We start from the raw sequence: 72,089 nt of genomic DNA, 5'->3' as shown, positions 1-72,089 counted from the left end.
CCCATTTATAAAGTTTTTTGTCTTTCCAATCTCTCTGAAGTGGTTGGAAATCGTCGTATACGTTATGTCTAATTCGGAAGCAAGTTCTCGAACAGTGTTGCTTGGATTGCTTCGACTAAAGCTCTTAATTGATCGTTGTCAACATCCGATGGCCGACCACTATGCTCATCATCTTTAAGACTCGTCACTGCTACAAAATTTCTTAAACCACCATTGTGCTGTACATTAAGTAGTGGTTTCTGGGCCAATCATTTTGTTGATATCACAAGCTATTTCAGCAGCTTTTCGGCCTAGCTTGAATTGAAATAAGAAAATTGTGCAAATTTGCTTTTTTCCCATCTTGTATTCAACGTTCTGAAAAAAAAAACATGATTATTTTAAAATGATTGTAATTTCCATGATTAGATAGAGCGAAAAATTCTTTAAAATGATATATAAATTAAAGGTATTATAATGAAAACTTATTTGAAAATACATTATTTGAAATCAAAATTAAAAATTCTGCAAGAACTTTCTTGTCAACCTAACCCCCCCCCCCATATATATATATATATTATAACTTTGAGGAAGTACAAAATTTAATTATCACAATTATGAAGGGAAGACTTAATTTTTAATATTCATGATTAAAAATAAAAAGTAATAAAACAAAACAAAAAACCAAAATCATCCAACCAGTTTCGCCCTCACTCAACAAGAGCTGTATCAAGGAATTTTATTATAGAGGATGAAAAAACAACATTAGAGAATGGAGGAATATCTTAGAGACGAATTACATCGAAACCTTTTTTTCTGTTATTATTACTTTTTACTTTTAATCATGAATATTAAAAATATAAGTCTTCCCTTCAGAATTGCAACACACACACACACACACATATATATATATATATATACACATATATATATATATATATATATATATATATATATATAATTAGTTCTAATAAAACCCACATGAATTAAAATATCATATTTAAGCATATTTTAAATCACTATGAGGCATGCTAGTATATATATACCTTGGTATAAAGAGTCCCTTCTATCCCCCAACTAAATGTTTGTATACCTTTATTAAATAAATGAACCATTATATAGTTTTCGTGTCTTCATTTTTCCAATATATATATATATATATATATATATATATATATATATATATATATATATATATATATATATATATATATTTATTTATTTATTTATTTATTTGAGGGTAAATAGTTACATATGGTCGCTACAAATAGTCATCTGTTTCAGTCAATGAGACTTCCTCAGGCGACCTGAAACCTCTCAATGCCACAAAGAAAAAAATATTTTGCTCTTTTTATTGAGCACTATCTAACAACATCGTTGGTTGTGTTCATTAGTCCCGAATTTTGAACACCTCAAATATGAATATATATATATATATACATATATATATATATATATATATATATATATATATATATATATATATATATATAATATTTTCGCAAAATCAAGACAACCAAGTATTAAATGAGAACATCATATGGTGTATTTCCTTACACACACACACACGCGCGTGCGCACACACACACACGCACGCACACACACACACACACACACACATATACATATATATACATATATGAGGGGCGCTTTTTATTCCGCCCGAATGGATTAGAGAGGATTGCAAATTGCATTGTTTTGATAACTTATGCATAATTTGAAGTCACTACGTTACTGTTTCTCCTTGTTACACGTCGGCGACGAACTGGTTTGTTTTTAATGTTATTTCAGAAACACTTTCGGTGAGTTTTTTGTTTTTTTTAAATAAATTTTGGAATTTCCTTAATTTTTCTTTTTATAAACTTTTTAATAACTCTTTCTCTTCACTTCTTATTATCCCTAATTTTTTTCCCCCTAATATATCAGAGGGGAATGCACATTGCATTATTATGATAACTGAACTGAAAGTTTCATTTCTCCGTTGCGGATATTGACAGTGTAAGACTCTAAGAAAGCAACCCTGTCATGGACGTGCGCCAGAAGCAGAGATGTGTCATTGAATTCCTCTGGGCAGAAAAAATATGACCAATCAACATTCACCAGCGCTTCTTATGTTTACGACGCCGATGCAGTTGATAGCAGAAACAATTAGGAGATGGGTTCGTCAATTTCAGTTTGACAACAGAGATGTGAGTGACTTTTACAACCAAGACATCATTCATCGCTGGGAAAAGTGCATTGTGACTATTTAGAAAAATAGATTCTTGAGCACAAAACGTCATTCGTTTTAATAGTACCCCACCCGTCTTTGTAGCTCTTCAACATTTTAGTTTTTGAGTTCAAAGGTTTCGGTCAGCCAGTTACAAGTAACTAGAGATCTCTTCAGGTAATGCTGCTTATATGAAAGTAGAGTCCGTATGAAGAGGTCTCTACTTATTACTGGCTGACCGAAACATACTCATGATTGTGTAACGACATACAAAATTCTTATGTAAGACAAATAAAACGTATATCTTGCCTCACTTTGGTATTGAGCACTTTTATATGAATCTCATTAAAATTAATTAGTTGTTTCACCTTTGAAAAATATTAACTTGGAAGTATATGAGTTATGATATAACGAAACAGTACTTTGGGTTGAGCACTGTTGGAAGTGTATTTGCCCTGCTGGTTATCTAGCGATTAAGTGAAGTTTGCTGTCTGTTTGTTGGTAGACAAAGTAGTAGTTCGAGCACTGTTAATTTATGGGCAAATGCTTATTTAATACACATTTTGTGAATCATTTGCGAGCACTGATCCATAGTCCTGTAGTTAGAGCTGCTGGCTGTCAATGCGATGGTTGTAGATTTGATCCACGGCTTGAGAAAAGTGCTATTCTAGCCGCACTGACGAGTTGTGATACAGCGAAACAGTACTGTTGTTGAATAATTAACATTGTTAAAAGTTAATTAGTTATTATCGATCTATCTGCCTATCTATCTATTTATTTATCTATTCAATGATATTCTTAAAATAGTTTATATTATGAGTTATTTATTGTTTATAGAATTAAGTGTAGCAATGGGTTTTAGCTGGAGATGTTTATATAAATTAGCTAGGTTAAATAGAAACAAAATAACCTTGGGCAGGCAGACGTGGAAAGGTCACATGTAAGGGATACGTGTGCTTTTGAATGATGACGTAACGGAACTGAGGTCAGAGGTCGGGAAGTTTAGAGTCGAGAGTTGGAGTTTGATCACAGAAGTGAACAGACGGGAGAGTTAGGAGTTGGTCAGGGGAGTGGACAGACAGCCAGGAAGCGGGCTGGGAAGAATAAACATGTAGACAAGAAATGCAAACCCTGTGAAAACCATTTGAGACAACTGAAATAACTTTATATTATGAAAATATAAAGTGTTGTTCTGTGGTTTCACAAAAGAAGGAAGAACATATGTCTCAATTGGTTATGGGGTTGGTCGTTTCATGGTTCGTCACGGAGCTCAGCAGCAAGATAGAAGAACGCTATGAAGAAAGCAAGGTATGAAGCATATAATGAACTGTAATATATACTCGTGTGATAATTCTCTGATACAATATGACTCAGTTGATACATCGATATCATATCTTACTAAACTATAACACATACAATTTATACGTTTATAACGGGTGTTATAAGGAAAATATCATCCTTTGAATATCTACCACCTCACTATACAACACTGTATATGGATGAATATATATATATATATATATATATATATATATATATATATATATATATATATATATATATATATATAATTAGTACCAACTGTGCCCGGCCACGCGTTGCTGTGGCTCAGTTTGGTTTAATGGAAAACAAACAAAAAAGAAAATGCACGTTTCTTATATGTTTCTCAATACTTGTGGCTACACAATATTTTGAGGCATTCCATTTTCTTTAAATATATAAACATTGTTTGATTTGCCGACTGTAGAACAGACAACATATACTTGTTCATGTGAGAAACAATCAGTGTGTAGATGTAAGTCACACAAATGTAACATTTTTCTCTGAGCCTTGTTGATGGTTATTTCAAACGCCAAGCGAATTGTGAAGTGCAATATGTATAATTAAAATGGTAAAATGATATATCCACTGAAATCATTCTATGCACATTATTATGATGAATCGGCTTTCAAAACTACGTCTCCCCATCACTTTTGCGCCATTAATGCATGTACTTATACACTAAGTAGGTAGATAACATTGCTTATTGTTGAAATTGACAAAAAATGTAACAGTTATCATTGTTTTTTTGTTTTTTTTTATTAAGAATCAACTTTTCGGCTGTCAGATTTTACTACAATAAACGATGGTTTTCCTCCACAGTGATCGATCGTTCGCTTGAGCTTCACCGTTATGTACATCCATCTCAAGTATTTTCAAGTTGTTTTTCAGAGAATCCTTAAACGTTTTTCATGGTTTATGTTGTGTGTTTTTTTACCTATCTATCTCACCATAAAACAGTTGTTTAGGAAGTCTTTTGTCCTCCATCCTAATCAAGTGTCCAGTCCAGCGTGTCTGATTTTGAATGATTTTCGATTTTTGCATTGCAATCAACTCGATATTTTAATAAAAAAATATAAATTATGGTCGTACAATATGCTTAAACATGATATTTTAATTTATGTAGATTGCGTATGTATTATTATAGAATCAATCCTCTATCGAATATGATACATTACGAGGAATAATTTGGAGAAAAAAAAATAATGATAATGTTGTTCATCAAATTCCATCTGTGTCTGTTTACGATATCACGTCAGCTGATGTTTGGGCTTGACGCTGAATTTCCTGAAAAAAAATGAATCCTGATTAATGTTTAGCTTTAAAATTCAAACCCAGGCAACTTTGAGTCTCCCAGCTAGTATATATATATATATATATATATATATATATATATATTCAAAAGTAAAGTTACTTAGGTCGCTAAAAACCTTAAACCATTCGACGCTATAGAAAGAAGGATTTTTTTTTTCTGTAGCGTCGAATGAGTCGCCTGGCGAAGTCCCATGGACTGAAACAGATGGCTGTTTGTAGCGACCAAATGTAACGGTTTACCTTCGAATAAAGAATAGAAATATTTTTCTCTTGTTATCGAGCACTATCTAACAACTTCGTTGAGTTCATTAAAACCTACTTTTTAATATCTCAAGCCTGGATTGATGAGAATTGAACCGTCAACATTTTGAAGCGTGTAACTTAGAACTTAATTACAATACGCTCAGACATAATATTTTAATTTATGTAGATTGCGTATGTATTATTATAGAATCAATCCTCTATTGAATATTATATATTACGAGGAATAATTTGCCCGGTGGATTAATTTGCAGAAAAAAAAATAATGATCATGTTGTTCATCAAATTCCATCTGTGTTTGTTTACAATATCACGTCAGCTGATGTTTGGGCTTGACGCTGAAATCCCTGAAAAAAGTCAATCCTGATGGTTTTCCTCCACAGTAATATATATATATATATATATATATATATATATATATATATATATATATATGTATACGAGCAAACAGTTAATAAAACATGTTAAAACCACTTTGAAATGAGTTGAAAACATATTTAATCTGAAAAGGAAACACTAGATAAGTGGATAGTCCTTAATCCGCGGAGTTTCGAAGAAATACTTTCCTTCTCACCAGAGGGTAGGAATTAGCAAAATGCGAGATCGGATTGTGCAAGCAAAAGTATTTTATGAAACAACAAGTAATTCAAAGATCTTACTTGATAACAAAAAAAGTGAAGCAGAGGGAATATGGCGAAGAAAAAGGTGATTACACATGAATGGATAGTCTGGTGGAAGATAAATAATCCAGTGACGGTAAAATCCAAATATATAACTTCAAGAAAGTTAATTGAATTTCCATTTGCACAAGTAAAATCCAAGGAAATCCCGTAATTGGAAGATGGTCCATAATAATCCAAAGGCAGAAATCCATGCAATAATTCACAAAAATGTGTACAAGGAAAAAGGAGAAAATTCCAATAATATTAATAAAAGAAAATAAGATATGCTTTTTACTCTACTGCCGAGACATAAATATAAATAAGAAAGGTCAGGGAAGAGAAAGAGAAGAAAAAAAAGAGGAGAAAAAAATTGTGATAGAGTTAAATATAAAATAGAGAAACAAATGTCAAAATGACCCAGACAGGAAATGTTAAAGGCGCGAAAAAAAAAATATATAGGGCAAAATTATATAGGTCAACTTAAATGTACAGGTCATCACTTAAAAAAATGTTAGCAATTAAATTTAATAGTAATTTTTATTTTATTTTATATATATATATATATATATATATATATATATATATATATATATATATATATATATATATATATATATAGCTGTACCCAACGATGCGTTGCTGTTGCTAAGTTTGGTTAAATGGAAAACAAACAAAACAAAAAAAATGCATGTTTCTTATTTGTTTATGTTCTCAATACTTGTGACTACACAATATTTGTAGGCATTCCATTTTCTTTGCAGATATAAAGATTGTTTAACTTGCCGACTGTAGAACACGCAGCATATACTTGTTCATGTGAGACGCAATCAGTGTGTAGATGTAAGTCACACAAATGTAACATTTGTCCCTGAGCCTTGTTGATGGTTATTTCAAACGCCAAGCGAATTGTGAAGTGCAATATATTAAATTAAAATGGTAAAATGGTATCACTTTTAAAATGATGACATTTAAAGGTTTTCGGGTATGCTGAAAACGAATATCGCATTAAAATTTGTCGCAAACAAGTAGTTTTTCGGATATTAAGCAATGTAATTCCTCATGTTATCAGTGGTATATATTTGTGTACGTGCAGGCGCGCGTATATTTTTTTACGTAATTTTTGGAATTTTTCATCTACGTTACGTGATTGGTATGTGCATCATACGGATGTTTCTGTATTTTCTTTAATTTAAATCTGAATAAGCACACACGCGCGCGCACACACACACACACACACACACACACACACACACACACACACACACACACACACACACACACACACACACACACACACACACACACACACACACAAAAAAAAAATGAAAACGATAAATAATGCTGATAGAAATGCATCCAATAAATGTCACGGTGACATTGACTTTTTTTAACACTTTTCCGCATAAGTTACACACTCGACGGTCGGTATGAAGACCATGTTCCTTCAAACTGTGATAGTCATTACGTGTGTCACTCGAAAAGATCACCGTGACATGTACTGGACGTGTTTATACCGGTTTAGATCAATATTTTGTTCAATTTTCTATTTTTAACGATTAGCTAAGACTCCAAAGATGTAACCCTATCGTGTCGGCCATTTTTTCTTTTTCTCACGGAACGCTCAACACTACTTAGGTTTTTGAAATATATAAACGCTTTAAAATATCTTAAATCACTAAAGACTTATCCAGCTGGGTAAAAGAGTAACTTATTTTCTCTTTGATGGTATTTATTTGTTATATATTTGATATTTAACCACTTTTTCGTTATGTTGTCTATTATAAAACCTACTCGAAAATGCTTTAGCGAATATATATATATATATATATATATATATATATATATATATATATATATAGTAAGTTATAAAAATATATATGGCAATTAAGCTACACAATATTCAGCGTTTCATCCACGCTAGGATTCGTCAGGCTTATGAATCCTAGTATGGATGAAACAACTTAATACCTAGCTCTGCCTATGTATTGAGCACTGTTGAAGTAAATACTTAAAGTTTACGCATAAAATTATACTTTCGTATATTAATTTACGTGATTAAATGAAGTAGTCATATATATATGTGTGTGTGTGTGTGTGTGTGTGTGTGTGTGTGTGTGTGTGTGTGTGTGTGTGTGTGTGTAAATGGTCCGAACTCCACATCTAGCATGAAAACATCTGATGCATTTCCCAGAAAAATAAATAAAAATATAATAAATAAAACTAAAAATAGATAAATAAATAAAAATCTGATGTTGGGTGGTCGACGTCTGGACATAACGGAATTAATCCTCGCGCCTGTGCAGTGGGTGTGACTGGTGGTGTATGAGGTACGGACGAGAAAGAGAAACTCACGGTTAAGAAATGGAAAAGAACGATGAAATTGAGGTTTGGCTGCATTTCAAGACATCGTCTCTGTCTCGGCTGGATTCTTGCAGGAGTGGGAGGGGTGTGAGTCAGCCCCCCTCCCACTCCTCATTTCTCACGTTCGCCTCACCCCTCGTACTCACACGTACTCTCTGTTTATTTTATTGTTGTTGTTTTTGCTTCTTCTTCTTCTTCTTCTTCTTTCTCGTTTTGCTCTTCTTCGTCTTCTTCTCCTTCTTCTTCTTCTTCTTCTTCTTCTTCTTCTTCTTCTTATTATTATTATTATTATTATTATTATTATTATTATTATTATTATTTGCACTCATTAGAATTTCTCAAAGAGTTTATGATCAGATTAAACAGCCGGTGGTGTTCCCTGGAGTCTGGGTGACAAAAAAGCCTCCCCCCATTTTTTAATAAAAAAATCTTATTTGTATTCTTCATCTGGAAATGTCGACGTGGTTTAACAGGCACCTTTTGCAGAGTCAGATGTCTCCTTCTCTCGAGTACTGACTTTTTCTAATCGCACTTTCTGACCCTGGTGCCACAATTCTCGCACAGTTCTTGTAGTGACAGAGAACTATATACCCCTCACTAGGAGTCTTCACACAGGCACCATCAAATAATTCTCTGAGTGTTCTCTGGTGTCTGAGTGACAATAAGTCTCCACAGATTTCCAGTACTCATCACCTCTTTTGATAAACTTTGCAAATTAATTTGCGTTCTCGCAACAGCTGTTTGCCATTTAATTCTTCGTTGGTAGCGACCATTGGTCTTCACTGCAACGTGGGTAGCAATTATTATTATTATTATTATTATTATTATTATTATTATTAGTAGTAGTAGTAGTAGTAGTAGTAGTAATCTGCCCTTTCCACGATCATCCAACCGAGAATCTTATTAACACTTATCCTCGAATGGTTTTTTGTAAGTATTATTAGTATAATAAAATTAATAGTTTTTTCCCTCTTTTTAATTATCCTTTCTGTTTCCTTTTCGGATTATTATTATTAGTAATAATTCTTTCTCTTTCTCTACTACTACTACTACTACTACTACTACTACTACTACTGCTACTACTACTACTACTGCTGCTGCTGCTGTTGTTGCTGCTGCTGCCGGTTCTCTTTCTATTCATTCAGAAATGAAATGTAACTGTTTCCAAACATTCCTCATCGACAGTAACAGACAAAAATAAATAAATAAAACAAATTTTATAAAAATATAAACGGAGGAAGGGCAAAAACACAACCACCGGAAACAAAACTCTACTGGAGCAAGATATGGGAAAAAACGACAAGATCACGATAGAAATGCTGAAGAGCAACAACAAAATGAAGAAGGGGACAGAGAATGTAATCAGTAAAAAAAAAAAAAATCCTCAAGACAACCCTATGAAAAATGGCAAACCGAACAGCACCATGTTACTGCGAAGTGCACGCATGCTAGTCCAAACATTTCATGAAATTACATGAAAGTCTAATTTAAAATCTGCAAAAATATATCCACTAAGTAGACATACAGAATGGATGACTAAAGGTAGAATGAGATTAATACAAAAAGACACGGTAAAGGGAACCACACATAGGAACTACAGACCTATAACTTGTATGCTAATCATGTGGAAAAGTTTAACAGCACAACTAAAAGAACAAATGCACAATCCCCTTGATAATCGAGAACTATTTTCCCAGAAACAGAAAGGATGCCAGAAAGGAAAAATGAGGAACACATGATCTACTGTAGATAGACTAAAAGATTTTGATGAAGGTGAAAAGTTGGAAAAAGAACATGGCCATGGCATGGATCGACTAAAAAAAGCATACGATATAACCACTCAAGCATGGAGAAGAGAGTGATTCTAGATAAAATATCAGACAAGATTATCAAGTTGATTGAAAATGTAAGGAAAAGATGGAGACTGAACTGACAGCCAATAGACAATACATAACTGAGATAAAAATATAAAGAGATATCTTCCAAGGAGATTCTATTTATCATAGTAATGGTGCCCTTTAATAACATACTAAAGAAGTGTCAAGCCGGATACAAATTTACTAATACAGATACTTGAATGAACCACCTAATGTATATGGAGGACCTTAAACCGTTTGCAAGAAACAAAATGGAACTAAAGACGCTAACAAACACAACCAGACTTTTCTTCTAGGATATCTGAATAGAATTGGGTACGAAAAAAATATACACTGCTAGTTATAAGAAGAAGAAAATTGGAGGTGACGGAAGATATGGAAACTACCAAACTAATCAGAGATGAGGATACTGGACGAATATGGCACTTACAAATATTTGGGAGTTCTGGAAGCAGATACATTACAGCAATAGAAATGAAATAGAAATGTGATAGGAATATCTAAGTAGAACAAGAAAACTCCTAGAAACTAAACTATACAGTAAAAACCTAATAAAAAATATAAACAAATGGGCAGTATCACTAGTAAGATACTCTGGACCGTTTATAGGTTGGACTGAAGAAGAACTGAGGCATCTCGACTAGAAGACCAGGAAACTTATGACCATGCATAATGCACTACACCCGAAGGATGATACTGACTGCCTATACGTGAAAAGAAAAGGAGGGGGAAGAGAGTTGTTTTGCATAGAAGATTGCGTGAATGGCAATAAATAAACAAATAAATAAATAAAATAATAATAATAAATAAAAAAATAAAAATACATAGCGCAAAACACACACACACACACACACACACACACACACACACACACACACACACACACACAAAATAATTACCGCAGCAAGAGACACTGGAAAATTTAAGATAGAAAACAGAGGGACAATGAATAAAAAGAGAAAAGAAAAATGGGAAGAGAAACTACATGGGCGTTTCATATGGATGACAAAAGAATAACAGCTGCACAAGATAGTGCAATAAGAACCAACTACATCGAAGCAAAGATCGACAAGATATAAGAAAGCAAATTCAGATTTTGTGGACAAAGAGACGAAACAATGAACCACATAATTATTTAATCCAGTGAAATAGCCCAATGAGACTATAAGAATAGACACGATCAAGTGGGGAAGGCAGTACAATGGGAATTATGCAAACAGCTGCATCTTGAACATCCAAACAAATGGTACAAGCACAAACCGGCAGCAATACTTGAAAATAAAAGTCACAAAATCCTATGAGACATGGATATAAAAACGAATAAACCCATCCACACAAGAAGACCGGATAGTATGATAGTTAACAAGAAGGAAAAGTCTAACCAGATCATGGATATCGCCGTTCTGTAACGTTACCCAACACGTTGTAGCTTCAGTCGCACAATAGACAAAGAATCGAAAAAACTTCAACTTGTTTCTTGTTTGTAATAACGACATTTATTTCCTCATTGTTACGGTCGTGACGTCACCTGAATTTGTCTAAACCCGAAATAAAGGAAGAAGGCTAATTCCCTTTCAACTATCAAATTTATTGTCTTTATTTAGTTAGTAATTTTACTTCTTGCAGATGTTGCTATGTAAGACACTCTTTCGGATCTTGACGTACACAAATAAACCGTTAGTAGTCTTCAGCTATTTGCTAGAGTGTTAATTCTCGCCCATTTTCCAGCTTGCTAAGAACTCTAGTTCCGGATTCTGTGTAACGTTACCCAATACGTTGTAGTCTCAGTCGCAAAGTAGACAAAGAATAGAAAAGAACTTCAACTTATAACAATGATATATATTTCCTCATTGTTACAGTCGTGATCGTGCTCTCGAATGTCATCCACACTTCTAACGTGATCTCGAACGTTATATCCGTCTCTAACGTGATCTGTTTTTAAAGCCTTTATTTTTTCCTACTGGTGACGTCATTTTGCATGAATTTGCATACGCGCGTCTGCACTGTTACAGTTCCAGCAGACTACAGAATGAAGATCAAGGAGACGGAGAAGCGCAGCAAGTACACGTAACATGAAGAAAGTCAAGCTAACGTCAGTAATAATCGGAGCACTATTAACAATTCTGAAAATTTAAAAAAAAATAGTGGGAGAGATTGGAATCAGAAGGATAGCTGAGAAGATACAATAATGAAAACTGTAGAAATATTAATTCAATAGCTTGAAACTAGAGAGTCATATACATTAGCTACAAATGCTAACCGCACATATAAAACCTGCAACCGAAGAAAAAATAAATAAAATAAAAAACATAGACGAACAGCACATGGAATCAAGAAAACTGAAACTGTATAATGTTAAATTAGCCCCCCCCCCCCATTGTAGTATCGGCAACAACTGGAACCACACTAAATGGTCGTGAAGGGTCAAGATAGATAAAAAATCAGAGAGAAAGCACTAGCAAGACCTTCACTAGATGAGTGCAAAGGGATGCTTATTGCCAGTCAAATTCCAGTAAAGAGTAAATGAAGACCAACGGTCGCCGCAAGCGAGAAATCAATGGTAAACGGCTGTTTGGACAATGCAAATTCATTTACAAGGGTTATCGAAATTGGTGATGAGTACTGGAGATCTGAGGAGACTTATCACTCAGACTCCAGGTAACACCAGAGGTTGTTGGCAGAGATGATGGCCTTTGATGGCAATTTTACTGAGTACAAATAATAATAATAATTAATAATAATAATAATAATAATAATAATAATAATAATAATAATAATAATTATAATACAAAGCAAGAAAACGCAAAAACATAAAGAAAAATTACACATTTTTTTCCGTAAATTCCAAAACGTGTCGGCCACATGTTTAAATTGGCACACGTCACAGCCAAAATATTTTCTACTTTCATTAACAAAACGCGCCAAGAAAACACGGTATGAAAATAAAATAATGAACAGCAATTACTTATTATAATAAAGTATCAAATCGATGGCTGTAGGTTCAATCTCTGGCTAGGCAAACGTGTTGGTCTAGCCACACTGATGAGCTGTGATACAGCGAAACAATACTTTATGTAGGCGACTATATATATATATATATATATATATATATATATATATATATATATATACTAGCTGTATTTTACGTTGCCCGAGTTTTTTTTTGCCTCTCTCCTTTTTTAAACTTTGCTATGACGTCATATATAACGTCATAACATATATATATATATTATAGGTCACTGTGAATAAACAAACAAATAGACAGAAACACGGATTTATTATTATTATTATTATTATATATATATATATATATATATATATATATATATATTGGGGATACAAAATTTAATTGTGGCTATATAGTAACCAAATTTATTTTTATACGTTATGAATAAAAATAAAAAGACGGAAAGGATTAGCAAATGTTCACTATTTTACTAAAGTTGTTTTTCTTGTATTTTTTTTATTACGAGTCACCATTTATCAAGGCCCATGAGCCATTAGAGGATAAGGATTAATGAGTCTCAGGTGGGTGGTGAGACAACACCGTAATGATTTGTAATGATGATGAATGTTTGTCAGATTCTGATTATTTAAGATGACGGGTTAACAAAAAAAAATTTACTCTCTTTCTCTCTCTTACTTTCCCTCTCTGTCTTACTCTAACTAAGTCTGTCGACCTGTTCCACAAACCCCAAAAACTCAACATGAAATATCTAAAAAAACAAACAAACAAAGAAAACACGAATAAACCTAGAACCCCATCCTCCAACGTAGACTCCTACTACCATGTCTCTTTCTCCAACATCAGGGGTCTACGTTCCAACCTTCCAGAGGTTGAAACCTAATTACAGGAGACGAAACCGGATTTACATTTTCTAAGCGAAACTGGCCTAGGGCCGACCACTTCCCTAGATGAGTTCATAATAAAAGGATACTCTAACTTAACATCTAAATCTGACCCCCAAGATCGCCATGGACATGGAATATGCGCCTACATTAAAGATGGCTTCCCGTGTAGTAGGGATATCTCCAGAGAAGACCCTAATTTACCTTATATGTGCTTCCGGGTTGCACTTGCTTACACCACCGCATTCTTATTTGCCCTCTATCGTCCCCACAACAGTGAGGTTATTGTCCTTAAGAGTATATATGAGAAAATTTACCTTCGGCTACCATTTACATTTGCGGTGACTTCAATGTCCATAATGTGGAATGGCTGACCCACTCAAATAAGACAGATGATAAGGGGAGGTTCTGTCATGATTTTGCCATTGCCTATGACCTCACTCAGATTGTTCACGAACCCACCCGTACACCCGATACTACTGGTCAGTATGCAAGCCTTCTAGACCTTTTTCTCACAACTTCCCTTGAGCTATGTTCATGTTCCGTTCTATCTCCTCTGAGATCCTCCGATCACACAGTTGTATCATTAAGATAAAAATGAAATACAATAAGTCTTCAGATGTACCTCTCCACCATGCTGTATATGGATACTCTATGGTTGACTGTGATAGCTTCCGTACATTCATATCTGATCTACCTCTGCATTCCATGTTTAAAAGGATGTATCCTCTATAGTATCAGACCTGACCGAATGATTAATTATAGGCATAGACCGATTCATACCACCCAAAAAATTCCAACAAAAACCTAACAGCCAGCCGTGGTTCTCCCCAGAATGTGCTGCTGCCATTGCACACAGAAATCACTTTTTCCATAGCTACCAACGTAATAAATGTATTGAGACTAAAGCTGTTTTCATGACTGCCAGCAACCACTGTAAAAGAGTAATTTAAAATGCAAGAGAGCTATATGCTCAGTCCGTCAACTCCAAAGTAGCTGAGCAGCGGCTTGGTTCCCACCATTTTTGGCAAATAGCAAACAGGATCCTGAACAGATGCATGCGTTCTATCCCAACCATCATCAATGGACCTGAGGTCATCTCATCAGCATCAGACAAGGCCAAACTATTTGCCAAGAACTTTGCAGCTAACTCTACCCTCTGCAACGAAGGTCATCAACTCCCCGTATTTCCTCCTACAACAGACAACACACTATCCAACATCTGTGCACAAGGTCGCCAAACTAATCAAGAACCTTGATTCCAGACGGCATTCCAATTATAGTGTTGAAAAGGCCTCGACCAGAACTTGCCCCCATACTTACAAAACTGTTTAGGCGTTCCCTTAAGGAGAATTGCTTTCCAACACCCTGGAAAACCTCGTTAGTATGCCCTGTATTTAAGAACTCAGGTGATAATTCATCTTCCTCTCAGTACAGAGCAATAAGTCTCTTGTGTGTCATGAGTAAGTTACTGGAATCCATATTAAATAAAGAAGTAGTCAACCACCTCAGCAGAAATAACCTCCTTAGTGACATGCAATATGGTTTCCGTTCTGCTAGATCTACAGCTGATGTGCTAACAGTTATATCCCATAGGATTAGCGAATGTCTCGACAAAGGCTTCCTTTCTAGGGCAATTTCCCTTGACATATCAAAGGCCTTCGATAAGGTTTGGCATAAGGGCCTGCTTCACAAGATTTCTAGCTACAGTATAACTGGAAATGTTTTCTCAATAATTAAATAATTTCTCTCTGATAGGTTCATAAGAGTAGTGGTTGATGGACAGAAATCAGAGGCCCACAGTATTAATGCTGGAGTCCCCCAGGGGTCCATCCTGGGACCAACTCTATTCCTGATCTACATCAATGATCTCCAAAACACATACTTAAATCATTCCTTGACATGTATGCTGATGACACGACCATCTACGGCAACACATCACAGGCCGTAAATGACAAAGCTCTCCGATTCTCTCTCCTCTGATCTTGAGCGCATCATTCAGTGGGGGAAGAGATGGCTGGTTACTTTTAATGCATCTAAAACCAAGCTCCTAACTTTACATCATTAACGCCCTGTTCCTTATCTAGCATCAATTGAAATGGATGACTCTCGTCTTGGGGAGGCTTCATGTTTTGACAAGCTCCTGGGTTTGACCTTTACTCCTGATCTGAAATGGAACATGTATATCAAGTCTGTTACCAGGGCCGCTGGGAAAATGGTGGGATCCTTCTACCGCTCCAGAAGATATCTCACTACTGGTGCAATTCTCTATCTCTATAAAAGCCAAGTACGTCCAAAGATGGAGTACTGATGCCACATCTGGGCTGGAGCTTCAAAAAACAGCCTATCCTGCCTTGACAAAGTATAAAATAGACTTCGTGGGGAATTCTCTCTTCTCTTCCCTGCAACCTCTCTCCCACAGAAGAGACGTTGCGAGCCTGTCTTTGTTTTATCGTTATTTCCATGGCAAGTGCTCGTCCGAACTCCAATCTTTGGTCCCCCTCGCCAATATTTCATGATAAACACCCGTCTAGCTAAAACCACTGTCAGTAATTTCCCCCACTCTTTATCTGTGCCTAAATAAAAACGTAGATTCCATGAACAAAGTTTTTTTCTTAGAAGTGCACGCCTGTGGAATTCTCTTCCTTTTGCCTGTTTCCCACCTGGCTACAACTTGGATGTCTTCAAGTCTAACATAAACAAATTCCTGATTAATCGCCCCCTTAAGCAAGACACTTTATCAAATCTCCAATACCAACTATTACTACGATATTATCCCATTGATTATTGTACACAAAATAACCCTTATCCCCGAGTGGCTTCCGGGCCTTGATAAGTGGTGATCCTCATGTAAAAAAAAATTGCTTACATGGAATTTGAAAACTACCATGTTGAAGTCAGCTTGGAAGCAGGCTATTTGTATTTTGTCTCACAAACAAAACTTTGCTCATGGAAGTTTTGTTGAGTTTTAGACATAGAGAAAGGAACATTATTCGTAGTTAGACGAGTTTTGATAAATGTTGTACAATAAGAGACCATAAATTAAAGTAATAAGGCTGAAACAGCAAACGGAGATCAAATGATAACCTTTAACAAAATCTCGTAAATCATATTTGCAATTTAATAAGTAGAAAAGATATAACCTGGCTAAGAATTTAAATAACACTAGTAAGTTTATAGTTCCACTGGTAAAATGAAAGAACTTTTTACCATTTTGCCAGCAGAAAACAATGACATAGAAAGGACTTCACAAATCGGATAAAATATAGAAACCCTTAATGAAATTAATTGTAAAGTTAAGGCTCTATTTTCCAGAAAGGATTGCAAAAATACCCTGAAGTTTTTGTTGAAGGACCCCCCCCCCCCAAAAAAAAAACGGACTTTAATAACTGCCCGTCCGTCATACTTTTTAGCCCGACAAGACCTGTGATACTAGATATTGGCGATCATCATCGAACTTTATGTAAGTAATATTTTAATCGAAGTACCGGAAAGCCAGTTAATTCTCAAAATGGTAAAAAAGGGGATGAACTTTTATTTGGTTTAATCCCCCCGCGTTTAGCAAAAATGTTTAAACTAAAATCCCCAAAATGTTCTTTAAAATTATTGACCACAACTCCACAGCACCTAACCTAGAACAACGGATAATGGGATCTAACTCAATAAAAGTTAACGTAGATCAGGAAATTATTAATTTTGTTTCCTCTGATTATGGTTGCAATTGCCTTGATATGAACTTATGCCCTTTAAACGACTTTACCTGTTTTTTTTGTCTTTATTGTGCTTAGAGCTCTACGTAAAACTAGAATAAATCTATTCACGAATAGAAAAAAAGTATCAAAGCATAAATGTTATTTATGAATGTACTGTACTACAAGTGTCTAACTCTTCTTCTTCTTCTTCTTCTTCTTCTTCTTCTTCTTCTTCTTATTCTTCTTGTAGCTCTTTCTTTTTTCTTTCTCTCCACCTTTAGATTTTCCTTTTTTATCAACTTCCCGCTCCGATCCATAAAAAAACACCGAGAATCTTTTCCAACGTATCTGCTTCGTGTTCATCTTTTGCAGACGCCGTTGCCATGGTAACAGATTGACTAACGAGATGACCCCTTTCTGAAATTGCCAGTTTATCATGTCGTCGAAACAACTTTCTAACAAGAATTTATTCATGAAATTCAGAAGGTACATGTTCTTTTTTGTTTTAATTATGCCTAGAGCTCTACATAAAACTAGAATAAATCTATTCACGAATAGAAAAAAACGTATCAGCGCTATATTTTTCGTCTCCTATACTCTTACCATATATATACATAAGTGAAATTGTCTGTGTGTCTGTCTTTGTGTGTACATTTCCCTACCAAATTACTCTGTCAATTTTCAGTCTACAGACTCGAGATTAGACATAAGAGTTATTGAGATTTGGGAAAACCTTTTAAGCGGTTTTCGGCCAGAAATTTGCCTGTCAAGGAGTTAAAGTTTTACGATTTGACCTTTGAAAACTCTACTAAACTCCTTCACCAATTTTGGGCCAAAACACTTGAATTTTTTGATATAGGTTACTTGGACAAGGATCAAACTTTTTATCTTGATTTGAGCCCAAAACAATAAAGGATAAGAGGTCAAAATTGGGGTCAAAGTTTAAAAGAAATTGACCTCAAAGACAATTTTTTGTTTAAAAATTTGAAATTTTGCATATAGTGTATTCAGAAAGATAGGTCAAGCTTTTTAATCGAGTTTTGACCGAAAATTTGGCTACCAAGGGGTCAACGTTTAAAAGATTTGATCGTTGCGGTCTCTAGCAAACTATTCAGCAAATTTTGGGTCTAAATATTTAAAATTTTATATAAAGGGCATTCAGACATGCAGCAACCTTTTTAATCAGTTTTTGGGCAGAAATTTGGCTGCCAAGCGGTCAAAGTTGAAAGCACTTGAAATTTTAGATGTAGGTTACCTGGACATGAGTCAAACATTTTAATATATATATATATATATATATATATATATATATATATATATATATATATATGCACATAAAGTTATGAACAGTACATAGGGCGCGAGCAAAGCTGGGCTGAACTGCTAGTATATATATATATATATATATATATATATATATATATATATATATATATATATATATATATATATATATGGGGGGTACGTATGTGTGTGTGCTAGCGAAGATCAGAAAGACATCGTCTGTTTTAAATCCAGAAACAAAACGGACCAATATCTGCTCGCCCATGTCGCACTCTCTTCAGTATCTGTTTATACCAGCCAATCTCCCCGGACATTGTACATTAGATAGCAAACAGAGGTTGAACAGAGTACAATATAGGCGACCAGAGATTGTTCCCTATTGTTTGGATTTGAAACCGACGGTACGGATTTTTTTCTTGTAACACATATATAAATAAATATTGAGTTCTTATTTTGATATTTCCTTAATAACCGCTGGGTTTCTCTCCCCCTAAACTTGCATAAGTAACTATCTATCTATCTATCTATCTATCTATCTATCTATCTATCTATCTATCTATCTATCTAAGAGGAACTTTTTCTCTGTATGAGATTGTTCCTTATCGACTCGGAAACGGCTGAGCCGATGTTTTTGAAATTACACACGACGATACTTGATATGTCTGGGACTGTTCTTACGTAGGCCTTGGAGCGGAATGCGTCCGATAAGTATCGAAAATCGATAATCGAAAAAATTCCACTAAAGAAGGAAGTTCGATTTTGACCAATGTTAACACGTTTATACAGCCTAACATCACAAGTTCAAGATTTTCAACTACTTGAGAGAGATTGGTTGGTTGTTTTTGTTTTACGGCATATCAACCCTTTTCAGGTTATTTAATGCCGAATCCAAAGATTTTGAAGAACAATTTTTTAATAGAATATATTTGTTGTTTTCACGTCGGTTTCTATTTAACCCATAGGTGGGACCCTAACAGGTACTACCACTCCGGGTCAGAGTGGACCTGAGAGCAATGGTAATTTAAGGGTGGCTCCACACTCCCCAAAGCCCACAAGCTGGGGCCTCACCACTGGATATAGTTTAAGGCCATATCCAGGACTCCCATTGAGGGACTTTTACCCTCTGCAGGGGGGGGGGCAGTCAGCGTATTCTAATGCCCCACCGACAGGGCCGAGAGAGATTGGAAAGACAGAAAAACTTTACAAATTGACGAAGTGAACGACAATAAAAAGAAGCGCTCCTATAAAGTGTAAACTTTTTTTTACACAACAAGAACGACCCGTTTCTCGACCGGATAGTGACTGATATTTAAACTAACATTTTCGTTAGTCTGTCATGCGTAAGGTTTGCAATAGCGTCGTCTATCATTTTCATGTTTGAAATAGTGTTTTCGTTTCGTTTTCTGCAAACAAACATTCTTACGTATTTTCGATTGTATGCAACGTCCACGATGGCGTACCCCTTTTCGGTGCATGTCTGTTTAGTAAGGGTCAGTCACCGGATTTTAGGTAGTCTGTTATCAATTTTTAGGGATGTGTTCACGCTTGTTTTTGGGGGTTTTACTCTAGGGTGGTTAGTAATAAGAGAAGATACAGATTCAGATAAATATTTTCAGTGTAAAAGTTTTCCTGTTTTTTTAATCAAATGTGGGAAAAACGCGAGAAATGTTATAAGGTAAACAAAAACAAAATAATGAGTCAATAAGGCAGATATTCATAAAAGAAATATTTTATTATAGAAAAATGCGACCATGAAGAGTAATATGGTTAAGCTTAAACATGGAAAAGTAAAGGACTAGTTGTTAAAACTGGAAAAGAAAAGGACAATATATTCTAGTAGAAAATATAATAAATTTACAACTTAAAATATTGCAGCATTAAGAATTGATTATATAATGTTATAAATTGAATTAGCAAAAAAATAGATCAGGAAATTATTAATGTTGATTCCTCTGATTCTGGTTGCAATTGTCTTGATATGAACTTATGCCCTTTAAACGACTCTTGTAAGCATATATTGCTGCAATATTTTAAGTTATAAATTTATTATATTTTTTTACTAAAATATCTTGTCCTTTTCTTTTCCAGTTTTAACAACTAGTCCTTTACTTTTCCATGTTTAAGCTTAACCATATTACTTTTCATACTCGCATTTTTCTATAATACATGATTTTTCCAGGCCTCCAATAAATTCACTTGTTCTTTGTTTAATTTCAGTCTTATTCCCCCCCCCCTAAACACATATGAAATAACAATGCACGGCACTCGTCTGCTTTCAATAAAATCACTTCCAATTATCTCACTTTCATGCTTTCATTGGTGAATTAGTAGCAACAGTAGTCGCTGAAGCGACGAGGTTGCTATGGAAACCAGTCATAAAATGCGTTGCTCACGTCCTTACGTATTTTTACGATTTTGAACACCAGAAAATTCATCATAATTTTTGTTTTACTGAATGAAAATTGAAAAAGTTGGGCCAAAAAATCGCTTTCAAAACTTCTCTGCTTATTTTTATAAATTATAATTCGATGAAAGTTATTTTCAAGAGTCAATGTTCATTTGATTTCGTAAGAGTTATATAGTCAGTAAAAAGTCTGTAAATATTTCAATGAATAAAGTTTATACAGATTTGCAGACGATAATGAGATCATCAGTTGTGCGTCTATGTTCGCTTATATTTGTGTGCGTGTGAGTGGAGAGATATTGCAGAGGAACCTTTTCTTGTAAGTAAGAAAAACATTAGATAGACCGAGATTCGAACCTTGTAAGCAAGGTTCAGAAATAGATCCAGAAATGGAATTTCGCATTGTTCAGTTCACATAAAATAGTTTAGATATATTGTTGGAAAAGGAATTTTAATTGTTCAATTCTTTTTATGAAAACTGAATTAAAATAAGGTCAGAGAAAATAAAGAACAATGCAGTTTAAAAATATATTGAAAAATAAGTTAGGTCCAAAAATGGATTAGTGAGAATTCTTTATCTGCAGAAATGGTTTGGGAACATGTACGAACCACTCATGTCCAGGCCACGTGGGTCGATCACGTTTTTGCACGCACGTATGACGTCATGGTAGAAATGGATTCTCAATATAGGAGCTAGAGAGAGCGAGAGAAAGAGAGAGAAAGAGAGAGATAGAGAGAGAGAGAGAGAGAGAGAGAGAGAGAGAGGGGAGGAAATAGGAGACAGAGCTTACATGGTCCGAGAATTCTCAATATAGGAGCTAGAGTTGATGTTTTCTGGACACACGTATGACGTCATGGATATCATCATTATTTCGACCGGTCAAATGGAATAAAAGAACATCTCATATTTTTGTAACTGCCGTCTTCGTGTCATCTTTCTACTAAATTGAAGGTAATGTGAAATCATCTTATATGAACTTTGTTCTCATTCATCTTTATAATGAACTTTGTGTATAACTAATCTAATTAATGTGTCCCCCTCTCTATCTAAGAAATGTGTCCCTCCTCCATCTAAGTAATGACTATCCCCTCCGGTATTAAAGAACTGATCAATCTCTCTCCACTCTATGGTAAAAGAAGGAACAGCCACAGAACTGTAAAAGGTATTCTTCTCTCTTCTCTCTTCCATCTCCCCCTCATCAGCGCCGTCCCCCCTCCATTATGAAATCTCCTATGCAACATGGAGACTCGGGTCAACTGGGTTTGCCTGATTTATTGAAGAAAAATCTGGATTCTTTTTAAGGGACAGAAGTGGCTCCCAGAAACACCATTTCAATTAAATTCAGAAAGTTTTCTGATCGGTCCAAAATAGATATAATTTGTTTTTATTTAGGACTAGTGGCGGTACCCGACGGGTGTTTCGAGGTGTGTGTGTGCTCTTAAATCAAAAAGAAACACGGGGGAGGGGGTTAAATATGTTTTGGTAATTAAGTAGAATCGAACCCGAAGCCCTGAGGCGAAGTTGGAAAATAAAATGTGAAAAAAACATGACACGTTAATCGATCGGCCAGCAAGAACGAGTTACTGAAAGAAGTTTGAATTTATTTAATTAACAAGAGAATTGACAGGTGCCCGCACTAAATGACGTCAACTGGAAGTCGCAACATTGTCGTGAATCCCATTCCGAGTGTTTATTTGGCATTCCTGTCAAAATCGGATGTTTAATCTTTGATTATCTGGATCTGCATGATTAAACTGACACAGTTTCATTTTTTCTGCATACAAGAGTTATTCCACCCACATAGAAATATCTGTGCCAATTAGATATGATTAATACATATCAGCATTTTGTGTGAGCGTTACGACGACGACGCCGACGTAAGCAATAGCTATTCAGCAGTTAACATTTTCTGCAGGACAGTTTTTAATGAGGTCAATAACTCGATTTGTTTGTTTTTACGCAACTTTGGAGAAAACCAGCTCTCTGTTTATTAGGGGAGTGTCCAGGCGAAAGCAATTGTTTGATATGACGCTAAAAAAAAGAAAGAAAAGCCGACATTGACCAAACGTTTACATCGCCTTCCGGAGACCATCGGGAACTGCCGATTCGAATCTAGTTTCGCTTTTTTTTATACTGAAAAGCGAAAGATACACGCGACGATCTAAAAATCTGGAAAAAATAGCGCGTGAAAGTCGGGCAAATTAAATACACACGCGATCCTAGTTCATAACTCTTAGATATTATCATTTAGACGTGATATAAAAAGTTTTAAGAAGGAATGAGCCGACCGAAAAGTCCAGCGAAAAAAGCCTTTTACAAACACACACAAAAAGCGAACATACATACATACCCACATTTTCGCTTTATATATATATATATATATATATATATATATATATATATATATATATATATATAATGTATGCGCAGACGACATACGTACAAATGCATTTACGCATTTTGATTTTGTACGTCGATGTGTAAACATCGACTACTACATCTGCACAAAATATTAGACTGTCATCTTTTTTGTTTTAATAAAAAAAAAATGCACTAAAAAAGAAACAGAAAACAAAGAAAACAAGACAAGAAAAAGAAAAGAAAAGAAACGCGTGCAGCGTCAATCATTCCCACGTTTGCCCATTCACGTCGAATAAACGTTTCGTTACGCTCACCGGATCGTGTTGGCTGGCGGCTCAATTGCACAATGCAACACAAAAACAAAGCAACAGCCATAAAATAAAGGAAGGTTGTACACTTTTGAGTGGTGCAGGTGATGAAGAGGCGAGCATCATCATTTTTCGCCAAGAAGCACATAATACGTGAAAAGAAAAATACGGACGTACCGTTAAGCGGCATCGTCTATTCACTCTATCAACAAGTGTAAACGACACCAGGTGAGCGATTTGACACCTGCTTCGAGGAATGCCGTGATGAAGATATATGAGCAGCACGCCGAACGGATGGAGGTATGCAATCTTGCGCTTGATTGCTTGTCGTCGTCGTCGTCTTCTTCTTCTTCTTCTTCTTCTTCTTCTTCTTCTTCTTCTTATTATTATTATTATTATTATTATTATTATTATTATTATTATTATTATTAGTAGTAGTAGTAGTAGTAGTAGAAGTAGTATTTTTGGTCCACCGTTGTCCGTTCGATTGTTCGCACTTTTCTCAATAACCACGCCCTGGATTTCTTTTTAAAAATTTTACGCAACCATTAGTCAAGGTGAAAATAAATTTTTGGCAAAACGGATTTCCGGGATTACTCTCGTGCCGCCTTCCTCCTTGGGGACATTATAGGGGTAAGATTGCCCCAAACCATTCATCCTTTTTATTGTTTGCACTTTTCTCAATAACCACTCCTTGGATATTTAAAATTTTTTTTGCACAAACGTTAGTCATGGTGAAAGCAAATTTTTGCCAGAATGGATTTTCCGGAATAACTCTGGTTACCCCCTCCTTGGTGGCATTATAGGGGCAAGATTGTCCCCCCAAATCTTTTATCCGTTCATTTGTTCGCACTTTTCTCAATAACCACCCCCTGGATTTTTTAAAAAATTTTGCACAAACGTTAGTTATGGTGAAAGTACATTTTTGTTATTAATTATGTTATTTTACTACAGATTGTTTGGAAAAATCGATATCAGTGGTATAATATTAATATCATTAATTAAAAACGAATGTGTAGAAATAAGATTAGATTGAAAACTTTCCACATAAGTTTAAAGTTACGTATGAGAATGAAAACTCCATTGGAAGTAAGAGTACTGCAAGAGATACGTTAACAGGAAGTTAAATCATGGGCGGAAGTCCGAAATGGTACGTACGGAGGAAGGGAGAGTAGAAGATTATTTAAGAGGAATTGATTATCAAAGAGAGCGGCTCAACAATTATTTGTTCACATTAGACTTGAAGACGACGATGTCATAGCCAGTTGGGAAGCAGACTCATGGTGCCTTGTTCCACGGATGAAATTTTCTGTGAACGAAACTTTGATTAAGGAAATTTTTAAGTTGCTTTTTTTTCGGCGATGGTGACGGATGAGAGGGAGTGAGGAAAAAGAGAAGCGAAAGTTTTTACTGTGGTTGCAGCTAGATGAGTTACTGCTGCGAATGTTCTATAAAGGGTTACTAGGGATTGGAGCTCAGCCGAGAACCTACCATGAACATATTCAGTAGAAAGAAGCTAGCGACATCTTTACTGTTTGAAAGAGGCTGTAGAGACGAGAAGAGATCATCTCTCACCAGATTACGAAGTTGGTTTCGTACTCTACCAAGGCAGGTGTTATAAGCGGCATCTCCACAGATGTACATCTTTGGGTGCAACTGGCAATTAGAGTACTGCACCTTGCTGCTGCTTGATGTTCCCAGGGTTAGTCTAGGCCCATCAAATTACAACTCTTCTCACACTGTCAAAGATCAAACGAGCAATCGCCTGGCATTAGTGATTGTATCGCTGTGTTAATATGTACATATGGCACTCACCCTAGACGAGTTGAACCGGCTTCCCTCAAAGAAGGAAGTGTCTAGGAAATAACAAATTCACAAAGGGTCCTTGTATATCCCCGTCAGGATGAATGACGCCGTTAGGTTTTTGCAGTCCTTCAGGAAGGTATCGACGTTTTCCTACATACAGCGCCTGGTATTCCCAAATAGTTACGCATGTGATATTGATCAGGCTCAGCGTTGCTTAATTTCTATGATTTAACGAGAACCGGTGTGTCAACGTGATTGTGTCATGTTGTCATTCTATCGCTGAAGAGCAAAAGTCAATTTGAAGCAGGGAAAATAAATAACAATTCCATGCTTGTTCTTCTTTGTATATAAAAAATAATTGTTCTGAGTAAAAGTTAAAATGTCACTATCGCGTGTTGAGACTGTGCACACACACGCACATGACAGTCGGTGGCCAGAACATACTTAGCAATGGGGCAAAGCTGTCAAAACTGATGTCGCCGGAGATGAATGTGTCAAGCACAGCTATCGGGTTGAAACACCTGCTAGGGAACAGGTAATTTCTACACAAGAGAAGGAAGCATTAGCATTCCGTCAGACAGCGACATCAGCACGAGCCCGCTGCTGAATCCGCCCCCTCCTGTTTCCACCTCCGTCTACAGCTTGGAAGCGTGCATACGAGACGAACAATAAAATAATTATTTTGTATTTTTCTAACAAACGAATTGTGTTGCGACTACATCACACTATGTTTATGTAGAACCCTCTCCCCTCACACACACACACACACACACACACACACACACACACACACACACCCACACACACACACACACACACACACACACACACACAACCACACACAAAAAAAAACAAAAAAAAACAAAACAAAAAAACTTCTAAATGTTTTTGGATTGGCTCGATTCTCAAATATTCTGGATGATTTTAGTTTGTCAACCCTAAGTCCGGGGTCTATCACTCAACGATGTAGATTGCTTCTTTTTTTTTTCATTCATTTATTCATTTAATTAACAAAGAAAAAACGTACAAGCGATTGCTATTTGTAAGGGGAAAAGTCAATGAAAATTTAAGGTGGGGGGCCTATGTACAAAGAGAAATAATACAGCTTATTACACTTCATCTTATATTAAAATACCACCAATAGCAATGCCCAAAGACTCTTTATCTGAAAGTACATCTTTTAAACTCCTCGGCCTAATGTTCAGAGGAAACATGAGTTGGAAAAATTACATTAAGAGCATTGCCAGGACCGCTGCGAAGAAGGTAGGTTCTCTCTATCATGCTAGAAAGCTACTAACACCCGAAAGTATCCTGTACCTCTATAAGGACACCATTCGCCCATGTATGAAGTATTGTTATCATATTTGGGCTGGTGTATCTGCTACTAGTCTCTCACTCCTAGGCAAGGTTCAAAAGAGAGTCGCCAACCTAATAGGTCCTGAAGTGTCATCTAGGCTTCAGCCTCTGTCCCATCGACGAAATGTAGCATCCCTCTGCCAGTTCTACAAGTATTTTAATGGTGAATGCTCTGACGAACTGCAAGCACTTGTACCTCCTCGACATAAATACCCCCGACAAACTCGACAAGCAGCAAAATCCCACCCCTTCACAGTTGAGATCCGTAGATGTAAGTGAGCCTTCTACTTCAGTAGTTTCTTCACCAGAACTGCTGGACTTTGAAATGAAGTGAATCTCTTGACAAAGGCTTCCTTTCCAGGGCAATTGCTGTTGACATATCAAATACCTTCGACAAAGTATGGCATAAAGGCTTAATTCACAAGATCTCCAGCTACGGTATAACTGGAAATATTCTCTCTATCATTAAATCATTTCTCTCTGATAGGCTCATAAGAGTAGTGGTTGATGGACAAAAATCAGAGGCCTTCAGTATTAATGCTGGAGTCCCTCAAGGGTCCATCCTGGGCCCAAATCTCTTCCTGATCTACATCAATGATCTCCCTAAACACATACTTAAATCATTCGTTGACATCTATGCTGTTGACGTTGACACGACCATCTACAGCAACACATCAAAGGCTGTAAATGACAAAGCTCTCTCCGATTCTCTCTCCTCTGATCTCGAACGAGTAGTTCAGTGGGGGAAGACATGGCTGGTTACCTTTAATGCATCTAAAACCAAACTCATTTCATCATCAACATCTGGCATCAATTGAAATGGATGGCTCTCGTCTAGGAGAAGCCTCATGTTTTGACAAGCTTCTGGGCTTGACCTTCACTCCTGATCTGAAATGGAACACGTACATCAAGTCTGTTGCCAAGGTCACTGGAAAGATGGTGGGATCCTTCTACCGCTCCAGAAGATATATCACTATTGATGCAATTCTCTATCTATATAAAAGCCAAGCACGTCCAAGGATGGAATACCTGGGCAGGAGCTGCTAAAAATAGCCTATCCTGCCTTTACAGAGTACAAAATAGACTTCGTTGCTTAGTGGGGGATGCCCTTTTCTCTTCCCTGCAACCTCTCTCCCACAGAAGAGACGTTGCAAGCACATCTTTGTTTTATCGTTATTTCCATGACAGGTGCTCGTCTGAACTCCAATCTCTGCCCCCCTCGCCAATCTTTTACAAAAAACACTCGTCTAGCTGAATCCACTGTCAAAAACTTTCCCCACTCTTTATCTATGCCTAACTCAAAACGTAGATTCCATGAACAAAACTTCTTTCTTAGAACAGCACGACTGTGCAACTCTGTTCCGTCTGCCTGCTTCCCACCTGACTACAACTTGGATATCTTCAAGTCCAACGTAAACAAATTCCTGATGAAACTCCCCCTTAAGTAGACACTCTAAAATATCCACACTAACGTACTGTACTTACAATAACCCTTATCCATGAGTGGCTTCTGGGCCTTGATAAGTGGTGACCACCTTGTAAAAAAAAAGTTCCCTTCCGAGTTCCTGATTTCCCAACTGTACTGACATGCAGAAGTTTAAGTGTAACATAACTTCACCTCTCTTTTAATTGAATTTAATTAACAATTATCGAATTGTTTTACTATCATCGTAAGTTTTAGTGATACTTTCATTTTCAAATCTACGGGGATTCCCCCTTCTCACGTTAGCATGGTCAACGCATTTTCTTACCTCTTACTATCACCTATGCTTTTTTTCTCTTTTCTTTTTACTTATTTTTTTTTTTTTACTTACCTTGTTTCCCGAACATAATATCGATGAAAAATGGGCGATTTCACAGATTTCGATGACAAAAAAAAAGAAAGAATTGAAAGCGTAGAACATCAGTTGATCCCCATTCAATCCCGGACAACGTCTGGTCCTCCTGCTAGTTCTCTATAAAAAAGTCGAAGTGGTTACAGCTACGCGTGTTCACATGCGTGCTCTTCACATTAAAAGTGCTTCATAAACGACGGGGCGATATAATCAGTTTCAAAACACCCGAGTGCGCCGAACCGGAAGTGCCTGAGGACCATCACGGCGACTTACCGGCGTCATTTTATATCGTCATATATTGATGCTATGAAGCTCCCGTTTTCACATAATAATTTATCTTTCTTTTTTGTTTATCATATTTTTTGGACGATTCGAGTGCCCAGCTTCAGACTAACAGGAAGACATTTTATACACATGCTCTGAAACTCAGACGCATGCACACATATATCCCCGCACATATATAATGATTATATATATATATATATATATATATATATATATATATATATATATATATATATATATATATATATATAAGGCGAGATATAGGTTAATTAAGCGCACATGCATTGGACCATCTGTAAACAATTAAATATCCAATGTAGCAGCAAATCCTGGGAATTTCAACCTGAAAGAACAGTTGGAAATGACTTATATACCATACATTACGATCATGCAATCCTTGCAGCCACCTACCTTGAAAATGCTGCTGTGAAATCTGACATAGTTATATGGAATAAGTCAGAGAGAGTGGCAACCTTGATTGAAGTGAGTGTCCCTAATGATGGAGGCCTGAACAGAGCTGAAAGAGAGAAACACACCAAATATCAAGGTCTCATGCATGATATGAAAAGAAACTGGAATCTTGGGGAGATATCAATCATATCAGTTATCATAGGTGCCACAGGGCTTATGAAGAAGAACCTGAAGTCCTACCTAACTAATATTCCTAGCGAACCAAGTGCAAAAGAGATCCAGACAATTGCACTTAAGGGAACAACGAGGATACTAAAAAGAGCTCTCGGTTGGTTTCAATAAAAGCAGGGCAATGTTGGCAGCTGTTTTGGCTGCCCCATACCCAGCATTACAATCTTCAAGGAAGAAAAATTAAAAAAAAAAAATGCACACACATATTATGTTTATAATATAATTTATTTTTAATTTCAAACATAATTTTTAAAGAGAAATTTCTATTGGTAGCTCAATAGTAGTACAAGATTCGAGTGTAGCCGTAGGAGCAGCATATACTCGCGGCTTAAGACTTTTAACATGCTTGGTTTATAACACCATTGCTGATTGGTTATAGCTGTCAACTTCCTTTTTAATGTCGAATTAAAGACTATCAGCCAGACGAGTTGACCACGGATTGAGTTTATAAAAGCTTAAAACCACGACAAATCTCTCTCTGTCTCTCTTTCTTTCTTTCTTTCTCTCTCTCTCTCTCTCTCTCTTTCTGTCTGTCTGACTCTCCCTTTCTCTTTCTCTCTCTCTTTCTCTCTCTTTCTGTCTGTCTGTCTCTCTCTTTCCCTCTCTTTCTGTCTGTCTGGCTCTCTCTCTTTCTCTCTCTTTCTCTCTTTCCGTCAACTTCCTTTGTAACGTCGAATTAAAGACTATCAGCCAGACGAGTTTCCCCCGGATTGAGTTTATAAAAGCTTAAAACCACGACAAATCTCTCCCTCTCCCCCTCTCTCTCTTTCTTTCTCTCTTTCTCTCTCTTTCTGTCTGTTTGTTTATCTCTTTCTCTCTCTTTCTGTCTGTATCTCTCTTTCTCTCTTTCTGTCTGTCTTTCTCTCTTCCTCTCTTTTCGTATTCTTTTCTACAAGATAATGGTCATCGTTTTTTGTTCATATCATTTTTTTTCTCGTTTTTCAGAACCGTTAACTGGATTGTTAAGCAGATAAAAAAATCACATTTTCGACACCTTTTCGCATTTAATCGAGATCAAAAAGCGAGTGAAGTGCCTAAGGATATTTGTGCCATATATGGAGAAAGCGCTATAGCTGAAAGAACTGTCCGAGATTGGTTTACCAGATTCAAAGACGGTAATTTTGATCTCAATGACGCTCCTCGATCCGAAAGACCAATCAAGATAGATGAAGACCAACCCAGGGTTCTTTTGACGGAAAATGGCCATCACACATGTAGAGAATTAGATGAAAAGATGAAGTGTGATTTTGCGACAATTTCACGCCACCTTCAGTCGATGAGATTCACACAAAAACTTGAAGCTTGGGTCCCACACGAACTAATTTTTTGATTTTCTTAAAAAGAAACTTATGCAATCATCTAATATATATCCTGGCTTGACGTAGTTACTTGTCTAGGCGCATTTATGAGCTGTGAAACAGCGAAACAGTACTGTATGTGGATGACTATATATATATATATATATATATATATATATATATATATATATATATATATATATAGCTGAACGTCTGTGTGTGTGTCTGGTCACGAATATGCTCCTATATTGTTGACTATTATAAAAAAACTGATCACAAATAATGATAGAAGATGTATCGAGACACGGAATGGGTATGTTTGATCTGGCATAATGATGATTCATTAAAATTGTGGGGTCTGCGTACGCGCCTGGTCCACTAAGTATGGAAACAAAAAATTAAAATAAAAAACGTTTACAAGTGTTTTTGATATAGATGTACATAATAATACTTTGATAAGTACGATTTAACTTAAATAGAGATGGTATAATAAAATTGTGGGGTCTGCATTCGCGCCTGGCCTCCATAGAATGGAAATAGACACAAACTTTAATAAAGACTTTTCATATATATCTGCGTAAGTATACTGTGATAATGATGTTTCAGTTTGAGGAAATATGGTATAATAAAATTATGGGGTGTTCGTTCGCGGCTGACCTCCATAGAATGGAAATATGTGCCAAAGTTTAACAAGTTTTTTTTAATATAGATCCACAGAATATTGAAAAAAAGTGTTTCAGTGTGAACAGGTATGGTATAATAAATTATGGGGTTTATCTATTTTATTTTTACTTTCATCATATTTTGCTTTGGTTTTGATACCCCCAAATTCGAAGCTATCTCTTTACAATCCTTCCTATCATACTTTCATAAATCAGAGTCCATTTTCTGTAGGCTGTTTTTGAACCCAGTAAACGACGGCACTTTTACTAGTACTAGGACGGTACTAGTATATATATATATATATATATATATATATATATATATATATATATATATATATATAACAGTACTATATGTGGATGACTATGTATGTATGTATGTATGTATGTATGTATATAACATATATATATATATAACATATATATAACAGTATTGTATGTGGATTACTATATATGTATATATATATATATATATATATATATATATATATGTATATAACTACTTCATTTACTCACATAAATTTAATATACGAAAGTATAGATTTATGCGTAAACTTTAAGTATTTACTTCAAAAGTGCTCAATACGTAGGTAGAAAAAAAACAACAAAAAAGGAAGGAAAAGATCTACCTTAAACCACTAACCTAGTTCTAAAACAGATCCTTTGTTCGATAAAATGCATGCCCATTGGCTGATAGGAAGGGGCGCGGTGGATACTAGAAAACTGATTGGCTAACTAGAAATCCTCAACATATAAAAAAACAAGAAGCAACCACAGAATTTGCGCATAAGCCTGACGAATCCTATAGTGGATGAAACGCAGAATATTCAGTGTAGCTTAATCACCATATATATTTTATAAATTACTATATATATATATATATATATATATATATATATATATATATATATATATATATAAAACGAACGAAAATAACCAATAAACTTGTTATTGAATGTTAGAATGAGACTCTTGTTTTTCTACAACATCTATAAATACTCTCGTATTATTTTAACCGCTTTCAATATAAAGAAACAAAATTCGTTATGAATTCATCGAAAAATCATCCTGTGTTATCCATTAAAAAAATTGTTTCAGCCCATAATGTTCACCATACATGTATTTATTTTTACTAGGCCATCATCATGCTCATATCTCTACAATTATATAAATGCAACGTTTTCTATGTATGTGTGTGTGTGTGTGTACATATGTGTGTGTGAGTTCGTTCCTTATAGACTTGGAAACGGCTAAACAGTTTGTTTTTTTTAAATCGCGACTCTATAATTATACATACGAAATCTGGACAAATTAAAATATCATATTTAAGCGTATTTTACAACCGGGAAAAGCCATCCTCCTCGCTAATTTTAAATAGATTTTTCTCTTTACTGCTTTCTTTTATACTAGCATGGGTGCCCGGCGTTGCCCGGGTGTTTGGAGGTGCGTGTTTAGCAAAAAAAATAAAAAAGTGGTAGTAGGAAGGCAGGCTCGAACCCGTACCGCGAAGGAGGAAAAGAACGTGAAAAAATTTGACGTCTTTGCTGTTACGACCACCGCCAAACCGGAAGTGATGTAGGCTTAAATTAAGGCTAGACAATCGAAAAGAGGGGATGACTTTCGAAAATATCGGCGAAAAAAGCAACCACTCCCTGTAGAAAAGTGCCCAGTTGAGGGTGAAGAAATCAATGTTTTTAGCCAATTTCTCGGTATTTGTCGTCTCAAAGGTCGAGCTTCAAAACGATACTGATCTTGTGAAAATCCGTCGCCTGATACTGATCTTGTGAAAATCCGTCGTTGTAGGCAGACATGCAAACATACATACATAGATTTATATATTGGTAGCTCAAATTTTCGACCCAAACCGATTAAAAAGCTTGCCGTATCTCTAAGTACGCTTTATGTAAAATTTCAAAAGTTTGGACCAGAAATTGTCTTTAGTACGGCGCAGAGGTCAATTTTTTCAAACTTTGACCCCTATTATGACCCTTTAAGACTTATTGTTTTTGGGCTCAAATCAAGTTATTAAGTTAGATGCATGGGCTCAAATCAAGTTATTAAGTTAGATGCATGTCCAAGGTACCTATATCTAAAACTTTAATTGTTTAGACCCAAAATTGGCGGAGCCGTTTGGTAAAGTTCTCAAAGGTCAAATCGTTAAACTTTGACCCCTTACCAGCCAAATTTCTGGCCGAAAACTGATCACAAAGATTTTCTCAAATCTCACTTCTCTGTATATCAAATTTCGAGTCTGTAGACTGAAAATTGGCAGAGTTATTGTGTCGGGAAATGTACACAGACAGACAGACAGACAGACAGACAGACAGACACTTTCACTTTTATAGATATATATATTTATTTCTTTGTTTTTCATCTGCTCTTTCTATCTCCATTCCTAGATTTTTTTTCTGTCTTTTTCTTGTTTCATTTATTTACTTTTCCATTTCTTCTTTTTCCACCTGGCTTGGTTTCCGGTAGAATCCTACAAAAGTTTATCCAAATAAAATAAGAATTCTTTTGTGTGTGTAGGTGTCGGTGACTGTCGGTAACGGTAAGTTGTATATCAGAATTAGTATTTCGTCGGCTCACGAAAATGTGAATTAGTCTGTGACAGTAATGTAAAACCCGCTTTGTCAACACGAGGCGTTTTGCAATGACCGTGTTTAAATTTGTTTCCGTAGAATTGTTGTATACAATTTCTTTAAATTTGAACTATTCCAATGGAATTTGAAGTCACTTCGTTACTGTTTCTCGCTATTAAACATCGCCGACGAACTGGTTTGTTTATAATCAAATGTTAGCTACAGCTTCATCTCTTAAAACTTACTGAAGTAAAATACATTATTTTGTTTACTTGTAGCACTGACTGACGTTTACCCTTCAGTGTCCAAAATTAAAGTGCGTAAACTCGTTTCTGCGCGCTGTATTAATGCAAACAAATAATTCTATTTCGACCAATCACAGCACTTCCTGGATTTATAAGAATTGGTCTTCGTGTGAGCCGTTTAAACTCCTTAAAACGGCCAGATTTTCTTTCAATAAACAGTTGAGATACAAAATTCACACAGTGCTGAGTCTTCTTAATTGCTATGATTATCAACTTATGTCTTTCAAATACTCACACTTACAAAGCACACACACACACACACACACACACACACACACACACACACCACCACCACCACCACCACCACCACCAACAACAACAACAACTTTCATTGAATTATAATTTATTTTATTTAGCAGAGAAATTTTGTAATACAATTTTATTGGCCCCGGTAACTCACGACTCTTAATTAAGGCTTCTTCTAATGTCTTAGCTAGTGAACCCCTTGTTCTTATAAGAACTTTAAAATATTCACGAACATTCTATGTTCTCCTATTGCTGCAAACCTTCTATTTTAAGCAGATATAAATTAACTGTTTTGTGAATGCGTTTTCTTAACGCATTATTTTGTTTTTGTTTACCGCATGGCATTATTTCTCGCTTTTCTCACATTTGATTATGAAACCTGACAAAATTTTTCACTGAAAATATTTCTCTGAATCCGGCTCATTCCAAAACTACTTCACTTTTGACAAAACACCCTAAAGTAAAACCTCCAAACTGGCATCAACATATCCCTAAAAACAAATGATCTCCTTCGTAATAATGGCAACTTTCATCCTCATATACTTATCAAATAATATGCCTCGTTTTCTATCATTTAACTAGAAAACTTAATAAAAACACTTTTTGGTGCTTGTTTATAATTGGGCCGAAAAAATTTTTTTACAATAAAAATCTGAAAAAAATCTTTATAATGTATGTACTTGTCACTGCATGAAGATTTCATATTCCAAAAATCACGTAAATCGATCAAGTAGTTAATTTTTTTATTAAAAAAAAATCACATACTATCACACGTTTTAGCGAAGAATTGCTTCACGCCATCTTGTTTGAGACTGATACGCTACTAACGACACCTGTCGGAAATATAGGATCAACGTGATTTTTGGAATAGTGACAAGTACGTACATTATAAAGAATTTTTTCGGATTTTTCTTGAAAAAAATTTTTTTTCGGCCCAATTATAGACACGCATCCATTTTTTCACTGAAAATATTTCTCTAAAATATAATTTATTTTATTGAGCAGAGAAGTTTTGAATACGATTTTCTTGAACCCGGAAACTTACAGCCCTTAATTACTCGAGCCCCTAATGTCTCAGCTAATAACCTTATTTTTACAAAAACTCAAAAAACATTCATGAACATTCTGCATTCCTATTGCTGGAAATCTTCCATTTTAAACCTATATGAATTATTTCTTTTGTGAGAAAATATTTTCTGAACTCGTTATTTTGTTCTTTACCGTAAGAACATGTCTCTCGTTTTCCTCATATTTGAATATAAAATCCCGAAAACCTTTTCACTGAAAATATTTCTATGAATCCGGCTCATCCCAAAAAATATATCCCTCTTTACAAAATATCCGAAAGTAAAATCTCCAAAACCTGTTGTGAACACCTCTCTAAAAACTTAATAATTTCCTTCCTGATAACTGTTGATAAAAAGCGCCCTAACTAATGACCTTCAACTCCAAAAAGTGAAGGACGAAAGAAAAGATAAAAGAGAAAAAAGAAAGGGGAATAAAGTGAGGAAGAGCAGAAAAGAGGAGAGAGAAAGAGCAAGATAGATAGATAGAGAGAGAGAAAGAGAGAGAGAGAGAGAGAGAGAGAGAGAGAATCGGAGTTGAGGTCTAGCTTTGATCCTGTGCAGTTCACACCTCCAGGTTTTTACTTTCTCCCTTTTTTTTTTTTTTTTTTTTTTTTTTTTACAAAGGCATCACCGCATTATCAAGGCCCAGAGGCCACTCAAGGATAAGGGTTAAAGAGTGTACAGTAGAAGTTGGTCAATATAGTAATCATTAGTAATGAAAATTTGGTAAATTTAATAACTTATATGGAACGGCTCATCAAGAACTTATTTACTTTAGACTTGAACAAAACCATATTGTAGTCAGCCGGAAAGCAGAAAAACGGAAGACAATTCCACAGGCGTGCAGTTCTAAGAAAGAAGCTTTGTTCATGGAATCTACGTTTAGGTTTAGGCACAGATAAAGAGTGGGGGAAATTATTGATAGTGTTTACAGCTAGACGAGTGTTTCTTGTGAAAGTTTGGCGAGGGGGGACCATAGATTGAAGCTCAGTTGAACACTTTCCATGAAAATAACGATACATCAGAGACAAACTCGCAACATCTCTTCTGTGAGATAGAGGTTGCAAGGAGGAGAAAAGGACATCTCCTACGAGGCTACGAAGTCTATTTTGAACTCTATCAAGGCAGGACAAGTTCTTTCTAGCAGCTCCTGCCCAGATGTGGCAACAGTATTCCATCCTTGGACGTACCTGGCTCTTATATAGATAGAGAATAGCATCAGCAGTGAGATATTTACTGGATCGATAGAAAGATCCCACCATTTTTCCAGCGACCTTGGCAACAGATTTGATATACGTGTTCCATTTAAGATCAGGAGTAATGGTCAAGCCCAGAAGCTTGTCAAAACTTGAGGCCTCCTGAAGACGAGAGCCATTCATTTCAATTGATGACAAATGTGGATTAGAATGTTGATGATGTAAAGAGAGAAGCTTGGTTTTAGATGCATTAAAAGTAACCAGCCACTCCTTTCCCCATTGTACTACGTGCTCAAGATCAGAGGAGAGAGAATTGGAGAGAACTTGCTCGTTTACTGTCTTAGATGTGGTACCATAAATGGTAGTGTCGTCTTTGAGCAGGTGTTAGCTTATTGCTAATTGCTTAAAACGCCCCTAATGTGGAATGTCAAAGGAGCTGATCAGGCATTTTTTGCAAGCCGAGGTGCTCCTCCTTTAGGGCACTGACTCTTTTAATACTCCTTTCTGACTTTGTATCACATCATCTGTTCGTAATTATCAAGAATTGATGATTATAATGAAGGACAAAAATATATACATTTACTTTAAAGTGGATGACGTCATAACCAAAAGTTCATTTTTAAAAAATTGCCTAAATCTACCATTCCTCCTTTATGACGTCATCCATTATAAAGTAAATATACGTTCTTATAAAAAAAAAAACAACGTATTCAATAATATAGTTCCTATTTACAATGCCTCCCCACGGGGCAGAGTTAGACACCAGGGTTGTTTTTTAACGTGGAGAAAAGGAACAAAAATAAAAATTGTCTCAGTCGTGAAGGATTTCTCCTCCACTGACAGAGAACAAGAAATTGAAATGCAGCATCTGAAGAACAGATACTACACTTTGATCTTGACCCGAAGGCCAAGGGGAAAATATAGTTATCTAAGGACAAACTGTGTCGCAGTATCACAGCCCTTCAGTGTGGCTAGAACAGCACCCATTCCAAGCCAATCAACAACCAGTCGGTAGCTCTATCCATTAGGCGACTGGGACAGACACAGTCAACAACGATATCTAACGATGTTTTATACAAGCATTGACCGCCACACCCACAGTGCTTTATTTGTTTATTTACAAACAGCATAGCAGGCGATATCAATTACAAGCCTGCTTGACTCGATAAAGGGGAGGAGTTTACATATACCCCACTCCTACATTTGTTTATGCATATATATATATATTATTTTTATTTTATTTCCATTTTTATTTTATTTTTCTATTATTCTTCTATATTTCTCTCTATTTTTACATTTTGTATATCTCTTCTATCTACCTATATTCTTTTCTATTACGCATTATATATATATATATATATATATATATATATATATATATATATATATATATATATATATATATATATATATATACCAGCAAAAGTATCGGTCGTTGACTGGGTTCAAAAACAGCCTACAGAAAATGGACTCTGATTTGTGAAAGTATGATAGGTTATGAAAAGGAAGGGTTGTGAAAAGATAGCTTCGAATTTGGGGGTATCAAAACCAAAGCAAAATATGATGAAAGTAAAAATAAAATAGATAAACCCCATAATTTATTATACCATACCTGTTCACACTGAAACACTTATCACAATATTTTGTGGATCTATATTAAAAAGCCTTGTTAAACTTTGTGACATATTTCCATTCTTTGGAGGTCAGGTGCGAACGAACACTCCATAATTTTATTATACCATATTTCTTCAAACTGAAACATAATTATCAAAGTATAATTACGCAGATAGATATGAAAAGTCTTTATTAAAGTTTGTGTCTATTTCCATTCTATGGAGGCCAGGTGCGAACGCAGACCCCACAATTTTATTATACCATCCCTATTAAAGTTAAAACATACATATCAAAGTATTATTATGTACATCTATATCAAAAACACTTGTAAACGTTTTTTTTTTTTAATTTTTTAATTTTTTATTTTCATACTTTGTGGACCAGGCGCGTACGCAGACCCCACAATTTTAATGAATCATCATTATGCCAGATCAAACATACCCATTCCTGTGTCTCGATACATCTTCTATCATTATATGTGATCAGTTTTCTATAATAGTCAACCATTATAAGAGCCTATTCGTGACCAAAGACCCACACAGACGTTCAGCTTTATATATATATATATATATATATATATATATATATATATATATATATATATGTATATGTATATATATATATATATATATATATATATATATATATATATATATATATATATATATATATATATTGATTAGTTTTTTTGGAAAAAGAAATCCAGCAGAGTGCTCAATTAAAAGGAAAATCCGAAATGTAAGAGCGTTACAGAAAGTTGTTAGATGAGACAAATCATTGGTACCGTCGGTTTTAAGCCCGATAATGACAGTTTAAGGTATCCTTGTCAAGCTGTCTTCAGCCAATATTCGTCTTCGAGACAAATATTGGCTGAAGACAGCTTGACAAGGATACCTTAAACTGTCCTTATTATCGGGCTTAAAACCGACGGTACCAATGATTTGTCTCATCTAACAACTTTCTGTACACAATATATATATATATATATATATATATATATATATATATATATATATATACATGTATATATATATATATATATAAATATATATATATAACCTTGCTCTTCTCGTCTCTCTTGATGAGAAGCATTAAGTTTCGAAATACTATCGTTTAAAGAGTTTTTGTTTCTATTTAACACGTTTTTTTCCGTTCCAGATTTCGATAATCAAATAAATCTCATTTTACTTTGAACCGTCATAAACTATTTTCTTATGTTTATTTGCTCCACCCATTCGCGTAGAGCTCCTGTATTTTGATAGTTTATTGTATAAAGATTATTAAAAAATTTTTTTTTCATCTTTACCTTTTTATTTACTACGTATTTTTTTAATTTATTATATATCTCTACTTGTATATAAAACTTACATTGTGTGTGTGTGTGAGTTAGCTCGGAAACGGCTAGACCAATGTTTTTTTTTTTTAATTTCACACAAATGTACTTTATGTTTCTGGTAGTGTTCTTAGATAGGGTTCGTATCAAAATGCCACCAATAAGTATAAAAAAAAAATCGATAATCAAAGCAATCCGGTTTAAGAAGGAACCGTCCGATTTTGACCAAACAACACCCTTATACAGCCTAACATCATAAGTGCGTTTGAGAAGTTTTATCACCCCACAAGCAGAAGGGCCTGGCCCATAAAATCAACAGTAGGTTCTTTAATAATACAGGGGCGCGTTCGAAATGAATGTTTCTGTTTAGAACACAATTGAGCCATGGTATTTTACTTTTGCATATCAAACTTTAATTCAGGCCATTATATAAAAATAAGTTCATAAACCCAACCGTAGGTTCTCTACGGTGCAATGTAGACTAGAATTTGTTGTGGACTAAGTCACCGCGGGGAGGCATGTGAAGCTTCCTCCCGGCACATCGTGGCGGGTCCTCGACTAGAGCAGGGAATCAATTGATTTGATTGAAAAATGGGTAATTTTACCGATTTTGATGGCAATAAAATACTTGAAGGTTGGAATATTCGTTGATCTTCATTCAATCCCAGGCAACAACGGGTCTCCCTGCTAGTAAGTATATATAATATATAACTATAATATTTTAAAGCGAATATTAACAATCATTTTCATACGCACAGACACTAGTGCTTCATACGTACGCAATCATCAGTGTAAGAAGTAATAATTATCGCTAGTTGGGAGATTTGAACCCAGTCAAAAAGCAACTCTTGATTCATATGCCTTAAAACTACCGGTAATTAACACAGGAATTGAAGTAATCAAGTGCCTGCAAATGCTAAGTCCGTGGGTACACATAGTAAACAGTCAGAGAGTATTCAACAACCGGAAGTTGGAATGATGTTTTTGCGCTAAAGTTGGCCGCTTTTTTTTTTAATTCCCTAAAGAGGGCTGAATTTTACTTTCTTAAATGGGCTTTATAACAAAAATATAAATAAATAAATATTAACAATTATTTTTAACAAGTATTGTTATGGGTTTCTGAGTATTTTTTTTTTAAATATTATGTTGGTAAAAGACGTTATCCAATGAAATTGTTCAAAAGTAGCGCATGGCTGACGTCATCTTACAGGTCACATAAAAAAAACACAACAAATAAACAAACAAAAAAAGCAGGCTAAATCACATACACAAAAAATAAAATAAAATAAAATAAAATAAAATAAACAAAACAAAACAAAACAAACGCTTCGCTTTTTATCAAATCGGCTATGAACGTAAGTCACCAGCTGAGTGTCGCCATATGTGAGTTGGATTTTGTGAAAATAGAAGAATTATTACGGAATGGAGTTAATCCGAATGAAATAATCCCGGGTGAAGATTTTTCTGCGATCCATTTGGGGGCGGGAACGACAAAATCGATCACGGAATTACTACTCTACCACGGCGCTGATCCCAATCTACAAACAAGCGACGGATCAACCCCGCTGCACGTCGCCGTATCCTGGGGCAAAAGTGATGTCGTGAAAACGCTGCTCAAATATGGCGCGGATGAGACCATCCGCGACAACGAGAATCTCGAAGTTTCAGAATTAGCTCAATATCTCGAATTCTGGGATTGTTTTGATATATTACAAAAACGTCGTAAAAGGCGAATGACCAACCAATTGAAAAGGAAGAAGAAAAAATATCGTCTGAGACAATCAGTTGATATGCCAGCACAGGTCAAGGTGAACGTACACCACGACTGTATTGAAATTTTTACCGAAGAACTTGAGCGGAAATCAGATAGTTGGAACAAAGATCTTTTTCACACATATGAAAGGAATCGAGGTTCACCTCTTATGTCAGCGTTTTTCCGTTTGCCGCAAAATTCTGATAAAGAAAGCTGCAGTGTTATCAGCGACAAAATCTCCAGCCCGCCCGCTAATGTGAAAACGAAGAAGCACTTAAAAGCTGGATCGACGGATCCGTATTTCGACACGGACTTCCGTAACGGATCGGTTCAGATCGAAGACAAAGCAAATTCAGCTGATACTGAATCGGTAAATATCAATTGTCAAAATCGATTTTATGTCGAAAATAAACGCCAGAAATATAACAGAAATACGCCATCAAAATCTAATGATCTAGAATTCTCACATATTAATAACTCGACCGAAGACGTTTATGGCATAAGAAGCCGAGCGTATATCGATCGGTGTTCAAGCGATAAAGCAGAAGAGAGAAACAGATCGCCTAATCTGGCTGAACCTGAGAATGTGTGCAAGTCTATTATTGCAAAAGGTGATACTAATTCGGATGAATCAACGGTTAACTTTGAGCCGGTTTCAACGGTGACACCAACAATGAAAACTGACGTTCATTCTCGGGGTCATCCAGAAGAAAGTTTAGATATCGGAGAGATCAACGCTGATATAAACAACCACCACTACCACTACGACGACCACCACAACGAACTAGAAGAGAAAAATGTAGACAAATATGAACACCGAGAAGATTTAGGGGACCAAATCAATTGTGAAGAAGAAGACGAATCGCGGACTGACAATTACTGTTTGAACAAGAAACCTGAAGATAAACACGACGACTCGTGTTTCCGTTGTTGCGATCAAAAACTTCGAATCCAAATTGATCTTACCTTTGAACCCTTGAAACTAGAAAATCAAAACGACAATAATTCAAAGATTAGGAATATAGACCGCAGTCAATGTTCCACTTTACTCAATGATGTGAACCGGGATTGCTTTGAAAAGGGGACCAGAAATGAACAAAGTATGGCAAGCAAAAGAGATACGGACAAACCCGACAATAACTATTATGAAAATAATGACATAAAGTATAAGCTTACAGAAGACGCCTTAGGTAATCCGGTCGTTAGAGTTGATGCTAGGATCTCTCATGACCTTCAATCTATGGGTTTGGATAAACATATATCCGAACACAAGAAGAACGGTAAGAAAATATTTACTTATTTCATCGGTATTGACACATACTCCGATCTGTGTATGTCAATTTCCATCTTTACGTGGGCTCCCTCTACCATGTTAGAAAATTACTTACACCTGAGAGTATCCCATACACCTACCATACTATGGGTAAAATATATCTGAACACAAAAAGAACGGTAAGAAAATATTTAGGTACTCATGCAACCATGCTGAAATAATAACATTATTATTTAGAAAGTTATTCTTAACATGGGAGGAAAGGGGGTGTTTTGTAACTATTCTGTACTTTCACCTAACAATAGCGTGGTCCAATAAGTGCATAAGCACTAATATTTACTTAATTCAACAGTATTGACGCATGCTCCGATCTGGGTATGCCAATTTCCATCTTTACCTGCAAAGAAGGTGAGCTGTATTTATTTGCTTCCCCACTAGGCAAATTAGGCACAACGACGTTTTTAATGCGGAGAGAGGGGGGAAGGGTGACGGGAAAAGGGGACCAGCTCCCGATTGGTGGGAAATGGGAACTGGATAGTGGCAATAGGTATGAAGGGTTTCCCCTACATTGACCAAGGTCTGATATGTGGGGTTTAACCCCACATATGGTCTTTGCTTGCAGTATCTGCCAGAACAGATCCCGGCACGATGGCCACAAAGGTGCCCCCCGCGAAAAGGGAGGTCGGCTCCCTCTACAGTGTTAGAAAATTACTTACACCTGAGAGTATCCCATACACCTACCCAGCCATCATTCACCCATGCATGGAGTATTGCTGCCACATCTACCGCTAGTCTTTCATTAGAAAAAGAGTCTCAAATTCAATAGGTCCCGCACTATCGGCCAAGCTCTAAACTCTGTCCCATCGCCGCAATGTTGCATCCATGTGCCTGTTTTACAAGTACTTTAATGAAATGTGCTTTTGATGTAACATAGCACTTATGCACCCCCGCCTCGACTTACATACTTCCGACTAACCCGACAAGCAGCAAAATCTCACCCCTTTTATTGTGGTCGATAGATGCCGGAAAGCGTTCTGCTTTAGTTGGTTGCTTGTTTTTGTTTTACGGCATATCAACCTTTTTCAGGTCATTTAATGCCGAATCCAGTGATTTTGAAGAAAAATGTTTTTTAATAGAACATATTTGTTTTTTTTTTTTTTTTTCAAGTCGATTTCTATTAAACCCATAGTTGGGACCCTAACAGGTACTACCTCTCCGGATCAGAATGGACCCGGGAGCAATGGCAATTAAAGGGTGGCGCCACACTCCCCAAAGCTCGCAAGCTGGGACCTCACCATCGAATATAGTTTAAGGTCATGTCTAGGACCAGTTCTACTTTAATAGTTTCTTTCTTCGGATTGCTAGACTTTTGGAATTCCCTTCGTGTTTCCTGCTTCTCTTGCTGTACTGACATGCAGAAGTTTAAATGTAATGTGAACAGACATCCCGCTACTAAACTCCTCACTGTTCCTTTGTTAGACATGCTCCCAAATAGTAGCCCATTACTTTCAAAGGGTGAAAAAGAGTTTTAAAAATAAATGAAATAAAAGTATCTGGGTCAATTTCAATCTCTTCACTAGCGTTTTATATCTAACTAGCAGGCCGCCCAGCATTACCCGGTCGTAAAATACGCTTAAATATGATATTTTGATTAATGCAGATTACGTATTTATTATATTATATTGGAGCCAATATATAATAATTATTTCAAAAGTTAAAAAATAATGACTCGTGCGCCACCACCAAGAATCAAAACGGATCTATGAAGATATGTTTGCTTGTAAGGCTAAAAATTAAAACATAAACCAATAGCTATTACGTTACGCATGCATAATCGTTTCGACCATCACCTGACAAATTCCATCTTTTTAATTTTCACACTTTTGCACCGATTTACCCCGGCTAAAACCAATATATAAAGTTTAGCATGGGTTCGAATACCCTAGATATTAAGTTTCATGTCCAAAAAGTGACAGAGTTTGGTAGGAAAAGTATTTTTTAGACAAATATATGTACGCATACAAAAATATATATAGAAAGAGGTTTGTGTTTACTATAACCTTTTTACACAAATATTACGCAAGTATAAATCATGTAGAATATCTGCATGAATATAATTACACGTAATGGTCAACTAAAGATGATCATCCCATAAGAAAACAGACAAAATTAATATGGAATTAATTCAAATGAATATTTAATCAAATATGCAAATTAGCTAGATCTTTTGCAGATGAATGCAATTTCAAGACCCATATATAACAAAGTTGTATTTCCTTTTTAAATAAATAGAAAAAAAGGGTGTTTTAATATGAATATCAACACATAAAATTTTTTTTTATAAGAGTATAGATAGATAGATAGATAGATATACGAAAATTAACTGTGAATTTTTGTGTAAAAAAATACATTATTCAGTATTTGGATGAGAGAGTACGATGAAACTACGATTTATATATTTAAGTATAATTGCATTGCAGATGAATGCGATTTCAAGACCCATATATAACAAAATTGTATTTCCTTTTTAAATAAATAGAAAAAAAAAGATTTTAATATGAATATCAACACATAAAAAAAAATTATAAGAGAATAGAAAGAAAGGTAGATAGATATAGATAGATACACGAAAATTAACTGTGAATTTTTGTGTAAAAAATACATTATTTAGTATTTGCATGAGAGAGTACGATGGAACTACGATTTATATATTTAAGTATAATTGTATTAGCTAGAAAAAACAAACAAAAAAAAAACCAAAAAAAACGAAGTCCAAAGGCTGATTATGCAAATAATCCACGGGAATATTTTAAATGTAATAATATAATTTTTCTTTTGCGTGTAAACAACAGCATGAGATTTTTTATAATCTTGAAAAAAAAGAAGAAATTACAAAAAATTGCAAAAAATTGAGATTCCGTGTCACCAAGAACAAAATAATTAAAAAAAAAGTGGTATCATTTCTACAAACGGTTTATTTGCAGAAGAATGGATGGGCAAAACGACGAAAACAATAAAAGGTTTATAACTTTTATTAGTAAGTAATTATTTTATTTCAAGTTTGAATTCTATTTTATCATTAATAAAAAAAAATGATTTAGTTTAATTTTTAACGAATGATGAAATTCAAGAATAAATCGTGTAATGTAATTTATAAATTTTTGAACAACATTTTACAAAACGTTTTATTTCGAAGTTTACAGAAAAAAAATATTGCGCAGCAAACGTCATCAATAATTTTAGAGTTTCATTGAATAAAGAACTAATATTAAGCTAAATATGAAACTTTTTTTTAGAGAAAAATAAAGAAATTCTTTAATTGTGCACATTAAAAAATATGCTAATTAAAAAATATGCTAATTAAAAAATATGCTAAATAAAAAATATGCTAATTAAAATATATGCTAATTAAAATGTGCTAATAAAAAAATGCTTATTAAAAGATATGCTAATTAAAAAAGCATTTCCCATTTTATTACAAACAATTAAATTAATTAAACGAAATTATTACACTTTTCGTGATCCGTACTTTTGTGAAAATCGGCGGGATTTATGTTAACATATCACGTTTCTGTATTCCTTATTTTTTTTTTTGTTTATTATGCAATTCTTAGTACAAAAAAAGGTCAATGTGCTCCATTACACCAACTGAAGACGTCTCAATATTTTCTAAAAAAACAAAAATGGCGACTTTAAAGGTTTTCGGGTATGCCGAAAACGAATATTGTAGAGAAAATTAGCGTAGACTACTAGTTTTCGAGATATATATACCTGTATTATGCAATGTAATTTATAGTAGTTTGAATTAACCGCCATCGTTGTTTCAATGAAATAGTTAAGTCAACATGTGCAGACGAACTGTGAAGTTACGTTTACGAAATGCGAACGTAGATTCAACGTCATTTCTAGCTAATTCCACCCCAAAAATACTTTCAAGAATTCAGATTCAAGAAAATTCAGTCAATGTACACTGGTTGTCCAACCTGTTTATTCCGGAAGCCATTCTTAACATGAGGAAGTTAAAAATAAGAAAATACCTTTCGGTATAACCTCCCTCCAACCTCCCGACTTTCAGAATAAACACCCTCAACCACACCATTTTAAGAACGGCTTTCAGAATAAACACCCTCAATCACCCCATGTTAAGAACGGCTTTCGGAATAAACACCCCTAACCTCGTCATGTTAAGAACCGCTTTTGGAATAAACACCCCCAACCTCCTCATGTAAAGAACGGCTTTCGGAATTGTGCTGGAGAAAAAACTGAGGGTTTGCCGCTTTCATATGGCCGCCAGTGATTTACATTGCAAAATACAGGTATTTATATCTCGAAAACTATTCCCAAATCTCACTACCCTGAATATCAAAGTTATTGCGTAGGTGAATGTACACAGACAGACACGTTCACTTGATTTCCTTGGATTTTACTTGTGCAAATGGAAACTCAATTAACTTTCTTGGATTAACTTTTTTGGATTTTACCGTCATTGGATTATTTATCTTTCACCAGACTATCCATTCACGTGTAATCACCTTTTTCTTCACCACATTCCCTCTGCTTCACTTTTTGTTATCAAGTAAGATCTTTGACTTACTTGCAGTTTCATCAAATACTTTTGTATGCAAAATCCGATCCCGCATTTTGCTAATTCCTACCCTCTGATGAGAAGAAAAGTATTTCTTCGAAACTCCGCGGATTAAGGACTGTCCACTTATCGAGTGATTCCTTTTTAGATTAAATATGTTTTTAACTCTTTTTCAAAGTGTTTTTTTAACATATTTTATTAACTGTTTCGGACAGATTAGTTGCGGGCACCGCTTCCGTAGTCAAGGGGTAGAACTGCCGACAGTCATCACGACGGTTCTAGGTTCGATTCTCGGCTTGGGATAGGTGCTAGTCTAGCGGCACTGATGAGTTGTGATACAACGAAACAGGACTGTATGTCGATGACTACAAATATATATTATATATATATGCTATTTATTATAAAAGTTTTTTTCTATTGTCTATTTGTAGATTGCTCAGAATCTGAGAATACTCGAGAGCGTAGCAACGGAGACAGTGGACAACGACACACGAACTCTATTTTCTGCGCATCTCGTTCTTTCCAATATCCGAAAGAAGAAAGCAAAACTCATCGCAAGAAGAAACGGACATGCAAATTGATCAGGAATCTCAAAAAGCGTTTTAGAAATTTTTTTGCATAAAAGATTCCCACATTTTACCAATTCTTTAGCTGCAAGTAAATAAAATAAAATAAAATAAATAACATATCTTGAACTTAAATTGACTTGGAAATCGAATGAGAGATTATATCTTCCGTTACTTACAGGCCATTTATATATATATAGGAAATTTATTGCTGTGCGTCCAGAATGAATTTACATATTGTTTCCGCTAGCAAGATATCCTCTGAAGATGAGGAGATCCGACCAGCTTCGTCGGAATTCATAGTGCCCATCTATGAATTCTGACGAAGCTGGTCGGATCTCTCCTCATCGTCAGAGAATATCTTCCTAGCGGAAACAATATGTAAATTCATTCTGGACTCACAGCAATAAATTTCCTATATACTGCTCTGGCTACACATTAAGCACTCTAGCCCGGTTTTTTTCACCATTGAAGAAATATATATATATATATATATATATATATATATATATATATATATATATATATATATATATATATATATATATATATATATATATATACACAAGTTAGAAAAGCATTTCATCCAAGGCATGAAAATTGTTAAACAAAATGTTTTACTATAGGCTTTAAAAATAAAGGTACAAGATTCAATGTGAAATTTATTTATCTTCAAAGTGAACTTTTATAAATTTTACAAAGTAAGGTATAAAAATTTTATTTAAATTGAATAAAAAAATTACCTTGGATTTATTTTATGTAATGTACATTCTGTTGCACTTAAAAATCATTGTAAATTTTATATCTATATCATTAATTGCTAGATGAAAGATAATGTTTTTAAATTCCAACAAAATGTACATTCAAAGCATATAGTAAAAACATTTTGTTTAACAATTTTCATGCCTTGGATGAAATGCTTTTCTAACTTGTATCTTATCTTTTTAAGATTATATTTTAAAACTCTCCTTCTCTCTGTTTCAGTTTGTATTCCTCCTCACACCACACCTCATTTTTTGCAATCCCTTCTTTGTAATACAGGTCTGAATAATAAGAAAATCTTTATTTATTTTTAAATAACTTTTTTAGATTAAATTTTTTAAAACTTCTTTAATAATAGAAAATCTTTAAAATTTAATATTTCACATAGGTTTCATTAACAAATATTCAGTACATAACGAGAAAAATAGAGATGGAAATTTCAAAAGGACTGTATAACTGGTTACGGTCAATAGTAGTCCTCACCCACGAAAGTCTTTGTTTTTATTATTCTATTATTATTATTATTTAAACCATTTTGTGTTCTGCTCTTTCGCGCGGGGACTAATAAATACGGCCGTCTTCAAGCCCAATGTAAACAAGTTCTTGATAAGCCGTTCCCCTTAAGTAATCCAATTTACCAAATTTACATTTCTAGCGATTACTATGATATTGTCCTTTTGACCAATGTAAACTCTTTAATCCTTATCCTAGAGAGGCGTTTGGGTCTTGATAAATGATGATTCCTTTGTAAAAATCTTTGAGAATATATACAAAACGAAATCATTCAGTAATTTGTCAATTTAAAAAATAAATCGTATCTATATTTAAGAGCAGATAAGGACCCTTAGCTATTCCCCTAAAAAAAAAAATGAGATTCTACTTTCTTGCTATGTGCGAATATTACGAAAAATATTCTAGAATTTAAAGTGGGGTATCATTTTTCATATAAATGTTTATAAAAAATGATCCCTCATTTCTAGGATATTCTAAAAAAAAAAGAAATGATCCCTCATTTCTAGGATATTCTAAATTTTTGGGACAGAAAACTAATCTTCACAAGTCGGACTCACAATGTCACAAAACCACACAAAATCACCTTAAAAAGTAAAACATGCAGAATTTATGTCCCATAAAAAAAATGCTTAACAGTCTTGATTCCTAAACCGGAAAAGGCCTTGGAAGTAAGGGTGTTACTTTACATTAAATTGAACAGCATATTTCCTGGCTACTACCATTCATAATCGAGTATATTTTTATCTGCTCCGAATATTTTAAATATAAAAAATACGATTTAAATATTTGCCAATTTTACAACATCTTTTGATTTTCAGCTTACGCGTATTATTTTTTCCTTTTCCAAATAAAATTAACATTAAAGTACAGTATATGCTCTGATACTATACTGTATCTTTTCTTTAATATCTAGGATAAAAAAAGTTGCCCCAATCCCAAATACCTCTTTGAGGGGGGGGGGTAGCGGAGTTTTCACTACATCAAAAACTGACCTTGTGTCTAACTTTGCCATCGTAGGAAGGCAAGTAAATTTTTTCCAGAATTGGAAAAATTTGTTTCTGTTTTTAATGTTTGCTAAAAAGTAAACGTATTATGCCTCGCTATGGTGTTGACATGCGCTGCATCTGAAAAAAAGTTGGTTCACGCTGACAATTAAATGTAATAATAAACGTTGAAAAAGTTAGTAAAAATAAGTAAAATCATGAATGTTGGCTCTTTCTTAAAGTATAGACTAGTTAACAGTCGATAAATTGTAAACAATAGCAACACTCAACAAATACCTTATACCAAACGCATTAAAATTCAAGTATCCGTGCTGAAATTGTGTTTACGTTCTTTTTATTTCATTTCTTTTGGTTGTCTTCACAACAAATAACTGGTAGCTCGTCGTTTAACCGTTAGGGACGTCATTCTTGGAAAATTATATCAAAAGAATCCATGACGACCACTTACCCTAAACTTGGAAGTGTAAATCGATCTTGGGGTTAGTGTTGGAACAAGTCATTTGTTTACAATTTTTTTTCAGAAATAAAGGCTTTCGACCTGTTAGGCGGTAAGCGGTCATTTGTTTATTTTTTTTAATTCAGTGTGTAAACACCACTTTGAACAACATATCTGAAATCAGAAAAAAAACTTAGTTTTAGCACGTTAAAAATATACATGTTGGTAGACAATTAAATTCTACTGGGTTTGGCATAAGACTTTTTCAATATATACTAGCAGGCCGCCCGGCATTGCCCGGCCGTAAAATACGCTTAAATATGATATTTTGATTAATACAGATTTCGTATTTATTATAATACCAGTCTGGGTGGCCGACGTAGCTCGAGTGTTTGGAAGTGTGGGTTGAGCCAAAAAAAAAAAAAAAGAAAAAAAAAAGTGGTAATAGTACGGCAAGCTCGAACCCGTACCGCGAAGGAGGAAAAGAAAGTGAAAAAAAAAGATGTGACGTCTGTGCTGTTGCGTCCATCGCCAAACCGGAAGTGACGTAGGCTTAAATTAATGCTAGTAAATCGAAAAGAGGGGATGACTTTAGAAAATGTTGGGAACAAAAGCGATCTAGAAGATGTAGAAAAATGCCTAGTTGAAGCGGAAGCGGAAGGAATTAATGTTTTTAGCCAATTTTTCGATATTTGTCGCACGAAGTGTCGACCTTCCAAACGATACAGATCTCGTGAAAATCTGTCGCCTCTGTCGAAAGTTTTAGACAGACATACATTCATACACTCATACATACATACATACATACATACATACATACATTTAAACAGACACGTGAGATTTATATTATAGATTATATTGGATCCAATATACAGTGATGATTTAAAAAGTTAAAAAATAATGACTAATGCGACACCACCGAGAATTGAAACTAAAACGTTTAGCTTACGATTTGTTTTCCTTTGACGTTAATGCATGAACTATGAAGATATGTTTGCTGCAAGGCTAAAAATTAAAACATGAACCAATTTCTATTATGTTATGCATGCATATTCGTAATGTCGTCGTTCGACTTTCACCTGGCAAATTTCATTTTTTTAAAAAATTTTCACACTTGTGCACCGACTTTCCCCCGGTCAAACCCCAACTATAAAGTTTCGCATGGGTTCGAATACCCTATATATTAAGTTTCATGTCTGTAGACCAAAAACTGACAGAGAAGTTTAGTTGGCAAACTTTTTAAAACAAATATATATATGCATACATAAATATTTATAGAAAGAAGTTTGTGTTTACTATAACCTTTTTACACAAATATTACGTAAGTATAAATCATATAAAATATCTGTATGAATATAATTACATGTAATAGTTTACTAAAGATGATCATCCCTTAAGAAAACTACAAAAACTAATAGGGAATAAATTAAAATGAATGTTAAAAACGATATGCAGATTTTCACGACCCATATGGACTACTTCGTTTGGCTATACGCCGAGAACATCACTAACATGACCTCGCACAACACCAAAGCCAGCCTGATTACAGACATCCGCCTAGTATTCGCTGAGCTCTTGCCGGCTCTTGTGGAAAAGGCATACTCCCAGTTCCGGACCCGTATCGAGTCGGTGATTGAGATTGCGGCTACACAATCAAGTTACCTGAATTGATTTTTTCAATAAAAGTTTTAAAATAAAACTGTAGTGTTGTTTTCTTTTATCGTTCCACCCTGTATTCTCTTCATCCCCCTCCCTCTCTCTATTCCTCTTTCTTTCTCTTTTTCTTTCTCTCTTTCTTTCTCTCTCTCACATTCTCTCTTTCTTCTCTATATCTCTCCCCCCTCCCTCTTGCATTAAAAAACAACTAAAAATAGATTATAAATATAATAATGGACGTCCATTATCGTCAGACAAAGCCGATGGTTTCAGATTCTTAAGGTCTACCGAAACCATGTAAACCATTTTCTCCGCCGCGCTGACAACACATGTCACGTGATTAAGGGTCGCTGCGGGGCAAGCGGACAAAGGAGATCACGTGATATTCGGTCGTCTTGACAACCAAAGCAGGCAGCAGGACAGCGAGAAATCACGCGATAACATTGTCATGGCAACTTAAGCTACCCGCGGACAGTAACGGTCAAATAGAATTTTACTGTTCAAATAATGGCGTCTGGGTCGTTTTCATTGAATTTCTATTTTGTAGGAATTTATATTAATCTCTAATGGACGTTTGATATCTGCCTGAAAAACAAAACTATACTTTTACCTCAATCAATGTACTATTGTCTTTATATTAATGACCAGCGGGGGGTTCCTGGCATTGCTCGGATGTTTCGGTGGTGTGGTAATGAGCAAAAAAAAGTAGGGGGTGCCCGGGTGTGTGTAGTGGTGTAACCCCGGAGGGGGGTGTAAAAAAGTGGTAGTCTCTGGTGTTTCGGTGGTGTGGTAATGAGCAAAAAAAAAGTAGGGGGTGCCCGGGTGTGTGTAGTGGTGTAACCCCGGAGGGGGGTGTAAAAAAGTGGTGGTAACGGGGCGGGGGGGGGGAGATCAAAACAACAGTAGGCAGAGGTGTAAAAAAAAAGTGGTAGTAGACAGGCAGGCTCGAACCCATAACGCGAAGGAGGAAAAAAACCCCTGACGTATTAGACGATGTTTCCAAGGCGCGACCGGAAATCACGAACGTAAGAATTAACCGTAGTCAATCGAAAAGGAAACGATGACTTGCTAAAATGGCGACGTCAAAATCGACCCCTCCTTGTACAAAACAACTGATTTTAGGGTGAAAGAATTCACGTTTTGGGCCAATTTTTCGATATTTGTCGTCCAAAGGTTCTGTCGCCTCTGTCGAAAGTTTTTGAGAGACATACAAACATATACACATATTTTGCCCTTTATATATATATATATATATATATATATATATATATATATATATATATATATATATAGATAGATATAAACATTTTGCCCTTTATATATATATATATATATATATATATATATATAGTTTTTGAGAGACATACAAACATACATATTTTGCCATTTATATATATATATATATATATATGATGAAAATAATGGAAATAGTATTCCGACAAAATAGAGAAAATAAAAAGGAACAAACCGTATTATGTGTTCACCAACGTTTCGTCTTTATTTCGAGACTTCCTCTGGGTGAATGAGATTAAGAAACCAAAAAATATACCAGTACAAAATATTTGAAAAAGTTTCACGTGCACAGTGTGACGCAGTTCTATTTAAGAGAAACGGAAAAATTGATGTTGGAAATTCAAAAAGGAAAGGGGGCTGGCGCTGTTAAAGAGAAGGAAATTTTAGTGACGTCATATAGTCGTTAATTTAATTTTAAAACTATGAACGCAAGTTTATATTCTTATTGGGAAAAAGATATATCTGTTGAAATTTAAATATAAGTTTGTAACAGGAATGAAATTAGTGTTTTTTATGTAATTTATTGATTGAGATTATGTGTTAATTATTACAGGGGGTGTTTGAATGGTGTGAGAAAGTTAACCTGTGTCCACAGTTAAATAATGTTCTTTTAATAACAGTTTACTTATTAATGGCGCTATGTTATAGAAACCTCCACGTTGTTTAATAGTGCTTGAAATTGCGATAAGCGCAGATTCAAGGAGTATTAAACAACGTGGAGGTTTCTATAACATAGCGCCATTAATAAGTAAACTGTTATTAAAAGAACATTATTTAACTGTGGACACAGGTTAACTTTCTCACACCATTCAAACACCCCCTGTAATAATTAACACATAATCTCAATCAATAAATTACATAAAAAACACTAATTTCATTCCTGTTACAAACTTATATTTAAATTTCAACAGATATATCTTTTTCCCAATAAGAATATAAACTTGCGTTCATAGTTTTAAAATTAAATTAACGACTATATGACGTCACTAAAATTTCCTTCTCTTTAACAGCGCCAGCCCCCTTTCCTTTTTGAATTTCCAACATCAATTTTTCCGTTTCTCTTAAATAGAACTGCGTCACACTGTGCACGTGAAACTTTTTCAAATATTTTGTACTGGTATATTTTTTGGTTTCTTAATCTCATTCACCCAGAGGAAGTCTCGAAATAAAGACGAAACGTTGGTGAACACATAATACGGTTTGTTCCTTTTTATTTTCTCTCTCTCTCTCTCTCTCTCTCTCTCTCTCTATATATATATATATATATATATATATATATATAAAGGGCAAAATATGTGTGTATGTTTGTATGTCTCTCAAAAACTATATATATATATATATAAAGGGCAAAATATTTATATATATATATATATATATAAAGGGCAAAATATGTGTGTATGTTTGTATGTCTCTCAAAAACTATATATATATATATATATATATATATATATATATATATAAAGGGCAAAATATTTATATATATATATATATATATATATATATAAAGGGCAAAATATGTGTGTATGTTTGTATGTCTCTCAAAAACTATATATATATATATATATATATATATATATATATATATATATAAAGGGCAAAATATTTATATATATATATATATATATATATATATATATATATAAAGGGCAAAATATGTGTGTATGTTTGTATGTCTCTCAAAAACTATATATATATATATAAAGGGCAAAATATTAATATATATATATATATAAAGGGCAAAATATGTGTGTATGTTTGTATGTCTCTAAAAAACTATATATGTATATATATATATATATAAAGGGCAAAATATTTATATATATATATATATATATATAAAGGGCAAAATATGTGTGTATGTTTGTATGTCTCTCAAAAACTATATATATATATATATATATATATATATTGATTACTAATCCTTGCCTGCAAATGAGGAATATAAATCTTCTTTGGTCAATAATAGAAATCAAAATAGTTAGTAGTGAGGTGAAAATGACTTTTAATTGTTCATTGGATTTGATTGATTAGTTGGTTGGTTGGTTGGTTGTTTGTTTTACGGCATATCAACCCTTTTCAGGTTATTTAATGCCGAATCCAGTTATTCGGAAGAAAAACATTTTTTTAATAAGATATATTTTTTTTCAACTCGGTTTCTATTTAATCCATAGTTGGGACACTTACAGGTACTACCACTCTGGGTCAGAGTGGACCTGGGAACAATGACAATTAAAGGGTGGCTCCACACTTCCCAAAGCCCGCAAACTGGGGCCTCACCATTGGATATACTTTAAGGTTATATCCAGGACCTCATTAGATTTGAACAACCAGCGCTCCTATTTACCAAATGGAATATTGGATGTTCTGTATTGTTGCTCTTCTGCTATAAAAAAAAAGTCTCTTTGTCGACAACTTGTGGTGTTCCTTGGTGAAAACAATTTTTCTCAGATTTCCGGTACTCTCTACCTCCTTCGATAACATTTGCAAATGAATTTGCGTTATCGCAACAGCCGTTTATCATTGATTTCTCGCTGGCAATAACTATTTGTCTTCACTGGAATTTAGGTAACAATAAACCTCCATAGGTCCAAGTTGTCTTCGCACTCATCCACTGGAGACCAGGGTAATAGTTTATCTCTTCTAATGAAAAAAGACCAAAATAATTCAAGTACGTGGAAGTTAAACTGGCAATAAAAGCTTGGCATTTGACTTCGATAGAAAATACAATGAGTTTCCGGTTATTTCTGACACATTGTTCACGTAGATAGTCATATCTTTCCAACTTGTGCCCAATCAACATTTTTCTCGAATGGAACCGTTAATTGAACTACATGAACAATTTTTTCTTCAAATTAATGGATCTGTAGCAATCGCTATTACAGGCCGCGGTGACACTTCGCGGTTTATTAGTTTGAATATTTTGGTTTAGAAGCTTACTGCTGATTTAGGCAGGCATGCAACTTCTCTTCGCGTGTCCCAATCAGAAGACATCTCTCATGCGAGCTGAGCACGTAACAGAGTTACTAAAAAGACTTTAATGCATAGCAATTTCCTCTTTTCATTTCCGGCTCTCTGTACTGACAACACAATTCATGCGGATCAACTTTCCAAACTACTCTCGTGGGACGTAACAGAAACCATTTGCCCTGAGTTCGGTTTATATTGAGTCATATATTTCGACATTATATTGAGTCACTATATTGAGTAATATATTTCGTCACTATATTGAGTATTATATTTCGTCATTATATTCAGTATTATATTTCGTCATCATATTGAGTATTATATTCTGTCATTATATTGAGTATTATATTTCGTCATTATATTGAATCATATATTCCGTCATAATATTGAATAATATATTTCGTCATTATATAGTCATATATTTCGTCATTATATAGAGTCATATATTTCATCATTATATTGAGTAATATATTTCCGCATTATATTGAGTCATATATTTCGTCATTATATTGAATAATATATTTCGTCATTATATTGAATATTATATTTAATCATTATATTGAGTAATATATTTCGTCGTTATACTGAGTCATATATTTTGTCATTATATTGAATAATATATTTCGTCATATTGAGTAATATATTTTGTCATAATATTGAGTAATATATTTCGTCATTATATTGAGTAATATATTTCATCATTATATTAAGTCAGGTATTCCGTCATTATACTGAGTAATATATTGTATTGATTAATATATTTTGTCATAATACTGAGCAATATATTTAGTCATTATATTGAATAATATATTTCGTCATTATATTGAGTAATATATTTCGTCATTATATTTATTAATGTATTTCATCGTTATATTGAGTAATATATATCGTCATTATATTGAGTAATATATGTCGTCATTATATTGAGTAATATATTTTATCACTATATTAAGTCAGGTATTCCGTCATTATACTGAGTAATATATTTCATCATTATATTGATTAATATATTTTGTCATAATACTGAGTAATAAATTTCGTCGTTATATTGAGTAATATATTTCGTCATTATATTGAGTAATATATTTCGTCATTATATTGGTAATATATTTCGTCGTTATATAGTCTTATATTTCGTCATTATATTGAGTAATATATTTCGTCATTATATTGAGTAATAAATTTCGTCATTATACTGAGTAATATATTTCGTCATTATATTGAGTAATATATTTCGTCATTATATAGTAATATATTTCGTCATTATATTGAGCAATATATTTCGTCATTATATTGAGTAATATATTTCGTCATTATATTGAGTAATATATTTCATCATTATATTGAGTAATAAATTTCGTCATTATATTGAGTAATATATTTCGTCATTATATTGAGTAATATATTTCGTCATTATATTGAGTAATATATTTCGTCATTATATTGAGTAATATATTTCGTCATTATATTGAGTAATATATTTCGTCATTATATATAGTAATATATTTCGTTATTATATTGAGTAATAAATTTCGTCATTATATTGAGTAATTATTTATTTATAACTTTTTCGTTCAGATTATTAAGGCATCATTTATATTTTTCTTTAATGTTCTCATTCATGCTGATCCGAAAACAACCTTCTTTAGTCAACAGAACGAGGGTAATCTTTCATCATGATAATCTTCGTTCTTACACAGATACACTAACGAAAGATCTCTTAGGAGAATGTGGTTGAAAAATCTTGCCTTATTTTGCATACTCTTTTGACCTAGCTCCCTCGGATTATTAAATATTTCGAGGAATACACAACCATTTAGTTTGCGTTAGGTTAACATCATGAGAATAAATTGAACGTGAGTTAGATTCATATTTCGCACCAGAATCTAAACAAATTTGCAAGCGAAGCATTTATAAGTTCGTTGACAGATAGAATTATATTATAGAGAATAAAGATCGTTATTGTTAGGTCACGAATTATCAAGGCCAGGCAGCCACTCTAGGATAATGATAAATGACTGTTAGATAGACCGTGATGATCAGCAATGGTGAAAAATGTTTAATTATGCAGGGTGTCCCAATAAAATGTATAGTCTTTAAATGACCATAAAACCCTGCTCAGGTGCATGCTATCATAAAAAACATTGACACTTCAAAAGCATGTGGACCCGATCTCATCCCAGCTGTGCTATTAAAAAAGTGCTCAGCCAAAGTAGCTCCAGTTCTCTCCAAACTCTCTCCAAACTATACAACAAATGCCTTAATAAATCTTGCTTTCCGGACTGTTGGAAAACTGCTTCTGTGGTACCAGTATTCAAGAATTCTGCTGAAAGAACTGACCCATCTAATTATCGCCCCATTAGCCTCCTCCCACTTTTCGCCAAAATATTTGAGACCTTAATTAACCATGCTCTAGTCCATCACCTTACAGATGCTAAACTTCTGACTGACCAACAATAAGGATTTAGACAAGCCCGTTCCACTGCAGACATCCTCACTGTAATCTCTGAACGTATATACCATTCACTGGACAAAGCGGGGAGGGCAGAGCGGTAGCTCTAGATATATCTAAGGCTTTTGACAGAGTGTGGCATGGGGGTCTCCTCAGGAAAATTAGATCATACGGTATCACTGGTAGAATACATAACATAATTAAATCCTTCTTAGATAAGAGAAAAATCCAGGTTGTCATCGACGGTCGTACATCTAAACAATATGATATAAATGCGGGAGTGCCTCAGGGGTCTATCCTTGGACCTCTATTGTTCCTAATATTTATTAATGACCTCCCCGACAAAATTGCCTCTGAGATGGGTATATATGCTGATGACACCACACTCTATAACAGGCATGACAGGAAAACAAATGAACATATATCTTAGGAAATGGCAAAAACACTAGAGGATGACCTACAATCTATAGTTGAATGGGGAGAAAAATGGATGGTCACATTCAGTGCTGCCAAGACTAAACTGGTTTCGTTCAATAATTACAAGAAACCTTTTCTGCCACCAATAGCAATAGCCAGTTACTCTTTATCTGAGAGTACATCTTTCAAATTGCTTGGCCTAATGTTCACAGGAAACATTAGTTGGAACAATTACATTGAAGGCGTTGTCAGGGCCACTGCGAGGACGGTGGATTCTCTCTACCGTGCTAGAAAACTACTAACACCCGAAAGTATCCTGTACCTCTATAAGGCCACCATTCGCCCATGTATGGAGTATTGCTGTCACATTTGGGCTGGTGCATCTGCTAATAGTCTCTCGCTCCTAGACAAGGTTCAAAAGAGAGTCGCAAATCGGATAGGCCCTGAACTGGCATCTAAGCTTCAGCCTCTGTCCCATCGACGTAATGTTGCATCCCTCTGCCTGTTCTACAAGTATTTTAATGGTGAATGCTCTGGCGAACTGCAGACACTTGTGCCCTTACGACGTAGACACCCTCGACAAACGCGACAGGCAGCTAAATCCCAACCCCACACAATAGAGATCCCTAGATGTAAAAGATCTTTCTACTCCAGTAGTTTCTTCCCCAGAACCGCTAAACTCTGGAATTCCATTCCAGGTCACTGCTTCCCCAACTGTACTGACATGCAGAAGTTCAAGTGTAACGTGAACCGACATCTTGCTGCCCAAATCCCAATATAGTAGCCCCCTACACCAAAGTGGCAATGTGCCTTGTTTGGGGTGAAAATGTAAAAAATAAAAAAATAAAAACAACAAAAAAAAAACAACAGCATTTATTGTAAGAAAGAAAAGTTTAATTTATCAAAGTACTGAGAACAAATATAGAAACCAGCTAATTATAGAAAGTGTTCAAATTCTTTGCCATTGTGATCCATGAACAGCTGACAACGCTCACTGATTGAATCGAAAACGTTCCTAATCAGTTCAATTAGGATGTTGACACATCTTCTTTCAATGGTTTCTTTCAACTCATTCATTGTAACTCATTTTGTGTTGTGAACCGCGTCTTTAACATGCTCCCACCCAGAGAAAAATTCATTGGGGGGGGGGTGTCAAAATCGGTGAGCGTGGACAGTACTCGATACTTTCTCTTCGTTCTAACTATCTATTTCGCAGGTGACTATAAAGATATGCTCTTACGTCATGATCATAATGGAGAAGTGTTCCATTCTGCCGGAAGTGCCATTCTTTATTTTTAAACATCTCTTGGGAATGTGGCATAGCGTAATCATGTAGCAAGTTGAGATAATTTAAAGAGTCTATACATTTTATTGGGACACCTTGTATAAGAGAACTGCATGAGAAGAAATTATTTACATCAGACTTCAAAACAGCCATATTATAGTCAACTGAGAAGCAACTCCACAGAAAAAAATATGCATTTATGAATGCTTTTTCGGCAGCCATGTTACTCTAGTTCCTCCTATTTTGTTCATCATTCCTTATCGCCCACGAGTGATATTTCTGACAGGGGGGGGGGGGGAGAAAATACTCCCCCATCCTCTTGTCGGCAGTTTTGTATGAGCAGAAACTGGAGGAATCCTTCTGAGTTATTTTTTCTTACTTTCTTTGAATCTTTTTTCCCCACTCCTGTCGCCAATTCACTAAGAAGGGCGTTTTAAACTGAGCTAGCGTTATCCGCCTAATAACCAGGGACCCAAATCTTAGTCTAACTCTCAAGGACGCTGTCCTACGAGCAGGTGCAAAGTGATGGGGCTGCTGTATTGACATTTGGTGAAGGAGTCTGGACCATCTAGTAGTCTCTGGGGGTGGGGTCTCCCGATTCTATATTAGAAGGAACTTTTACGGGTTTTCCAGATCCTTCTAATATAGAATCGGGAGACCCCGCCCCCAGAGACTACTAGATGGTCCAGACTCTCTCTCTCTCTCTCTCCCTCCCCCCCCTCTCTCTCTCTCTCTATATATATATATATATAAAGGGTTCATTCGAAATTCCGTGCAGATTCCCGAGTCCGACAGCAACATTCCCGAGTTCGACAAAATACACCCGAAGAAGGTCGGAAGTTATATCGACCGAAACATTGTGAAAATGACACTCAAGATGAGAACAATAGTCCGAAAAAATCCAAAATTAAAACAATACGAATAATCATCTGAAAAATTCAGAAACGTAAGCACCTTCTTTGTTTACTAAAACATAATTTTAAGTAAATATGATGCCATTTTCCTTACTGTACTGCATTCTTTTGGTCTGTTTCCGTTTTGAAAAAGAGATTTTATTCTCGAAATATCAAAGACATTTGCCATCCCGGTTATATTAAATAGTATGTCTATATTTATTGATTTACTGATTTATCTATGTGAAAAAAAAAACAAAATTATTATTGATTTTTTTGTGAACGATCTTGAAAAATAAATATATACATGAATATTTACAAAATCAGCGAGACCTTGTTTTTTTGTTCATACGCCACGCCACTTCGATACCCCCGGTGTTCCACATTGCCACAGTCTTCTCATACACTCACATGTTTGTTTATCAGCAATACTTCAAGAAACTACCTTTTTCTTCCATTAATAATTAAAAAGAATGAAATAAAATAACACGGGAAGCATGGTTTACGGATTGTTAGCGCCATTTGGGGATTTATTTGTGTCAAGACTTGCAAAAGTCTGACGTGTACAAATCGGTTTCCATGGCGACCACTTGTCACTAGAGATTGGCTGGAAATGAAAAAGAGATTTGCCATTTAAGAGAACGTCACGTGATCTAAGATGGCGTCGTGGTGTGTGCCAATAATAGAAATAAAAACACCTATGTTTTCGTTTGCTTAAATTTCCTGGCCGTCCGAGTTCTGATGCTGTTTGGAAAAGGTCATGCAATAGTATAATACAATATTTCAACGTGTGGATAAATGTCATCCCTCTCACTCTCTCTCTGTCTGTTTCTCTCTCCCTCTCTCTTTCTCTGTCTTTCTCGCCTCTCTCTCTCCCTCTTTTACTCACTTCTCCTCTCTTTCTGTTTATGTCTATCTCCCTTTGTCCCCCTCTATCTTTCTCTGATTTTTATTCTCTCCCTCTCATCCTTCATCTCTTTCTTCTTTTGTACTCTCTCTCTCTCTCTCTCTCTCTCTCTCTCTCTCTCTCTCTCTCCTCAGTCTGTATCTATCCTATTTCTTCTTTAAGCTTCTCTCGCAATAAATATTTCCATCTGAGCTATTTCGCACTTTCGGCCTCTTCCTCTCTCTTTCTCTGTCCCCTCTCTTTCTTATCTACCCTTTTTTCTTTCCTCATCCCCTCTCTCCCATCCTCTGCATCTCTCCCTTATTTTACTTCTCCTCTCTTTCTCTACCTCTCTTTCTCTGCCATTCCTATTCTCTTTTTCTACTTTTCCTCTCTCTTCCTCTACATTTCCGTTTCTTTTTCCCTGTCTCTCCAAGTCTTTTCATCTTCGTCTCTCTCTTTTTCTCTTGCTCTGCATTTCCCTTTCTTTTCTTCTATATCGACCCATCTTTTCCTCTACCTCTCCATCTCTAATCCTGTCATATTCTCTCTTCTCTTGCCTTTTTTCTTCCGTTCTTTCCTTTCACTATCTCTCCTCTACATCCCCCTCTTTCTTCTCTTACCTCTGCCTGTCACCTTTCTCTCTTCCTCTGCCTTTTCCACGCTCTTCCTCTACCCCTCTCACTCCTTTTCTCTTCATCTCCTATCCCTTTCTCTCTTTACTTCCTTCTTTTACCTTCCTTTTCTCTTTATCTCCCCCTCCCTTTTCCTTTCTTCCCCTTTCTCTTCCTATCTCTTAACCTGTCTTCCCCTTTCTCTCTCTCTTCCTTTGACGCTTTCTCTTCCTCTGCCTCTCCCTCTTTTTTATCTCTCTCACTCAACTCGATGATTTTTCCTAGTAAGAAAAAAGTGAGGATATTTATTTTTGCTAGTTGATTTCTAACAGCCTAAGACGCTCCTCATGAAATATCAACGGAGCTCCTGAGGCATTTTTTCATCTTTAAACTTGTGCCACGTCATTTTGCGGCGAAAAGGGAGTAAATACTTACTTCTTGTAGACCTGTTTTTTAACTATGGGAAAAGTGTAGCATCTGTTTTAATATTACACTTTGATTTTCATACATAAAGTAAATATCACAGTGTGTGAGGATTATTCGATAATGAAGTATTCATAATCGTAGCCTATTTCCAAAAGAAAGAAGATATAACACATGAGAAATATTTGGAATCAAGTCTCCCATTGCTGTTATTACAGATCATTTGAAGCCATAACAGAAAGTTTTTGTCTCCCTTCTATAAAGGCCAGATGTTTTGGGGCAATATCAGATATTTTGTAATTTATACGCAAAACTAGGAAAACAAATGCCTATGATTGAAACAGTTTATGGCTGTAAAAAAGTGGCAAAATAGGCTCTGGATAATTGATGATTCCCTTAATGTGCGACCTTAAGGCCAAATGTCACATAGCTGACTACAGAATTCAGGCCATTAGCTTTTCAACAAACCTTCACTTGTTAAATTCTGATCAATAGTCGCTGAGATTTAGAACTTATAAAACTGCCAACAAAAAGGTAGTAGCATATTTCTGGTTCTATGGGACGAAACTACATGAAAATGTGCAGGCTTTTTAAGGATTATAATAATAATTATAATACTATTCTATGGTTTATATTTTATGACAATTGGTAAAAAAGAACCTATATTTTCACACCAATGAAGTATGCCCGAATTTGCCTCCATTTGTATATACAGTGTCCTGGCAAGCTAGCTTTTAATATGTTGCTTTGAGATAATTTTTGCTTAGTTATTTTGCTTGATTGTCTCCCCTGTGGCCTTGCCAGGCCACTAATTAAAATTTTTTTTTTTTTTTACACAGTGATCACCACTTATCAAGGCCCGGAAGCCACTCAGGGATAAGGGTTATTGCAAGTACAGTACGTTAGTGTGGAGATTTGATGAAGTGTTTACTTAAGGGGGCGGTTCATTAGGAATTTGTTAGCGTTGGACTTGAAGACATCCAAGTTGTAGTCAGGTGGGAAGCAAGCAGACGGAACAGAGTTCCACAGGCGTGCAGTTCTAAGAAAGAAGCTTTGTTCATGGAATCCGCGTTTTGATTTAGGCACAGATATAGAGTGGGGGAAATTTTTCACAGTGGATTAAGCTAGACGGGTGTTTTTCATGAAAGATTGGCGAGTTCAGACGAGCACCTGCCATGGAAATAACGATAAAACAAGGATAGGCTCGCAACGTCTCTTCTGTGGGAGAGAGGTTGCAGGGTAGAGAAAAGGGCATCCCCCACTAAGCCACGAAGTCTATTTTGTACTCTGTCAAGGCAGGATAGGCTGTTTTTAGCAGCTCCTGCCCAGATATGGCAGCAATATTCCATCCTTGGACGTACTTGGCTTTTATTATATATTATATATATATCGTCTATCTGTTTAAATGTATGTATGTATGTAGGCACTTTTCTACAGAGAGGGGTCGTATTTTTCGTCGATATTTTCGAAAGTTATTCCCTCTTTCCGATTGACTAGGCTTAATTTAAACTTTCGCCACTTCCAGTTTGGCGATGGACGCAACGGCGAAGACGTCACGTTTTTTTTCTCTTTTGCGGTGGTACGGGTTCGAGCCTGCCTGCCTACTATCACTTTTTTTTTTTTGCTCAACACACACCTGCAAACACACAGGCAACGCTGGGGATACAGACTAGTATATATATATATATATATATATATAATACAATTTTGTTGTATCACAGTTCTTCAGTGCGGCTAGACTATTACCTGCTCAAACCGATTGTTTACACTTTGACAACTACTAGGGAGTGATCCATTGGTTTATTTGGAACTAGCTTTGAATTATCGCTAATAGCTGGCAGTATCGCTTATCAAGTTGCTCAACCCGGAAAGAGAGTAGGAGACATATAACCATGCACAGATTTCTAGGGAAGGGTATCTACGCTATTTCAAACAAAGGATAACGGAGATACGTATGAAAGGAACCTCGTATAGAGCCATTATAAATGCTATTACAGACTTGAATGTGACAGACGTACGAATTGCTTTTTCGAAAGCGTACCCAGTCGACCAACAGACAGAACATCGAATGGAAATATGTAACCTAGTCGTTACATGTCAACACTCGGGAACCCCACATTGTGTGCAGACAGTTGAATGAAAACACAGAAATTGACATACTACTTTTTTTGCAGTAAAATAGCAGACATTTATTTACAGGTACTCTCCAGAATAACGCCTTCATTCTTGTTCAAAAGTTTTTTCGTACTCTAATGTGCTAACAAGACTCTGATATATCAAACTCATGGTACTCTGTCTTTGTCCGGCCATGTTTAGCATGCGTCTTTTCTTGTCGCTCTCAGACCACGTGCTTAACACGTCTATCTCTATCCTTCTCGACCACATTTTTACTTAAATTTTTTTTTTGATTCCTTCTTCCTCGCTTGACACCTCACACACACTTAGCATACAACTATTGCTGCTGTTACTGCTGCAGCCATACGCGCGTCCGCGTTCTTTTACAAATGTTTCAACGCTGTTAAACAGAAATTAATTCATTCATCAAATTGCAAATTATTTAATTTGATTCTTTTATTAGCCAAGTAATCATAGGGTTTCCTATTTGATTTTCTTTTTTTTTCTTTTGTTCTGTTTGATTTAACGTCACTAAACTGTAATTATGATTTGGCATTAAAGCGACATCAGTGAGCATCTTCACTCCAGCCTTACTTGTTTTTCCTTTTTTATTTTATTCATTAATGAACTAGCGAGACCTGTGGAAATTCCACAGGGGACTGATTCATATGTAATATATTGCTGTTGGCATTCTGTAGATATTCATCTAAATGGAGAAACTCTGATATTATTGTAGCTCTTTTGTTAAAACTGCAAAAGTATTTATCCAAGCTAGCAGGAACGCCCGGCGTAGCCAGATCGTAAAATACGCTTAAATATGGTATTTTAATTCTTGCACATTTCGTATATACCATTATAGAATTAATGTTCTATCGATTTTTATATATTATGAAGTTGCGATTTCAAAAACTTGGGTTCATCAGCTTGAATCGAAACCGAATCCTAAACACACACACACACACACACACACACACACACACACACACACACACACACACACACACACACACATATATATATTGTCTGAGAACAAAGTGTAGTATCTGTTCTAATACTACACTTCACTTTTTCTATCCTCAGTCAGTGGGGGTGGGGGGGTTCTTTTAGACTGAGAAATTTTTTATTTTTGTTCTTATCCAGAGTGCCTGTTTTTAAGGAGCTGTATTTTCTCCACATTAACAACCGACCTTGTATTTAAGAAAGTAAATAAGAACAATAACAACAACATGGTAAAAAATGGCGATGGGGTTGGAGTTCCGTTCGAGTTCCAAACTTTGGCCCATCCATCCGGACCGTCAAGAGTAACACGGGTCTCATCTGTAAATTGGACAGGTTGGAAATCCATTTTCATGTAATTCTGTGCCCAAGCCTTTCGTTTTTCCCTATGTTGTTTGCTCAATGGAGGCCTTGGAATAGTTTTGATGTTCCTTGCCATCTCATTCAGCACATTACATCGTGCCTATCTGGATCTTAGAGCGATTCCAGCTCTTTCAAAAATGGAAGCATTGGTGCTGTTTGAGTTTCGGTTGACTTCCTTACGAATTTTCCGAATATCCGGATGTAAAAAGGTTTCTCCTGGTGCCCTTATCCTTTCTGGATTTGGTATTGGCGTTGTTCACGAATGAAGCCAAAGTTCTTAGATCCCTTTCCAGTTCCATAGCTAAATCTTTGATAAACAATCCTTCTGCGAGTCAAGCAACAATCCTTTCCTTTTCGATAACCGTTATCGCTCCTTTTTTGGCATTTTAAAAGACCTGCAATAAAGCGATGGACAGTATGAATTACTTGATAATAAATAAAATGTCATAACTTCGTGAATATTGCATGGATTTGAATACAATTTTGGGAAATAACTAACGTTGAAACAGTAATTTTTGTGTGACGTTTATTTAATGAAATATTGATATTTTACTAATCCGCAATAAAGCGATTGACACAGTTTAATTCAATCGGCTTTCATCTAGAGAAAGGTTGCTAAGGGGTCAACATAATTGAAAAATTAGTACTGGGGAGGGGGCACTAGATTTTTATTTGTTTATCAACTATTTCACGACTGCGCATGCGGGAATTCTTCACACGACAGCGTCATTATGTTAAGAATAAGTAGGTTCAAAAACAGTTTTTAAGGATCGTACCAAGCTGGCCTAATGGTTATCGTACTTGACTCACTGTCTTTGGGGTTTAGTTTCAATCTCAGTGCGAGTATTTTGTTTTAAATACAAGTAGTGAACTATTTTGAAAAAGAATACTTGCAATGCACATGTCTGCACGCCTATGAAATTGTTTTCCGTTTTTCTCCTTTTCAGCTGACTACAATATGGTCGTCTTCAAGTCTAACGTAAACAAGTTTTTGATGAACAAATTTACCGAATCTCCATTACTAACGGTTACTATATTGTCCAATTTCTACTGTACACTCTTTAACCCTTATCCTCGAGTGGCCTCTTGGCCATGATAAGTGGTAATGCCTATGTAAAAAAATGCACATGTCTCAGTTTCATTCGTTTTATTTTTTTTACTTGATTTCTATTAAAAGGAATTTAACTTTACGTTTAATACCGGGATACATCTGCGTGTATTTTAAAAATAATATATATATGCCGCTCCCCATTTAGGGAGTACCAAATTGGTCAAAGGGAAAATTATTCCCAACTCGCATTTAGGTAAAAATGCACTTTCGTATAAATAATTGAATTCGTTCAATGAGTATCGCTAACAAAAACAAATAAAAACATCTTTCTCTCTCTTTCTCTTTCTCTCTCTCTCTCTCTCTCTGTATATATATATATATATATATATATATATATATATATATATATATATATATATATATATATATATATATATATAGAGAGAGAGAGAGAGAGAGAGAGAGAGAGAGAGAGAGAGAGAAAGAGAGATGGTTAGGGTTAGGAGGGGTTGAGGGGGGTGGAATACGGACAGGCAAACAGAATGGCGGAAAAACGGACAGAGAAAATAATAGGAAGACGAAGATATAGGGAGATTTATGCTTTACGTCAAGTCTTCCAATGTCAACTGACCCGGATAACCTTTTGAAGCAATAAATAATTCTCCCATCCTTACCCAAACTGGAATGAAGCCAAGCTAAGCCTATCAAATACGCATATCACATATTCCTATCGATAATTCTGTATCATACAATATCTGAATACAGCTAAATAGATTAGGTAAGTTAAAAAAAAAATATGACTGCCACACGAAGTCCGTCGAGAAAGATTGATATTTGACCAGGCAAGCTAACCGTAATTGGATTCCTTATATATATATATATATATATATATATATATATATATATATATATATATATACATACATACATACATACATACATAGGCCCTTAACGTCGAGGACGACGATTGGCAAGGCGCTTCAGTCTTCTACAGTTCAGGAAGTCTGTGTATTGCTGGCAGGATCTTTTGGCACCAGATCTTATAGCAGCTTGCCACTTTGCTCGGTTGCCGGCAGAGGTTTCCCAAGTGTTGTGAGGGATGCCGAAGACCTGGAGGTCACGTTTCAGGACATCCTTGTAGCGGAGGCGTGGCCTGCCAGCACAGCGAGGGGCATCAGCTATCTCTCCAAAGAGAAGTGCTTTTGGTAGCCGGCTGTCGTCCATGCGGCAGGTGTGGCCAGCCCAACGTAAGCGACGGATGCGCAGCACTGTGTACATGTCAGTACTCTTGGTCGTGGAGAGGATAGCTGTGTTTGGTACATGATCCTTCCATGTGAATCCAAGAATTGTGCGCAGGCATCGGAAGTGGAAGGCGTTCAGACGGTGTTCGTGTCGGCGGTAGGTGCACCAAGTCTCACTGCCATACAGGAGAGTGCTGAGGATGCAGGCCTCGTAAACCTTGATCTTTAGGTGTAGCGAGAGGGACTTGTTCTTCCAGACTCTCTCACTAAGCCTGCCGAAAGTTGTTGATGCCTTTCCAATGCGGGAGTCCAGTTCACAATCAAGACTGTTGGTGTTATCAACTGTAGAACCCAAGTAAGTGAACTTGGTGACGTTTGACAGTACATGATTGTTTACGGTTATTATGGGTGAAAGCCCAGCAGGCTGGGCAAAGACCACCGTCTTGCCTAGGCTGATTTTGAGACCAAACTCCTCGCAGGCAGAAGCAAAGGAGGAGCACATTGCCTGAAGCTCAACCTCCGAGTTGGCGATGAAGGCAGCATCATCAGCGTACAGGAGTTCACGGATCTGTACGCGGTTAACCATAGTTTTTGAGCGTAGCCTGGCCAGGTTGAATAGGCCTCCAGTACTGCGAGTGTGAAGGAGCACTCCAGTTGGGTTTGGGAAGGCTCGGCGCAGAACAGCTGAGAAATATATTCCGAACAGAGTAGGAGCTAACACGCAGCCTTGCTTGACACCACAAGAGATGGGGAACTCTTTAGAACGAGAGCCCTCAAACTGTACTGTAGCCTTCATCTGATCGTGAAATTCTTGTATGGTTTTCAGGAGTTTGGGAGGGCAGCCCAGTAGACGGAGGACTAGAAATAGCCCTGATCTGCTAACATAATCAAAGGCCTTCGTCAAGTCAACGAAAACTGCATAGAGAGGACGGCCTTGCTCAATGCATTTCTCCTGGATCTGACGAACAGAAAAGATCATGTCAGTGGTAGAGCGGCCAGGTCGAAAGCCACATTGACTCTCAGGAAGAATTCTGTTGGCAATAATCTGGAGACGTGGCAGGACTAAGCGGGCATAGATCTTTCCAGGCTGGGAAAGTAGAGATATGCCACGGTAGTTGTTGCAGTCGCAGCGAAACCCTTTGTTCTTATACAGGGTAACTATGTTGGCGTTACGAAGTTCATCGGGAATAGTACCTTCATTCCAGCAGATTGAGAAGAGATGATGGAGTTCCTCAGTTAGTGAGTCACCACCGCATCTGAAGATTTCTGAAGGTAGCCCATCCACGCCGGGGGCTTTGTTGTTCCTCAGTAGCTTGATGGTCTTGTGTACTTCATCGATGGTGATGTCGTAATCTAGCTCATGGAGGACTGGTAGTTGGGGAACAGCAGCTATTATAGCAGCCTCACTAGCTGCTACAGGTTGAGCATACAGTGAGCTGTAGTGCTCCACCCAACGGTCAAGCTGATCATCAGGATTGGTGAGTAGTTCTCCGGTCAGAGATCGCAAAGGAGATGATTTCTTCACAGGAGGACCTAGAGCCTCTTTCAGAGCTTGGTACATGCCACCGGTGTTGCCGGTGGCAGAGCAGTCTTCAGCACGCTTGGAGATGTCACTCCAATAGTTGTGTTTAGCCTCTCGAGTTAGGCGCTGCACTTTTGAGCGGCTCTGCTTCCAGAGGCTAGTAGCTTGAGGAGAGGGGTCCTGCATCACAGCCAGTCTTGCCGCTCGCTTTTCTGCTAGTGCTTGATGGAGTGTGTCCGCGTGGTGTCTGAACCAGTCCGGCTGCTTTACTGTACGTCTACCAAAACTGGAGAGTGCGCAAACTCCAACAGTGTCACGAATCCGCAGCCAGGCAGAGGCAGCATCCTGAGGGGGTGCAGACTGGACAAAGGTGGATTGTATTGAAGCTTGAAAATGTTGGCATTTCTCCTTGGACTTAGTAGCAAGAACATTGAGCGTTGAAAGTGGTTTTGAGCAAGACAGGTGGATTTTCTTTGGCTTTAGTTTAAGCTTACAGCGCACAAGTGAGTGGTCTGTGTCACAGTCCGCAGAGTGCATTGTCCTGCAGTGGATGATATCCTGGAGGTGCTTCTTTTGAGTGATCACATGGTCCAGCTGGTGCCAGCGCTTAGAGCGTGGGTGTTGCCATGTCATCTTCGACCACGGTGAGCCCTTAAAGAAGGTTGATGGGATGCACAGCCTGTGTGTAGCACAGAGTTCCAGAAGACGCTGTCCATTTTCATTCATAGAGCCCACTCCGTGAGGACCCAGGACATCAGGCCAGGCATTGGTGTTACTGCCTACTCGAGCGTTGAGATCACCCAGGATGATTATGCGGTGACCGCGGTCGATTTTGGAGAGGGTCTCACTCAGCTGGAGATAGAAAGCATCTTTCTGGTCATCCGGCGAGGTGAGGGTTGGGGCGTAGGCAGACAATAGGG

General features: G+C 35.7%; 1 protein-coding gene across 1 annotated transcript; it reads left to right on the top strand.

The window, feature by feature from the left end:
• The first annotated feature begins 41,331 nt into the window (after positions 1-41,331).
• Positions 41,332-48,401, top strand: LOC145265578 (uncharacterized). Its single transcript, XM_080121552.1, has 2 exons — positions 41,332-43,139; positions 48,149-48,401. The coding sequence occupies exons 1-2, from the start codon at positions 41,456-41,458 to the stop codon at positions 48,337-48,339; spliced, it is 1,875 nt and encodes a 624-aa protein (XP_079977678.1). The 5' UTR covers positions 41,332-41,455; the 3' UTR covers positions 48,340-48,401.
• The last annotated feature ends 23,688 nt before the right edge of the window (positions 48,402-72,089 follow it).

This window comes from Euprymna scolopes, chromosome 40 (genome assembly GCF_053919585.1).
Source record: "Euprymna scolopes isolate OS-2025 chromosome 40, ASM5391958v1, whole genome shotgun sequence".
Taxonomy (NCBI): domain Eukaryota; kingdom Metazoa; phylum Mollusca; class Cephalopoda; order Sepiida; family Sepiolidae; genus Euprymna; species Euprymna scolopes.
The sequence above is the reverse complement of the archived record's forward strand: the minus strand, read 5'-3'. Positions and strand labels throughout refer to the sequence as shown.

Coding starts and splice junctions, on each gene's coding strand:
- LOC145265578 (XM_080121552.1), top strand. CDS start 41,456: ATGAACGTAAGTCACCAGCTGAGTGTCGCCATATGTGAGTTGGATTTT. Junction 43,140..48,148: donor ATCCGAACACAAGAAGAACG/GTAAGAAAATAT, acceptor GTCTATTTGTAG/ATTGCTCAGAATCTGAGAAT.